The sequence below is a fragment of the Eurosta solidaginis genome, chromosome 2 (assembly GCF_040869045.1).
Source record: "Eurosta solidaginis isolate ZX-2024a chromosome 2, ASM4086904v1, whole genome shotgun sequence".
NCBI lineage: Eukaryota > Metazoa > Arthropoda > Insecta > Diptera > Tephritidae > Eurosta > Eurosta solidaginis.
In genome coordinates, this window is record NC_090320.1 from 266,764,474 (window position 1) to 266,836,562 (window position 72,089).

Genomic DNA, 72,089 nt, shown 5'->3' on the forward strand with positions numbered 1-72,089 from the left:
GTATTTTAATAATACCATTTACAGCCTATTCGAAAAGTATGTTCCTAAATGTAAATTTACCTATGTTGAACCATCCCAAGTATGTTTTACTAAAGAACTGAAAGCTTTAAAAAGTAAAAACCCCGGTCATTTAAGTTATACAAGAAATCACTTTAAGCAAAGACTACTTGCTGTATTCGATTTTACGTCAGAAGTATTTTGAACTCAATAAAAAGTATTGTAAGGTTTATATCTGTAAGATGGTTTCGTAGACTCCAAACGCAACGTAAAGAGGTTCCCTTCAGTTATGAAATACAGAGATTTTTTATCCAACGATAATCAATATATTGCAAATTTCTTTGCACAATTTTTCAAATCTGATTATTCAATAGATGGCTTTGCTCAGTCACACAATTATCCCTATAAATTTCACTCTAACAACTTAATCACTATGCCAACTATCTCTCATGTATGAGTTAATCGGGGATTGCCCGTATTGCAATTTTTATTCATTTTATAATTTATTTAATAACTAGCAGGGTACCCGACGTTGATCGGGATGCGTATTTATATTACGTGGTATAAATACTCTCTCTCCTCTGCCACTGCCTGTCAAAATTTCTGCTTCAATTATTGTGACGACAACTTTTTATGTGGGTTTAGAAATCTAGTAGTAGGGTTAATTTGATGTAATTCAAAGTTATATCCATCTTCCCCGTGACAAAAAATTAATGGGTATTGAAGCGCATCGTATGATCGATGTGTCTCGTATATACGATGAAGACGATCGTCATGAGTGCGCAAAACAATATCGCGCTTTTTCACTCTTGGTCAACTAAATCAACTGCAGCTTCATTTGTAGTAGGAGGATTGTACCTTCTTGGATGTTCTGTTGCGGGCCTTTTATCAGAATATATTACAAATTTATAATTATTATTTTGCTCTTCGTGAACGAAATCAAGGGCATTTTTAAAATCGCGAACGTATGGATTTACATCATGTAGCATATTTTGCAGAATAGATATCAGACTACGATTAAGTTGTGGAAAGTTTTACAATAGCCCGCTGATCTTCATAATTCGCTACGAAATATATTTGCAGGAACTTTGGCTCATTCTCGGGTAACAATGAACCAATAAGGTGATAAGCCTGCCCTTGGACTTTGAAGGTAGGCATAAAAGGTCCTTCCGTCACTTGTTTTGCTCCAAAAGATGTCATTGTATATGCACTGTTATACGCACGAGTTTTTTCTAAAAAGTGCTTTGACTGCGAGTGATCACCGTTGAGCAGAGCTTTCAAAACTTCAGGCGGATTTAGGAAAATTTCGTAACTGACCTTTCCATTGGAACAACACATTCCAACCGTTTCCTTTTGGAATTTAAGGGCTTCACAAAATCTGCATTTCAAATTCATTTCACCAATTAATGAGTATTTAGCATAATTTACTAAAGGGTTATATGCAAAAGCACTTTTTGTCTTAGTAATCCAGGAGGGTAAGCCGTTACCTACATCAATATTTGGGGGAAGCTCTCAGAGTCATTTTGTTCCCTATTTAGCGTATTTCGCACGCGGTCAACATGCAGGCGAACTTGGCGATTTTCCTCTGCCTCCAACTGCCGTATTCCGCGTATCCTTTCCCTCTTGTTGGCCCTGTGTGTTTCTTGATCTTCACGTAGGCGTTCGTAATTTCCTGCAGTCATAACTATACTGCTGCGTTGTTGGTTGCTACTTTCCAGCATTCTAGTAATGTTATGGTGATGTCGATCATTTATCAAACGTTCCTCACGATGCGAAAACGTTTCGGATGTCCTATGCTCACAATCGGCGTTCACCATAACGACACTTTCATTACTTGTTTGGCATAACCTTGGACATGTTGAGCGGATAGGCTGCTCATTTAGCCGGGACTCCCTTTCGACAACAGGTTCAGGACCTCGAGACAATATGTGACGCTCTCCGTCATTGCTGAGTCGTATATGTTGTTCTTCTTCATTTTCAAAGAAGCGATTTAAATTTGTCCTAACTTGCTGCATACTTAAACGAATATATCTGTCAGGGGAGGTTTCTAATTCGCGAGACAGCGCGTAACTTTCACGATCAGCCATCTGCCTATTGACCCTTTGGTCACTTGTTTCCTGTGACCTTAAGTTTGCTGAGCGGATGCGTTGATCATTTAAACGGCATTCTCTTTCGACAACAGGTTCAGAACTTCGAGACAATATGTGGCGCTCTCGGTCATTGCTGAATCTTATAAGTTGTTCTTCTTCATTTTCAAAGAAGCGATTTAAATTTGTCCTAACTTGCTGCGTACTTAAACGAATTTCTCTCTCAGGGGTGGTTTATAATTCGCGATACAGCGCGTGACTTTCACGATCACCCATCTGCCTATTGGCCCTTTGGTCACTTGTTTCCTGTGACCTTAAGTTTGCTGAGCGGATGCGTTGATCATTTAAACGGCATTCTCTTTCGACAACAGGTTCAGAACCTCGAGACAATATTTGGCGCTCTCGGTCATTGCTGAGTCGTATAAGTTGTTCTTCTTCATTTTCAAAGAAGCGATTTAAATATGTCCTAACTTGCTGCGTACTTAAACGAATTTCTCTCTCAGGGGAGGTTTCTAATTCGCGAGACAGCGCGTTACTTTCACGATCAGCCATCTGCTTATTGTCCCTTTGGTCACTTGTTTCCCGTGACCTTAAATTTGCGGAGTGGATACGCTGATTATTTAGCCGGGACTCTCTCTCGACAACAGGTTCAGAACTTCGAGACAATATATGGTGCTCTCGGTCAGTGCTGAGTCATGTATGCCGACCTTCACTGCTTTCAAAACATCGATTTAAATTAGTCCTAACTTGCTGCAAACTAAGACGAATTTCTTTTTCGTGCGGTGCTTCCAATTCGTGCGACAAAGCATGGCGTTCCCTATCAATGCGTCGGCGCGCATCACTTTCGGAAGAAGTTTCCATAGACCTGATAAATGCTATACGTTCTCTATTTGCCGAAAGCCTCGTTTCACAATTTTCACTCGATGCTTGTTACCACATTAGTCTTAACATCTTAGCAGCTTTAGTCCGTTTAGATAAATTTGAACGCATTTTGAGCATAGTGTTTCTAAAAATAATGCAATGAAAATTAAATAGGCACATAGCAAATAACCTTTACGACGTTTGGCATTACAACATTTACGAAAATTTTATTTAATGTATGTGTACGACAACCTACCAAAGCATCGCGAAAACTTTGCGCCACCTGTCAGTGAATAGATAAATCGAATTGCACCAAAAGGTTTGAGTCCCTGATTAACGCGTGTAAAAGGTTTAAAATCTTAGCTAAAAGTATTTCATATTGTAGGTAAATTTATAGATTTTGGAGCAAATACATTTTGACCGATAACTCGGTTATCGATTAATTTATCGAAATATCACAAAATTCAAATGAAACCAGTGACCTTCCCCTTTTGTTTGATGCCCATATTGTACGCATATTTAGAGGTTTAAGTAACCTCATTTTAACCGATTATCGTAATATGGCAGCGTAAAATAATTTTTTTTGGTACGCCACTGTATATATTTATGAATTTGATTTTTAATTTATATGAAATTGAAAAAAAACTTTGCAAAGGCATTCTTTGATATTTGTTTGGAAACTAAGTGCATTTTCCTTCGTTTTTCAAAAAAAATCCTTAAAAGTAGCTTAAACAACTATATCTTTTATGTTTCTCACGCGATTTTAATGAAATAAGTTCTAGATTCCCTTCTGGATTACAGGTTATCCATTTGTCATAAAAATCCATTCGTTAGTTTCTGAGATTATCGATATCATACAGACAAACAGAGAACAGACAAACCGACAAACAGACAAACAGAAAAAGTGGTGCCGATGGATTCATTCCAAACGTCAAGTACACACATTTTTTTTTTTTAGAAATCTTGTATGTACAGACACGATTTTCTAGAGATTTATTATAGTATAGAAGAAGATGGATAGATATAGATAGATAGATAGATAGAAGATCGATAGATAGAAGATATATAGATAGAAGATGTAACTCAAATTGACTGGTTATTTTGTTTAAAAGATATAAGCAAACTACAGGGTGCAATTTTTTGCTAACAGATATTCACACATCCAACGTCATGAGTACTTGCTATTCACGTCTGTTTTTTCAGTTTGTTGAGCTCTCACCAAAACCAAGTTAAAAAAAAACAAAAAAAATAATTGGCAAAACCTAAAAGAAAATTTGGGAAATTTTTTACGACAGAACGGTACTGGAAATACCCGTTCAGATATATCGGGAGAATTATCAAAAGACGCGTTTAGACCTCGGTATAAGATATTAAAAAATCAAGCGAATTTATCTATCGCTACCTTAATTCACAAAGGCCCTATTTGCAATGCAATTCCTATGTAGAGAGGGCCTTGTGAATTAAGTTTCTCTTTAGTAAACACTCAAATTTAATTTTATGAAAAACAATTTTTCGATTTTACTGTAATGCTGTTATGTCGGAAAGCATTGGCAAACTCGCCCGAATACCAGCTGGTAATGTCAATATCTTAGAGCCCAATTACCTACAACTTTGAGAACTTTGACAGAAGTTGCGTTCCCATTGCTATCACACGGTCCTGTCAAAAAATTTGTGGAAGGTAAGGTTGAGAAAAATTTTGAGCCATGAGCAAAAAACGAAGCGCTCATCTGTCAAAGTTGCACAAAGTTGTATTTACATAACACGTAAAACTTCGAAGGATTCACTTTCATACAAAGTTGCTTTACGTTCCACGAACTTTGTATTGAAATGACAACTCCAAAGTTTTATGTAATTGAGCCATTAGTTATTGGTAAAATTGCTTGGGGTTCAAAAATACGTTCCTTCAGATGAGGCTACCAAAATTGAACTACATCATCCGAATGCACCTCCCAAATAGCAATAGGTTGAGTTTACCAACATGTAATTAAAAATATTCAGGGTATTCGTTTAAAGTCATATATGCCTCGAAAAGTTCGTATAATAGTGTAAACCTCACATTTATTTCTGTGGCAACAAATCATAACAACTTAATTCGAGTTAAGAAATTATACCAGTTGAAATTTCCTCCAGCGATTTTTTAAAAGAAAAATGCTTCATAAATTAGCCAAACGTATTAGATTTAATGGTCTAGAAACCAAATAATATAAAACCGATAAAAGTTCTACAAAACTAAGCTTTTTTGTTACTAAAAACCGGCAGAAGAAATTTTGATTGGTCTAATTTCTTAACTCGACTTAAGTTGTTATGATTTGTTGCCACAGATTTATTTATTTAAACGAATACATTAATTGATTAACAATAAAAATTAAAGGAAAAACAATTTGTACTCACCAGTTTAAAATTCACTTACAACAATACAACTGCACAACACAAAATACAACTGCACAACTGAACTTCTTCAAACAACTAAAATTTATGTCCAGCTAGAATTTATAAAACCCCAAAAAATCAAAGAAGAAAATCTCAGCTACTTTGATGAAATTTTTTCATGAAAACTGGTAATAACGCTTGGCAACAGAACTTTGCACCACCTGTCAGCGAATAGATAAATCGAATTGCACCAAAAGGTTTGAGTCCCTGATTAACGCGTGTAAAAGGTTTAAAATCTTAGCTAAAAGTATTTCATATTGTAGGTAAATTTATAGATTTTGGAGCAAATACATTTTGACCGATAACTCGGTTATCGATTAATTTATCGAAATATCACAAAATTCAAATGAAACCAGTGACCTTCCCTTTTGTTTGATGCCCATATTGTACGCATATTTAGAGGTTTAAGTAACCTCATTTTAACCGATTATCGTAATATGGCAGCGTAAAATAATTTTTTTTGGTACGCCACTGTATATATTTATGAATTTGATTTTTAATTTATATGAAATTGAAAAAAAACTTTGCAAAGGCATTCTTTGATATTTGTTTGGAAACTAGGTGCATTTTCCTTCGTTTTTCAAAAAAAAAAAAAATCCTTAAAAGTAGCTTAATTATAGCTTAAACAACTATATCTCTTATATTTCTCATGCGATTTTAATGAAATAAGTTCTAGATTCCCTTCCGGATTACAGGCTATCCATCTATGAAAGTCTCATAAAAATCCATTCGTTAGTTTCCGAGACTATCGATATCATACAGAGAAACAGACAAACCGACAAACAGACAAACAGAAAAAAGGGGTACCGATGGATTCTGCGCCATTCCAAACGTCAAGTACACATATTTTTTTTTTAGAAATCTTGGATGTACAGACACGATTTTCTAGAGATTTATTATAGTATAGATTTGGAAAAATTTTAAACAACGTAACATCAGGACGGACAAGGCGACAGCTGTTTCCATTATACCTTGTAAACCTCTTCAAAGCCTTTTCTCACGGGAGTGGGATTTGACTCCTACGATGGTTGAATTATTAAAAACGCATTCAGCCACGTCATGCCTTAGTTGTTGCAAAGTTTTTCCCAATTGCCTTTTTTGCATATATTATTCTTTTACACACTACATACTTCGTATGTAATTATGTGTTAAAGTTATGCTTGTTGGTAAGGCGGTTTCAGAGAATCTTGGTATTGTTGCTGTTTTCTCATGAAGGTGTTTATTTTACCTCAGGACCTTAAAGGAATCTCCCAATAGCGGTCCTGATAGGATTTCCACATGCTTTTTAAAAAAATGCGCAGATTATACTTATAAGCCTTTAACTAACTTGTTTAATCCATCTTTGAAGCGAGACATCTTTCCGTCAGCGTGGAAAGAATATTTTCTCATTCCTCTTCATAAGAACGGGAGTAGGTCTCTCATTGAAAACTATAGGGGCACATCTAGGCTCTCCGCTATTCCAAAATTATTTGAAGCTATTGTTACCAGCCAGCTCACACTTCCGATTTCTACATCAATTGCTAGTTGCCAACACGGATTTTGCAAGGGAAAATCCACAATTTCCAACTTGCTTGAATTCACAACTCATATCTCAAATGGGTTTCGAGAATACATGGACGTTATATACATAGATTTTAGTAAAGCGTTTGACAAAGTATGTCTCTCGCTATTTATTCATAAACTGGATATTCTGGGCCTTCAACCAGGTCTCACGCAATGGATATCGTCTTATCTTCTTGATAGAACTCAAAGAGTGATCTTGAAAAATGCTTTGTCCGATGTCATTGATGTAAGTTCTGGAGTTCCTCAGGGCAGTCATCTTGGCCCAATTCTGTTCTTGCTGTTTATAAACGATATTTCTGGAACAATAAAATTTTCTAAATTTTGATGTACGCTGATGATGTAAAAACCGTTTTATCCTATGCGTCAAGTGAAGGAAGGTCTCTTTTACAATCAGATCTGGACGCATTAGAAAATTGGTGCACCATCAACTAACTATATGCCACTTAATCTTAAAAAAAAACAAGTAAGGAAGGTTAAGTTCGGGTGTAACCGAACATTACATACTCAGTTGAGAGCTATGGTGACAACATAAGGGAAAATAACCATGTAGGAAAATGAACCGAGGGAAACCCTGGAATGTGTTTGTATGACATGTGTATCAAATGAAAGGCATTAAAGAGTATTTTATGAGGGAGTGGGCCATAGTTCTATAGGTGGACGCCATTTAGGGATATAGCCATAAAGGTGGATCAGGTTGACTCTAGAATGCGTTTGTACGATATGGGTATCAAATGAAAGGTGTTAATGAGTATTTTAAAAGGGAGTAATCCTTAGTTCCATAGGTGGACACCGTTTCGAGATATCGCCATAAAGGTGGACCAGGGGTGACCCTAGAATTTGTTTTTACAATACGGGTATCAAAAGAAAGGTGTTAATGAGTATTTTAAAAGGGAGTGGGCCTTAGTTCTATAGGTGGACGCCGTTTCGAAATATCGCCATAAAGGTGGACCAGAAGTGACTCTAGAATGTGTTTCTACGATATGGGTATCAAATTAAAGGTATTAATGAGAGTTTTAAAAGGGAGTGGTGGTAGTTGTATATGTGAAGGCGTTTTCCAGATCGCGACCAAAATGTGGACCAGGGTGACACAGAACATCATCTGTTGGATACCGCTAATTTATTTATATATGTAATACCTGCCAAGATTTTAAGGGTTTTTTATTTCGCCCTGCGGAACTTTTTCATTTTCTTCTACTTAATATGGTAGGTGTCACAACCATTTTATAAAGTTTTTTCTAAAGTTATATTTCGTGTCAATAAACCAATCCAATTACCTCACCATGTTTCATCCCTTTTTTCGTATTTGGTATAGAATTATGGCATTTTTTTCATTTTTCGTAATTTTCGATATCGAAAAAGTGGGCGTGGTCATTGTCGGATTTCGTTCATTTTTCATACCAAAGTAAAGTGAGTTCAAGTAAGTACGTGAACTAAGTTCATTAAAGATATGTCGATTTTTGCTCAACTTATCGTGTTAACGGCCATGCGGAAGGACAGACGAACGACTGTGTATAAAAACTGGGCGTGGCATAAACCGATTTCGCCCGTTTTCACAGAAAACAGTTAACATCATAAAATCTATGCCCCTACCAAATTTCAAAAGGATTGGTTAATTTTTGTTCGACTTATGGCGTTAAAAGTATCCTAGACAAATTAAATGAAAAAGGGCGGAGCCACGCCCATTTTGAAATTTTCTTTTATTTTTGTATTTTGTTGCACCATGTCATTACTGGAGTTGAATGTTGACTTAATTTACTTATATACTGTAAAGATATTAAATTTTTTGTTAAAATTTTACTTTAAAAAAAATTTTTTTTTAAAAGTGGGCGTGGTCCTTCTTCGATTTTGCTAATTTTTATTAGGCGTACATAGAGTAATAGGGGTAACGTCCCTACCAAATTTCATCATGATATCTTCAACGACTGACAAATTACAGCTTGCAAAAATTATAAATTACCTTCTTTTAAAAGTGGGCGGTGCCACGCCCATTGTCCAAAATTTTACTAATTTTCTATTCTGCGTCATAAATTCAACTCATCTACCAAGTTTCGTCGCTTTATCTGTCTTTGGTAATGAATTATCGCACTTTTTCGGTTTTACGAAATTTTCGATATCGAAAAAGTGGGCGTGGTTATAGTCCGATATCGTTCATTTTAAATAGCGATCTGAGATGAGCGCTCAGGAACCTACGTACCAAATTTCATCAAGTTACCTCAAAATTTACTCAAGTTATCGTGTTAACGGACGGACGGACGGACGGACGGACGGACATGGCTCAATCAAATTTTTTTTAGATCCTGATTATTTTGATATATGGAAGTCTATATCTATCTCGATTCCTTTATATATGTACAACCAACCGTTATCCAATCAAACTTAATATACTCTGTGAGCTCTGCTCAACTGAGTATAAAAAACAAATTTATGTGCTTTTGTCGTAGATTACTTCAGCCAGCTTCCTACACTCTCAACAATTATAATCTTGAACAGGTATACAGTTTTATAGAGCTTGGTGTTAATATGGAAAGTAAAATTAACTTCAACCTTCATATCACTGCAACTGTTAATAAGGCTAGAGGTGCTCTGGCGTTTGTGGAGCAATGTTCTAAAGAATTTAGCGACACGTACGTTATTAAAGCTCTTTATACAACATTCGTCAGGCCGATATTAGATTTTGGTGCAATAATTTGTAACCCCAGCTATCAGGTTCATATTGATCGGATAGAGTCAGTCCAAAAACAATTCTTACTTTTCTCCTGAAAGAATTTCCATTGGGATTCTACATATAATCTGCCACCTTATACTGATCGCCTAAAACTTATTAATCTTCCCACTCTTGCTAGTCGTAGGGAAATGTTTGGAATTGTATTTATGATTAAATTACTAAATGGATCGGTCTCTAGCTCATTTTTGTTGAGCGAAATAAACTTTAATATCCCTTGCCAGCCTTCAAGACATTTTAAACCTCTCTAACTATAACATTGCAGAACAAATCTTGAATTAAATGAGACCTTCCGCTGTTTGTGTCAGAATAACAACTCCCACTCTAGCACATTTCATGTTTCGGACTCGCTTTTTGCATTAAAAAATCGGTTTATTCCTCTCTTAATTGTAACTAACTGTATTCACTAGCATATTGAATTCAATTTCTACTAATTCTATCCATTATATGTATGTCTATTAATTACTAATACGTCATTTATTTTACTTAGCTGATGAGGTTTCCTCTGTAGCTGAGCAGTTTTAGATTTCGACGGTTAACAAACCACTGCCTTACATCGCCTCAGCATGAACAGGATTACCCTGGTTTCATTGGAGCACTTGAGGGCAGAGCGCTGTCACAACGTCCATGAAAAAAAAAAAAGCTGTGTGCATACATTTGCGAGCCAGCTCTGTTCCGTACTAGTTCATATGACGGACTGTCTTGTACATTTGTGGCCGGATGTTAACGCTGCAAGAGTGCAAGCTGCTAGCAGGAATGTAAGTGAGTTTTATCTGAATTGGGCCCCCGTATTAATTAATCGGTGTACAGTCCGCCGGACAAAACCGCGCTCTTGATTAAAAGTCCGGAATTATAATCTAATTGGGTCGGGACTTTTTATTTCGTTTGCGTAGAAGTACGCTTCTTTGCCGCCCTTGCACAACGTTGCTAATATATTTCGCATAGTGCAGGGCTGATTCAGGATTGCACATGACTGTTATGGGAAAGCTACCCCAACTCAAATAATTACAAAAAACCCAAAAACTTCAGAGAGAAATGTTTCATGTAATAAAGTTAAATGCAAAGCGAATTCATACCAGGTGGTGGCAAAGCGAATTCAACCAATTCGCCGTGCAGGAGAATGCCAAGTGAAAAGAAAATTTTAATTGAATTCGATTAACTGACATAGTAAAGTACAAGGCGCTGTATGGAATAACATCAAGAAGAAGCAATCAGTTTGTTGGGATAACAACACCCGGTACTGAATTCGCCTTGTTTAAATGAAGAAAAAATTGTGTTTATGTTTGATTTCTTTTTATGAAGAACATAAAATCAAAACTAACAACTAAGGAAGGCTAAGTTCGTGTAACCGAGTATTACATACTTAGCTGAGAGTTTAGCTGCGTTGGTTTCGTAAGGTTTTGTAGATGGTGTATAGGTTAGGTTAGGTTAGGTTAAGAGGGCGTGCGTCAGTATTACCCTCACTTCCACTCGGCGACAGTTTTGTTCATTGAGAATGCCCTCAATAAGTACAGGATGGCGGAAAATTCGTTTAGCTCCATTACTTCCTGGTGGTCCTCAACGAACCACTTGCTTTCCCTGATGAACGGAAGAAAAAGCGAGACGTCCACCTCCCAAACCAACTGTCGAAGGACCGTGAGCCCAGAAATCTGAGCCTCTTCCTTGAAACGCCGGAAATCGGCAGAGAAAGTAGTATATCGACTCTTTTCCTTCTTTTCCTGACAGCTCCCGCAGAGGGAACTTGTTGGTATTCTCCACCTTCGGAGCATTGGAGCTATAGCACAATGACCTGTGATGACACCAGTAAGTACCCTCATCGCAGATTTGTTCAGCTTGAGAAGAAAGCTGGTGCATTTCCTATCCAAGCATGGCCATAAAGGCCTTGAGACTTCGCAGTCAACCCTATTGTTCCAAAGCAAGTCCGTTGCCCCGTTCCACGGACAGAGCTGTCGACCTAACTTATGTCGAAGTTGAAGCCTTTCGTATCCATCTGATCGGCGAGTTCATTCCCTTCAAAGCCGCTGTGCCCAGGGACTCAGCAAAGGAGACACTGAGATGACTTATAGAAGCCAGAGAGGCTATACACCTCCGCACGATGTGCGATTTTATCATGTTGGACTCTAATGTCATTAAGGGGGCTTGGCTGCCAACAAAGATTGCTACATCGGTGTTGGAGATCGCACTGTCTTGGAGCAGCTTTGCCGCTTTTTCTATGGCATAGACCTCGCCTTGGAATACACTGCATGCGCCAGGAAGTCGGAATGACTGGCTTAACTGTTGGTGTGTTGAGCACATCCCAGCTCCAGTTCCCTTTTCCATTTTCGAGACGCCGGTGTAGATCGTGATGGCCCTGCCGTTGTCTTACATACTCAACTGAGAGCTTAGCCGCGTTGGTTTCATAGGCTTTCCTAGATAGTTTTTAAGTGGTTTTTAATTCCATATCACATATGTTTGGGAAATATCGACCAAATTGTAGACCAAGGATGACATTTTTTGGAACGATTTTCCTTCATCTTTTGTCAAAAAATGGAAAATCACCATGTAGGAAAATGAACCTAGGGTAACGCTGGAATATGTTTGTATGACATGTGTATCGAATGAAACGTATTAAAGAGTATTTTAAAAGGGAGTGGCCTTAGTTCTATATGTGGACCAGGGGTGACTCTGGAATGTGTTCGTACGGTATGGGTATCAAATTAAAGGTGTTAACGAGGGCTTTAAAAGGGAGTGGCCCTTAGTTGCATATGTGAAGGCGTTTTCGAGATATCGACCAAAATGTACACCAGGGTGACTCAGAACATCATCTGTAGGGTACCGCTAATTCATTTATATATGTAATACCACGAAAAGTATTCCTGCCATGATTCCAATGGCTTTTGATTTCGCCTTTCCAGAACTTTTTAATTTTCTTCTACTAAATATGGAAGGTGTCACACCCATTTTACAAAGCTTCTTCTAAAGTTATATTTTGCGTCAAAAAAGGAATCCAATCACCATGTTTCATCCCTTTTTTCGTATTTGGTATAGAATTATGGCATTTTTTTATTTTTAATAATTTTCGATATCGAAAAAGTGGGCGTGTTCATAGTCGCATTTCGACAATTTTTTATACCAATACAAAGTGAGTTCAGGTAAGTACGTGAACTGAGTTTAGAAAAGATATATCGATTTTTGCTCAAGTTATCGTGTCAGCGGCCGAGCGGAAGGACAGATGGTCGACTGTGTATAAAAACTGGGCGAGGCTTCAACCGATTTCGCCCATTTTCACAGAAAACTGTTATCGTCAGAGAAGCTATGCCCTTATCAAATTTCCCAAGGATTGGTAAATTTTTGTTCGACTTATTGCATTAAAAGTATTCTAGACAAATTAAATGAAAAAGGGCGGAGCCACGCCCATTTTGAAATTTCCTTTGTTTTTGTTTTTTTTATTGCACCATATCATTACTAGAGTTGACTGTTGACATAATTTACTTATATACTGTAAAGATATTGTAACGAATTTGCTTGCAAATCCTCTTATTTGCAATCCTCTGCTAAGTTCGAATCACTAAACTGTTGAATAAATAACTCCAATTTGTAATAATGCAAAATGGCCTTTATTAAAGTACTTCACAATAACAAACTGGGCAACGAATAGCTTGCTTAATAACCACACTGATTGATAGCTCAATGAAACTCTACTATTCAAAATAACACTGCTATTGCTCGCTAGATATCGTCTTAAGCAAACTGCTTGACAACTAAAATCAAACTGAATTCTTCTTACTCGCCTGCCCCGCTTTTATAGTTTACGCTGCATACTTTTAGGCTCTTCCATTTCCAGAACTTACCAACTATATTCGTGTGTATATAGTTCTCATATAGTTTCTACTTGTTTACAATTGTCTACTTTTTAGCGCTTCTCAGATGTACATATGTGAGTTTGTAGTTTACAGTCTCCCGCACACACATAAGCGTATAAGTAAATTCATCTGTGTGTGACATCTCATCTCTCGCTGCCTTGTATGTAAATGTTGCTCGTCGGAATGTGTACATATGTGTAGACGCAATTATTGATTCGTTTATGTAGATACATAATGATTGAATTATTGATGTGAATTCACGTCACTGCTTAGCATCGGCCTGGAGATGGCAGCACTCCTTAGTTTTGCTAATATTCGTAACACTGCCCTCCACCTAAGTCTGATCGTCCCGATCAGACAAACCGCCCAATCTAAACGCCGCTAGCATCTCCAAATGTACCACCCTTCTAATCCGTGGTTTCCCAGTGGTTTGTATGCGGTAGATGGTATCACTGATCTTCTTCACAACTTTGTACGGGCCTTCCCAACTGCACCGTAATTTGGCTGGAACACCTTTCCGCCGGTGAGGGTTGTTTAACAGTACCAAATCTCCCGCCAAGAAACCTTCCGAATTAAAGTTCTTGTCATGCCAGTGTTTCATCTTACTGCTCTTTACCCTGGGCCGTTCCTTCACACTCTGTTGTTTGGTCAATGAACCACTTCGTAGAGCTTGCGCTGGACGGATTTGCTTTGCATAATCGGTATCGTTCCCACATTTTACAACAGTAGTGCGCTCCGGCTTGAAACTAACCTCGCATTCTTTCTCGGAAATTCGTTGCTTTGTTTTCCTGCGTCTTTTAGATTTTGTCAATGCCAGTGTTTCTCTCGCAGGTACTTTTGATTTATTTGGCCCATTCGATCTATCAACCTTTGCCTTTGACTTTCGTGGTCTTTGTCGAGTCTTTTCCACCAGTACCCGATTACTGCTGAACCCTTTTTACAAACTAAAGTTAAGTGGTATGTCCTGGTTCTTATAGCGCATAATTTTTCTCCGCATATCGATCCTGACGTCATGGTCAACCAAGAAGTCCACTCCCAATATGACTTCATCAACGATCTCCGCCACAACGAATTTGTGTAGAACTATGACTTTTCCAATTAATACCTCACATACCACTTCGCCTTGAACTTGGTTATACTCGCCAGTGACCGTACGCAACTTTGCTCCAGGTAACGGTTTTACTCTCCTGTTGACCAAGTCAGATCGGATCAAGGAATGAGATGCGCCCGTATCTACAGTCAGTACTCGTTCTTTGCCATCCACATTCCCTCTGACGGTAATACTGCTCGATTTTCTACCAATTTGCGACACAGATATCACAGGGCATTCAATAGCTGGATCTAGCTCTCTACCTCTTACTCGCTCTTTCTCATCTCCTCCAGTTTTGCGTTTACGGCCACCCACATTGTTGGAACTATTAAGACCAAGATCGCAATGATATGCTATGTGACCGGACTTCCCGCATTTGAAGCATTTGATAACTTTTTCTCTTCGCTTTTGCGATCCTTTCAGTGCCTCCAGTATTGCGTCTACCCACTCTGGCCTGGGTACTTTCACACGGCGTGCTTTGAAAACTGGCTTACACAGAAGCGACGCTGTTTCCTGAATCAGAGCATGTGATACCGTTTCTGCGAATGTTGGCTTTGGGTTTGCGTATGTAGCTCGCTTTGTTTCGACATCCCGTATGCCATTTATAAAGCTTTGAATCTTTACCCTTTCAGTGTATTGCACGGGTGCGTCCGCATTCGCTAAATGTGCTAGCCTTTCAATATCCAACGCAAACTCTTGCAATGTTTCACCAGGCCTCTGGAAGCGGTTCAGCAACTCCATTTGGTATATCTGTTTTCTATGCTCGCTTCCATAACGTCGTTCTACAGCAGCCATCAATGCTTCATAATTGTTCCGCTCTCCTTCGGGAATCGTCTGTAGGATTTCCGCTGCTGGCCCCTTCAATGCCACGAACAGTGCAGCAACTTTATCTTCCGCATTCCAGTTGTTCACTGCTACCGGTCTTCTCAAACTGTAGCTTGAAGACCTGCAAAGGAAGAGAACCGTCAAAAGATGGAGTTTTTACCTTCGTATTGCTCGCTGAAGCAGTCGGCCGATTAAGTTGCAATTCCTGTATACGACCTCTCAATGCATCCACCTCTGCCTCGAATTTTTCTTCAAACTGCGTTATTTTCTCGTCCATACGCGCTTCGAGTTTTGATGATATACGCGCCTCTTGCTCTTTCAGTTGTGTTTCCATCTTTGATGTAATCTGTGTCGACATTTCTGAAATACGTGTCTCATGTGTTTCCAGCTGGGATGCCATATATGTCTTCTGCTCTTCCAATTGTGATGTTATACGGGTTTCCTGCGATTCCAGTTGGGATATCATATACGTCTTCTGTTCTTCCATCTTCGATGTTATTCGTGTCTCTTGGGATTCCATCTGTGATGACATATACGTTTCCTGTTCTTCCAGTTGTGATGACATGTTGGTGGATATTTGTGATGACATTTCTGTTATACGTGCCTCTTGCGCTTCCATCTTAGATGTTACTGTCGATGTTTGAGCAGTTATTGCAGCCAATATCATGTTCAGGTCTGTGCTGGTAATTGTCTGTGATGATTCGTTTTTCTCTTCAATTTTTGTTGTCTCCTCGCCATCGAGATGAAAGACATACTCTTCCACATCAATTCCTTCTAATTCCATTGCCTCTCGTAGTCGTGCCTGAAGTTCGAGTTTAATGCCAGTTGTATTCAATCCACGGTTCTCCAACTCCTTCTTCAGTTGCGGGATCTTTAATTCACTTAACTTTGCCATGTCCTTGTTGTCCTCTGGAATTTATTCAACAATTCCTCTTCTGACACCAATTGTAACGAATTTACTTGCAAATCCTCTTATTTGCAATCCTCTGCTAAGTTCGAATCACTAAACTGTTGAATAAATAACTCCAATTTGTAATAATGCAAAATGGCCTTTATTAAAGTACTTCACAATAACAAACTGGGCAACGAATAGCTTGCTTAATAACCACACAGATTGATAGCTCAATGAAACCCTACTATTCAAAATAACACTGCTATTGCTCGCTAGATATCGTCTTAATCAAACTGCTTGACAACTCAAATGAAACTGAATTCTTCTTAATCTCCTGCCCCGCTTTTATAGTTTACGCTGCATACTTCTAGGCTCTTCCATTTCCAGAACTTACCAACTATATTCGTGTGTGTATAGTTCTCATATAGTTTCTATTTGTTTACAATTGTCTACTTTTTAGCGCTTCTCAGATGTACATATGTGAGTTTGTAGTTTACAGTCTCCCGCACACACATAAGCGTATAAGTAAATTCATCTGTGTGTGACATCTCATCTCTCGCTGCCTTGTATGTAAATGTTGCTCGTCGGAATGTGTACATATGTGTAGACGCAATTATCTATTCGTTTATGTAGATACATAATGATTGAATTATCGATGTGAATTCACGTCACTGCTTAGCATCGGCCTGGAGATGGCAGCACTCCTTAGTTTTGCTAATATTCGTAACAATATTAAATTTTTTGATAAGTTGATTTAAAAAAAAAAATTCTTTTTTTTTTTGGGCGTGTTCGTAATCCGATTTTGCTAATTTTTCCTTAGCACAAATATAGTAATAGGAGTAACGTTCCTGCCAAATTTCATCATAATATCTTCAACGACTGCCAAATTACAGCTTGCAAAACTTTGAAATTACCTTCTTTTAAAAGTGGGCGGAGCCATGCCTATTGTCCGAAATTTTACTAATTTTCTATTATGTGTCATAAGGTCAACGCACCAGTTTTATCTCTTCAGCCGTCCTTGGTAATGAATTATCGCACTTTTTCTGTTTTTCGTAATTTTCGATATCGAAAAAGTGGGCGTGGTTATGGTACGATTTCGTTCATTTTAAATAGCGATCTGAGATGAGTGCCCAGGAGCCTACGTACCAAATTTTATCAAGATACCTCAAACTTTAATCAAGTTATCGTGTTTACGGACGGACGGACGGACGGACGGACGGAGGGACATGGCTAAATGGATTTTTTTTTCGCCCAGATCATTTTGATATATAGAAGTCTATATCTATCTCGATTACCGTTATGCGAACAAAGTTAATATACTCTGTGAGCTCTGCTCAGCTGAGTATAAAAATAGAAAAGTAAGAGCCGTGAACGTCATTTCGGCTCTCACCGGTTTTATTTTGTAATGTTTTTATCATGAAATTATAACATCAATGCAAGGCGAATTCAGTAGGTACGGATTCGCCTTACATTAATGTAATTGAAGAAACGTCAATTATCTTTCATATACTTAGTTTGGTTACATTATCAATTTACTTAAGCTAAATTTCCACGTTTCCTTTTAAAAGCACAGTTACCTTTTGTCACTGCCATTTATGGAGTAGGGAAATATCAAATTATTTAACTTGTTATCCAAGTTAAAGCAGTTGTCAATGCTTGCTATCTTGGGTGATATTAATGGGATCTGAATTTTCAAAATGCGAAGTTGCATTCTCTGCAGTTTTGCTTGAAATTGAGATGCGATTAATTTTTTGGTATTTGTTGCTTAGCGACTAACTAGAAAGGAAGTGCATTCCATACTGTTTTTTATTATTATTTTTTTACGTGGAATCCCATATTGCCTTCCTTACAAAAAAAAAATATTTTTTTATGAAAGAAGAAACGAAAATTTTCGGAAATGAAATTCTGTAGCGTTTTGATGCTATTTGCAGTGTAGCGATCTCTTCTTTTTTCTTCTTATTATTCAATGCTATTAGGTTGCACGTTCGCTTGGGTTTTCATTCACTTTTGGGCTGCTGCGGACTGCAAGGCATTGGTTACAGGAAGCCAAATGATAGCTTTGCAAATTGGCCTTTTTTAGAGATTATTGCACGTAATACGAAAGCGGTAAAAAATGATTCGAAAAAGGATGTAAAGAAAACAAGTAAAGAGTGGTGCGGGATGTACGGTGGAAATTGAATAAGCGCAAGTTACTGCCGTAAATGCATCGTGCGGCTGTAAGCATCAAAGTGCGGTTCTTTAGCATAACTAAGTGCCGAAAGAGAAAACGGACGATTTGGCTTGAAGTTCTTCTTTGATAAACTTTAAATGACATACGATTGTTTAATAATCGGAAACTTCTGTGTTCGGCATTCGACACTGCTCTCTGAGCGAAAGTTTCATCCAAAGGGCAGTAGTATCGCTCACTCGCTATGCACCAATACTTCGGGGTTACAAAATAGAAACGTGAATCTAAAAAGCTTGACTTGGTTTGGCAAACACTCCGAGTGTATTTCGGCAATGTAAAGAGTTTGAATGACAACTCATCTGCCTTGCTGATGCCGTTGGGACTCGGCATAAAAAACATGTAGGTTCTCTCCCTTAGATTTTAGAAAAAATTAGAAACGATCACAACGCAAAGTGGGAGAGAAGCTCAGCCTTAAACTCCTCGGAGATAAATCATGTTAAGTATTTATTTTTTTACCTGTCAACTTAGTAACCATAAATAAATAAAAAAAATAAATGTAAGCCGCGATAACCTCCGAAGAGATTTTATGTCGTGCTTCTCTTGTTATATCATTGGAAGATTAAGATTAGCTTTACGCTAAAGAAGTCGTCCGTTACGTTGCAAATACTTTTGTGTAAGGACAGCTTTATACATATTTTTTGTCGGTGCGCGTGTTGTGCCAGGTTTCAGTAAGTTCTAAACATCCCTATCTATCCCCCTCGTGCTCTCCCTCACCCTCTCTCTCACTTCCTCTCTCTCCCACACTCTTTTTATCTTCCTTTTCATACGATTAGTACCCTGCAATCTCCTTCTATTTCTCTCCCTCACTTCTTCTCTCACTCAGTCTCCACTTTCTTCCTGTAACAATCCATTAATTAATGCACTGGAAATTATTAACTCTCTTCCAAGATTGCGAGATTTCTGCATGCAATAACCAAATAGTATGCAAAGTTGGACAACGCAAACTCGTTGCAAATAGTGCTACTTAAATTTTACTGTCTTGCAAAAATTTAATTAATTTCAGTTTTTTTTTTCCTTAATAAAATTAGACTGAAAATTTAGAAAGTATTTTGTATTGCATGAGCTAAGTTTCATTTCATTTCATTTAATTAATTTAATTCAGTTTTTTTTTCCTTAATAAAATTAGACTCAAAATTTAGAAATTACTAGCAGACCCGGCAGACGTTGTTCTGCCCTAAATTTGGCCTACCTGCATACATTTTAATAAGCTTTTTCCGTCTAACTCTGCCCTACCCCTCTACACTTTTTCCTAATCTTTTTATTCACTCCTCCCTCCATCTTTTTCGCTTCATCTCCATCTTCGTCTCATTCTATCTCTTTCTCAGTCTCCTTCTCTCTTTTCTCTCCTCTCAAGCTTTTCTCCTCTTCTTCATCTCTTATTGCCAGTCGCAGAGGGTGGTATGTATTTTGGTCCAGCCCCATTCCGAGTCTCAGTGCCAGTCCCACTCCGAGTCTCAGTCTCAGTCTCAGTCCTAGTCTTAATCCCAGTCCCAGCCCGTCTCTGGTATACTTCCCGGAAAAAAGCATCGTAAATACTAATATAGGCAAATTTATTTACAAAAATTTCAGGCAAATCGAATAGGACATATGTAAGTAAATAGTGTAAATAATAATAATATAAGTCATGCCTGAGTAGAGGCTGATCAACCAAAGTTAACATATGAATCACTTTGTAACGATGGGAGAACAGGCACTTGAATTACCCTGTATGACGAAATGACGAAAAGGCACGAAGCAGTTGTTGCTGAGTCGTCATCGTGTTAACGTTTTAACAAAATGCAGTTGAACTTATCAATCTAATTAAATATCTTTAAATATTCTTTATTACTTTAAAAAACAACTATTCAATACAACAATTAAAGAAAGTGAATTAGTGTCCATTTAAACTCTAACTAACCGTGTTTGATTTAAAATCGACCATCCGACCACGCCTAATCGTAAGTAATGGACATGGTTTAAACAAAAAAAAAAAAAATCTGCTATGTTAAATGTGCAAATTAATGCATCATCTGTGCAAAAAAAAAGACATGATTCTGCTAATGCACGTGCCGGAGCGCTAGGGCTCCAAAACTCAGCGACGTCAACATTGCGAAATATATATATACGTAAAGCGGCAAGTTTAAATAGCTTTGCGCATATATTTGCAGATTCAACGTATGTGAGAGCGAGAAGAAAATATCATACAACGAGAAATATGCGTATACATGAACTGTGGGTTGAAATTCAAATTTCAGCAGCGACATCAAGTGGGTAACGAAAGAAAATGAAGTACCAAAACATCAACGATAAGTAAGAACGGGCAACGTCGAAAATGTAGTAACGAGTATAAACGTCAACGAAGTGATGACCAGCGAATGTAAACAAAGTTAAACGAGTTTTGAAGTATGAAATCAAAACAAAAACGACAAACGATACGAGCTGTGAAATACATGTATGAGCGTATGTTAGTGTGTGCATTGTTGTGCATAAAAACGAAAGCGAAGTAATAACAAATACATAAAATAAAACACGAATTTTAGTAAACAAGAATTTGTAAAAATGCCGAAAGTAACTGAATTGAAAATTGAACAGCTAAAAGCCATTCTACGTGAAAAAGGGTTAAGCACACTAGGAACCAAAGCGGAGCTAGTAACGCGATTGGGAGATGCAGTTGGCTCAGATGAAGTTGATGTACCAATACCAGTAAATGCTGGGCTACAAGACCAAATGAATGATCTTCGAAGTATGATGGAAAGTGTTATGAGTATGGTTGAGCAACGCACAAATAGTACAAATACAAATCAGCCAACAGAAATGAAAATGAAAGTAATAACAATAACGTAGTAACACCAAGCTACAAGCCAGCTTATAGTTTTCGGTCGATTAAATAGATTGCGGATATGATACCGGAATTTGACCCGACAAATACTCAAACTTTAACAGTAGAGCAATTTATTGCGCGTATTGGAAGCGTAAGGAATGCTTATCAGATAGAAGAAAAGTGTATTTTACTAGCGGTCTGTAGTCGGTTAAGAGGAGCAGCGCGTGCATGGTTGGATTCATTGCCAACCGTACATACCAGTTGGAATGATTTTTCTGCAGAATTAAAAAGAGAGTTTAGTGTATCTTATGATGAAGCTCAAGTACATCGTATTATGCATGAGTCTGTGCGCAAAACAAACGAGCGCATATCTGATTATTGTTTCAGAGTATATGCCCTTGGTAAACGTTTTCAACTAAGTGAATCAGCTATCATGCAATACACGCGACAAGGGTTGAATCACCATGATTTACAAATGGCTATAGCCGCCCAAAGATTTGATAGTGCTAAACAAATGCGTAAAGTAATAGAAGAGTGGTTAACTTACCGTGCTAAATCTACAAATTTTAAGCCAAATGTTGATAGTAAAACTGATTTCAAGAAGGTAACGCATCCAAGTGCTAGTAATAGTGAAGTAAAGAAGATTGTATGCTACAATTGTGGTGAAGTAGGCCATATTTCAAGCAAATGTACGAAGGAGCAAAAACGGACAAGATTTGCTGATTGTGGTAAAGTTCACAAACGTGAGGAATCGGTTAATTGTGGTCATAAGCAAACTGCACACAGTGTTCGAAAAGCAGATACGTCACAAAGAGATAAATGTTTTGTAAAGAAAATTAACGTCAATGGCAAAATATTAGTAGCATTAATTGATGCAGGAAGCGAGTGTTGTTTAGTGCGTGAATCAATGGCAAATATGTTGAATGTTAAATCAGAAGAGTGCTCTACATATTTAAATGGAATAAGTGGAGGCAGGTACATGATGCGAAAGAAATGTATGCCTGAAATTGCAATTGGTGAAACGAAGTTCAATATGCCAGTGTATATCGTTGCCGATAATATGTTAGAAACAGATGTTTTACTTGGTCAAGATTTGATATCGCATAAAGACGTAGTGTTGAAAGTGGAGTATGGGCAATCAAAACTTGAAGCTAAGTGCTGCCGTGGTAATGTAACGCCTTATGATGAATGTTTCGAAAAGTTAACGTGTACTGTAAAAAACGATGATCAACGAAAAGTGCTCGAAGGGTTGCTGTGCGAATACAAAGATGTGTTTTCAGATGGTTTGAACGGCATTGGTAAGTCACATTTGATTGAAATGCAAATTAATTTAAATTCGAAAAAAGTTGTTTCACAAGCACCGTATAGAGTACCGGCTCCAAAGCGAGCTATATTAACGCAAATGATTAGTAGTCTTGAAGAAAACGATATCATAGAAAAATCATCATCGGAGTTTGCGAGTCCTATCGTATTGGTTAGAAAGAAAGATGGTAGTGACAGGCTTTGCGTGGACTATCGCCGATTGAATTTGATTGTAGAAAAAGAAAACTTTCCAGTTCCAAATATTGAGGAACAACTGCACCAGGCTAAAAGATATAAATTTTTTACAATATTAGATTTGAATAGTGTAGAAAGAGAGTAGAAAATATACTGCGTTTATAACTCCTGATGGGTTATATGAATTTAAGCGTATGCCGTTTGGTTTAAAAAACGCACCCACAGTTTTTCAACGCCTGATGGCAAAACTCAAAGAGCAAGTTCACGAAGAAGCTTTCAGGGTATATATGTATGACATGTTAATAGGTGCTCAAACGTTTGAAGATATGACTGAAAAACTGAAGCTAGTTTTACAAGCCTTACATAATGAGGGCTTAACGTTGAATATAAGAAAATTAGAATTCATGTAAGAAACTATTACATTTCTTGGTCACGAGTTAACACCAGAAGGTATTTTACTTGGAAAAATAAAAACGCAAGCTGTATGTAATTTTGCAACACCGACAAACGTTGCGGATGTACGTAGATTTTTAGGGTTAAGGGGTTATTTTAGAAAATTTGTTCCCGTATACGCTATTATTTCTGAGCCACTTCGCAAATTTTTACGCAAAAATTACAAAGTTGAGTGGACCAAGGCACAAGAAGCTGCATTTCAACAATTAAAGTCCAAATTAGTATCACGACCAATATTAGTAGTATATCGAGTAGACACGGATCATGAGATCCACACAGTTTCAAGCTCACTTGGTTTAGCAGGTGTGTTGATGCAGCGCGATAAAGATGTTTTGCAACCTGTAGCGTATTATAGTAGAGCAACAAGCGTAGATGAAAAAAAGTTTCATAGCTACGAGCTTGAGACGTTAGCTGTTGTTGAGTCTCTTGAACGATTTAGATATTATATCTACGGCAAAAAAGTCAAAGTTAAAACTGACTGTAGCGCACTCAAAACGACCATGCAGAAAAGAGAACTCATACCACGAATCGCCAGATGGTGGTTACGAGTCCAAGACTACGATATCGAAATAGTGCATAGACCTGATAATCATATGGAGCACGTTGATGCTTTGAGTCGGATTCCATATGAGGAAGCACAAACGATTGAGGAAGCAAGTTTACGCACGGATAAAGCTGTTATAGGAAAAGATGACTTTCTTTTCAGTATGCAACTACAAGATGAGCGAATTAAAGAAATTCTAAATGACATTAAAACGAGTAAAGAAAGCAATGACAAAGACTACGTATTAGAACATGTTAGAATTTTCCGAAAAGTTGACGACAAATTACTTTGGGTGGTACCACGAGCATTGCGTAATAAAGTGGTAGAAGATTGTCATGCACAAGCTGGACACTTGGGTGTCGAAAAGACATGGCAACGAATAAAAGAGTATATGTAGTTTCCAAGAATGCGTAATTTCGTTAAGAGTTTTATTCTGTCTTGCGTGGACTGCGCGTATTACAAACGTAAAGGTGGTAAGCCTGAGATACGGTACCACTACGATGACATTGAACCGATCCCGTTTAGAACTATCCACATGGATCATTTGGGTCCATTTCCGAAAAGCACTAAAGGTAAAGAACACTTACTGGTAATTGTCGATTCTTTCACGAAATTCACGATGTTGTATCCCGTTAAAAGTACATCAACGAAATATGTGATCGAGGCATTGAACGAAGCAAGCAGTTATGTTGGGATGACAATACGTGTGGTAACAGACAGAGGGTCAGAGGGACAGAGATTTGAATTTAGTATAAAACAAGTGTAAATGATAATAATATAAGTCATGCCTGAGTAGAGGCTGATCAACCAAAGTTAACATATGAATCACTTTGTAGCGATGGGAGAACAGGCACTTGAATCACCCTGTATGATGAAATAACGAAAAGGCACGAAGCAGTTGTTGCTGAGTCGTCATCGTGTTAACGTTTTAACAAACTGCAGTTGAACTTATCAATCTAATTAAATATCTTTAAATATTCTTTATTACTTTAAAAAACAACTATTCAATACAACAATTAAAGAAAGTGAATTAATGTCCATTTAAACTCTAACTAAACGTGTTTGATTTAAACTCGACCATCCGACCATGCCTAATCGTGAGTAATGGACACATTAATCCCTCTTTCAATAGGTATGTGTGTATTATTAATTCTTGTCTTTATTTCGGCTTCACATGCATATTTATCAGTTTTGCCAGGTTGATGCGACTAAATCGAATATCACAATGAACTTTAGAGCTCTCAGCAAAAGCTTTCATTTGATATCCATAATACACACACATTCTAGGGGTATCCGGGTCCATGTTTTGGCCTATATCTCGAGACACTAGTCACTCAGCGGTATAAAAGTTACTCCGTATTATAGCACACATCAACAGCTTCAACTTGATACCCATAATATAAAAACACATTCTAGGTGTATCCGGGTCCACGTTTTGGGCTATATCTGAAGAACCTAGCCTCCCAGTTGTATGAACTGTACTATAGCACTCATCAACAGCTTTCATTTGATATCCATATTGTATAAACACATTCTAGGGGTACCCGGGTAAACGTTTTGGGCTATATCTCGAGACCCTAGCCTCCCAGTTGTATGAAAATTATCCTGTACTATAGCACTCATCAACAGCATTCATTTGATATCCATATTGTATAAACACATTCTAGGGTACCCGGGTCCACGTTTTGGGTAATATCTCGAGACCCTAGCCTCCCAGTTGTATGAAAATTATCCTGTACTATAGCACCCATGAACAGCTTTCATTTGATATCCATATTGTATAAACACATTCTAGGGGTACACGGGTCCACGTTTTGGGCTATATCTGGAGACCCTAGTCTCCCAGTTGTATGAAAATTATCCTGTACTATAGCACTCATCAACAGCTTTCATTTGATATCCATAGTGTATAAACACATTCTAGGGGTACTCGGGTCCACTTTTTGGGCTATATCTCGAGACCCTAGCCTCCCAGTTGTATGAAAATTATCCTGTACTTTATCACTCATCAAAAGATTTCATTTGATATCCATATTGTATAAATATATACTAGGGGTACCCGGGTCCACGTTTTGGGCTATATCTCGAGACCCTAGCCTCCCAGTTGTATGAAAATTATCCTGTAATATAGCACTCATCAACAGCTTTAATTTGATAGCCATATTGTATAAACACATTCTAGGGGTACCCAGGTCCACGTTTTGGCCTATATCTCGAGACCCTAGTCACCCAGGCGTATGAAAATTATCCTGTACTATAGCACTCATCAACAGCTTTCATTTGATATCCATATTGTATAAACACATTCTAGGGGTACCCGGGTCCACGTTTTGATCTCAAGACCCTAGGTACGTGGCGAAAAAAAGGTAATCGTTGGCCGATTCTCAGACCTACCCAATATGCTCTCAAAATTTCATGAGCATCGGTTCAGCCGTTTTGGAGGAGTTAAGCCTCTAAAACCGTGACAGAAGAATTTTATATATTAGATTTTGTATAGCATGAGCTAAGTTTCATTTCATTTCATTTAATTAATTTAATTCAGGTTTTTTTCCTTAATAAAATTATACTGAAAATTTAGAAAGTATTTTATATTGCATGAGCTAAGTTTTGTTAAAACAGTTGTCATTTAGTGCTGTTGTTTTAGGCATGTTATCATCCTTAACTGGCGGTTACCCGCTTAGGCGATGTTGGTCCTTGCGTAACAAGTCACGTCAGCTATCCCTACCAGGGTCATATTTATCGAATACATCAAGAGCTCTCACATCTTCTAGTAACACCATCCATGACTACCAGCCGCACATTCAGAAAGTAATGATATGAAATCTTTAGAACGTGATTTTTGATCGTCGAGATAACACCTTATTTTTCAATTAGATACTCAGTCCAAAGTATCTCCTGTTGGCAGAACTATTCTCCGTTTGATTCCTCGGGTAGACAATAATATGCCTCGTAATGCTAGTTCCCTAATCTATAATGGACCAAGTGTTTGTCAGTATCAAATTTATATCCAGTGACATGGAGCTACCAGATCCCACACAATATTTGCGTATACCTAAGCTGGTTTGCAAGCACGAGTTTCGTGACAAACACCTATGAAAGTACTGAGGTTCAAACATGAATACAGCCGAAGTGCCTTAAGTTGATTTGCTGTCATAATTATCTTCACTAACGTTAATATTAAATATAGCATTGTTCAATTGAAGTTCGCCTTGTTCAATGCTTCTACCTTTTTCACCTGACAAAATTTGACCCTTTCGCCGGCTAAATGCATGATCAACCGATTTCGGCGGGGTCTGAACTTGTTAAAGCTGTTGTTTTCCTAAGACTTACCCCAGAATATCATGAGGGGTGAACGAAAGTTATAAAAGCAACAAAACTCAAATGTCGTTATCAAATTCTGTTCGATGCCGGGAAATTTTTGTGTAATGGTGCTCAAGCATCTTTATCAAGCACAGCATAAAACATCGACTGGCAAGCTAAATATTTTCCATCACTGAATTTACTTTTCGTCATTTACAAAATTTTCACATATTCGAAATTAGCTTCAAGTGTCAAAAATTTTCTTTGCAGATTTTATTTGAACTTCTATGCATTTAGTTTTCAAAAGATTTAAAATAAAAGAAATTTTTCATTATGGATGGCACATCCGATAGCAGTGACGAGGACTTAGTTCCAACGAATTATCATTGGGTACGTTTCAAATGGATGTTATGGGTGGATTGTTGCAAACATTGGAATAAACGTTGGCAATTTCTATTTGCAATGCTAATGCCTACGATTTTGAGTCTCATCGTTATTCTTATGCGGTTCGAGATATCAGCAGAACATATTACAGCTACAACGTATCCAACTTCTAATCTTGAACGAGCATGGACAAATTTGAAACGTGTAATCAAAGAGCGTCAAAATATACTTCAGGATTATTTTGAAACGTGAGTAGAATGTGTTTACCATTGTGCAATAATTTCAGTTCGATTAATTTGTGCTAAAGCCCATCAAGGGCTGTGTCGAAAGCCTTCGATATAAATAAGACTAAAGTCACATCTTCGAGTTTCGGTAGAAGTCGTTATTTATTTGAGTTCATTAAAAAAGTTGCGCGGTAAAGAGCAGGATGATCTCTTGTGCCTTCGCTGCAGATTGCCAAAGACTTCGTGCTTATTTTTTTATATATTGAAGGTTTTGTACAAGTCTATGTAGAAGAAGCTATCGGTATTTTTACATTGATTTGTAAGAGACACCTCAGGTGTTGAATAGTGGGGCGCTAAAAAATTTAGAAGGTATACCTCAGCGTGCTTGACATATCTGCTGTTTCTGAATCGTTGTCATTAAATGATAGATACAAGGAGATTTTATGCTGCCGGGCTACGTACAACTGCTTGGAGTGATTAGGGAAACACCTCTTCGGGACCAGTTGAAACCGTTTGTGGTTCTGACACTATTTTTTTTTTGGAGCAGAGCCGGATACTTTTGTGAAACCCGGTGCTTTTTATAGCCGGTTACTTGCATCTATGCGACTGGCAATTTTTCTGGAACCGGTTTATTTGTTGCAACCGGCCTCTTTCCAGTAACGATTTGCTTTCTTGCAACCGATTTCTTTTAAAATCGGTTCCTTTTCGGGACCGATTAATTTTTCGGGGCCGATTCATTTTTCGGTGACGGTTACTTTATCGGAACTGGTTACTTTTTCGGAACCGGTTACTTTTCTAGTGCCTGTTTCTTTTGTGTTACCGGTTACTTTTCTAGAATCAGTTACTTTCTTGGAACCGGCTACTTTTATAGAACCATTTGCTTTTTTTGGGACCATTATCTGCATTGGACCATTTATTCTTTTAGAAGCTATTACTTTTCTGGAACCGGTTCCTTTTTTGGAACTATTTGCTTTTTCAGAAACATTATTTTAAACCGCTCATTATTTTGTACCATTTGCTTTCTTGCAAGAAACCGGTTACTTTTTCAGAACAGGGCTCGTTTTTAGAATGAGAAACATTTTTGGACTACTGCCAGAACTATTACTACAACAACACCGAGTTGTAATGAAAATTTGTTGTATGTGGGATATCAAAATAGATCCCATTTACCTTTTTGTTTATTGCCAATCATTCCGACTTCCTGACGCATGCAGTGTATTCCAGGCCGAGGTCTATGCCATAGAAAGAGCAGCTTTAAGATATTGTGGTCTCCGATACCGGTGTAACAATCTTTGTTGACAGCCAAGCTGCCTTAAGGGAATTAGAGTCCAACATGATAAAATCGGACATCGTGCGGGGAAGTAGAGCCTCTGGCTTCCATAAGTCATCTCAATGTCTCCTTTTGCTGGGTCCCTAGGAACAACGGCGTTTAAGGGAATGAACTCGCAGATGGGATGGCTAGGAAAAGTTCCGATTTGAACACAAGTGAGGTGGACAGCTCCGTCCGAACACCGCTGAGTTATCTCCTGGGGAGAATCGAGAAATATGAACACTGGGCAACGGACTTGCTATGAAAGGGTTGACTGCGAAGTCTCAAGGTCCTTATGGTCATGCTTGTATAGGAAAAGCACCAGCTTCCTTCTTAAACTGAACAAATCTGCACCAATGCTCCGAAGGTGGCGAATATAAACAAGCTCCCTCTGCAGAAGGTGTCAGGATGAGGAGGAAGGGGGGTCGACCTCCTACTTTCTCTACCGATGTCCGGCGCTTCAAAGAAGAAAGCTCAAGTTTCTGGGCTCACGGTTCTACGACAGCCTGGCAGAGGTTGGGAAGGTGGACGTTCGCTGAGGACTACTGCACTTACTGAGGGCACTCACACACCCCAGCGGGTTAGGGGGTCAGAATATTCCCGCGGTAGGTATGCCTGTCGTAAGAGGCGACTAAAATACCAGATTCAAGGGGCTGTGTAGCGCAACCCTTCAGGTTGCCAGCGCAATATATAGCTTCTCCAAACCCAATTTTCAACCTCACCTATCCGCGGCGAATCCTGTTTCACTAACAGACGAGGCTCTGGCGACCCCAAGCTCCTCATGGAACTTGGGGGTGGGGAGGGAGGGGATGGCCTGAAGGTTTAATGTGGCCACATAAATCGTTCCCGAGATGGTCGGGCTAGCTAGCACCTTAATGGTGCTGTGGTACCGGAGCGTACTGGATCTGTATCCGGCAAAGGACCATTACATCGATAACACTCCCCAAAGCCTTCGGGGAGCAACCTTATCGCTACAACAACAACAACAACAACAGGGCACTCACAATGGACAAAAATGTGTCCGTGTGGAAGTGTGGCTAATACCCAAGCACGCCCTCTAACCTAACCTAACCTGCCTTTTTTATCGCTTAAAACTGATTTCTTTTATGGTTATATTTGCTTTCTTGCAACGGGTCTCTTAAGAACGTCACCTTAAATTCCAAATAACCTTACTTAAACTTCTAAACTCGTTGTTGTTATTGTAGCGATAAGGACACCCCGAAGATTTTGGGGAGTGATATGGAAAGTCCTTTGTCGGATATATATAGATCCAGTACGATCTGGTAACAATCGCCATTAAAGTACTAACCCGCCTCCACACCGTAGTATCGTGTGGAACTACAGGACCCTATAGCCTCTCCTGCTAAATAACTACGTTACATTCATATTTGTAACAGGTTTCACCCACGTGAGTGCGGTTGACAATTGAGTTGAGGAAACTGTGAATTGCGTTTAACAACCCCTTGAACCCGTTAAGTGGTATTCATGCTTGTATTTTCTTTTCCTAGTCCAACTTTTAATACGTTCACACCACAAATCATTATTGGATATGCACCAAACAATCAAGCTTATGACGATATTATCAATATAGCTCGTCAAGGTTTGGATGTGGAATGGAAAAATTTTTCAACTTGCGAAGAGCTGCGTACGAAAATGTCTAAAGATTATTATTTAGCTGGTATTTGTTTCAAACAAACTCTGAATAATCGTACTGATGCCGAGTCAGCAGATCTCAGTATATATCCAAAAAGATTGGATTTTTCACTTATTTTTCCTAGTGAACTGCGCATATATAACAGTAAAATAGGCGATACTTGGGATACTACAAATTTATATATAATGCCACTACGTGAAGAGCATTCTAATGGATTTATGGCATATATTGATGAGGGATTTATTATGTTACAAAGGCAAATATCTGAGGCTTTTATAAGTTTGACTTCTGCAGAAAGTAAAAAGATCCAAGTTTATTTAAGAAAATTGCCAGTTGTGGAACATTATTATGATCCACTTTCAGAAGTTATACTGACGCGCATGTCATTGTTGTTGGTATTGGGTTATGCGACGCCAGTTTTATATTTGCTTAAGGTGCGTATAAGTACGTTTTGTTATTATTTTTGTGTTAGATGTGTTCAAGACTGTTGGACGTCAGTTTGAGACCTTTTTGCTTTTATCACAAAAAAAAGCAGTCAAATAAGAACGTCTCTAGCGCAATTGCTAACAAAGATTTCTCTTTCTCCTAAAATGCTAATCTAAATCACCTTAACTTCTATTTAAATATATAGTCTTTAGTTATTGAAAGACAAAAAAAGTTGGATAGTATGCTGGCTATTTTAGATGTGACACCATTTATACAATTTTATAGTTGGTTTGTCTTTACATTAGCATCAATGTCGATTGCTTCGTTTGTTCTGCTATTGGTTTTAAAGGTAAGTTGAGAAATATTATTGGCTTTCCTGATTAACGCTTCTTTTTTATTTTTGGAAACATTTTATATGCCTAACTACACATATTATTGCAAGTTTTATTGTGAATAGGGCCCATTTCACGAAACATACAAATCTTGTAATACAAGTATATACATATCTGAAAAGAAAAATGTGTCGGAACCAATTTACTTGTATTACAAGACTAGGAATTTGTGAAAAGGGGCCCAGATGTAATGCAAACACTGTAGTTAAGTTAGAAACTAAGTACCAAATAAGTACTAGTTCGATTCTAACAATATTTTCTATAGTTCAAACAAGTATAGGTGTCTAAGTTCGGGTGTAACCGAACATTATATACTCAGCGTGAGCTCCAATTGTACATTTCATTTCCGATAAATTACTTTTCTACATAACACGTGGCACCGCCCGTTAAAAAAATGTCTCCCCATTTCCTCTTACAGTAAAACTTGATAAGTGAAATTTCATTGAGTTAAGTTATAGCTTATTATTCTAGTCTAATACCCTTTTAAACTTGTTTTATATCTAAGTTTTCGTGGTCTTTGACTGATCCCGTCCATTTTTACTAGAAATATTTTCTGCTATAAGGAAAATATGTGTACACAATTTCATTGCGATTTGTCAATTTTTCTTCGAGTTATGGTTCTCGAAACATAGAAAATTGCTTAGTCATAAAAGGGGCAGTACCACGCCCATTTTTTTAAATTTGAAGTTTTTCCTATTTATTGTTATAAACCCCCTTGGCAAATGAAGTATCATTGATATAAAGCTCTTTTCTGCAAAGATATAGCTTATTTTGTTCGTCCACGACCCTTTTAAAAATCTTTTATAAAAAAGTGGGCGTGGTCCTTAACCGATTTCGCTAATTTTTCTTCAAAGCATTCAAATCATTCCTTATAGTAAAGGCAACCTCTCTACTGAATTTTGTTACGATAGGTTTAACGATTTTTGATTTATGATTAATAATATTTGTAAAATTGATTTTATCACAGGTGGGCGGTGCCACGCCCATTTTTTTTTTTTTAATTTTTATAATATATAATATCAGTCCACATGTCAAATTTCAAAACTCTAGGTGTATTATTTACTAAATAATCATGTTGTGATGTATTTTCCAAAATGTTTTATATATAAAAAGTGTGCGTGGTTATGATTTTCAATACAAATCTATTCTGTATCCAGATAAGCTCGTGTTACAAATTTCGTGAAGATATCTCAATATTTACTCAAGTTATCGTGTTAACGGTCGGACGGACGGACGGACATGGCTCAATAAATTTTTTTTTCGATACGGAAGATTTTGATATATGGAAGTCTATATCCATTCCGATTCCTTTATAACTGTACAACCAACCGTTCCCAATCAAAGTTAATATACTCTCTGTACAAAGCACGCTGGGTATAAAAACAACAGATAGAACTAGATATATACTTTAAAATTTTCCACTAGCTCGGAAAAAGAAAAAAGTACCAATTAATAGCTGGAAATGAGAAATCGTCATTTGGAAATGAGAATAGTTACGTATCTTGTTTTGTTGATAAAGAAGCCAAAAGATTTAACTATGACATATATAGAAAGCAAACGGCCACCGACACAATAATACATAATGCCTCAAATCACCCCCAATAGCATAAAAATCCAGGATTAAGGCATTTGGTACATAGACCTGAAAGAACACCTCTTACACAAGAGGCATATAAGAGAGAAATTGAGGTCATATATAATATCGCTGCAAACAACGGATATAAAAAAGCACTAGTAGATAAGCTCAGAAGGACAAATTGAGAACCAAAAACAAATAATGAAAAGGAAAATAACAGCTGGGTGACTATGACATATACTGGAAAAGCAACATATAAATTGGCAAACTTCTTTAAAAAATACAACATTAACACAGCATTCAAAACATCGAACAATTTAGAGCGAAAACTAAGAACTAACACTAACTCATAGGATCCGTTTAGCAGCCACGGCGTATGCAAGCTTACCTGCGGATGCCAGCATAGTTACATAGGACAAACAGAACGACAAATAACAACGAGGTTCAGAGAACATATTAGAGATTACAATAGAAAAATACGGAATCCAAACATTATACCCGAGTCTAACTTCGCGAATCACATGGTCGAGAATGAATGTTTCGCAGCAAACATCAATAAAACAGTTAGGGCTCTTCACATACAAGCAAAAGGCCGACGTCTCAACGTACTCGAAAACATTGAAATCTACAAACAGAAAACATTCGACGGTAGAATAATATACGAACAGATAAGCACAATTTCTGATACAATACTCGAGCCTTTAAAATTTGTTTACAAGAAACAAAGTAATCACACAGGTACAACAGATAAACACACAACAACAAATAAACACAAAACAATTAACACACCAAAACAACAAACCCACAGAAAAGGTGAAACGACCAAAATTACGGATTTTTACCTACCCCAGTCGGCCACACAAATCGATTAGTAAACCACCCTCGGTACTTAATGAACACACAGCACATACACATAACTAAATATACACAAACATCAAATTTGACAGTACCTGCTCATGTACCTACGAACTATAAATACAGGACAAACGACAACAACAGATCAGAACGAAAATCGACACTGATGGTGGCACAACGCCAAACCGGTTTGTCTCAAAACCAAATTTGACAAGGGATGACGAAAAATCTAGAAAAGTTACAATGAGAATAGTCAATTGTAAATTTTTTCCCTACGGTGCATCGATATATAAAAATTGCTGCGATGCTTCCATCCATTGATCCTAGCGAACGCTGTTTCTCTTTCCTTCGAAGGTTAAAAACTTATCTAAGAAATACAATGGGCCAGTAGAGGATGAATGGGCTGGCTCTACTTAACATCTACTCTAATATTGAAGTAACTCATGAAGAAATCCTAAACAAAATGGCAAAACAAACAAGAAAAATAAATATTGTTTTGTAGAAAGAAAGAAAAATTTCAAATAAATAAAAGTATAAATATGTAATATGAAAAAATATAAATATGTGTATATTTACATGTAATTATTATTTACTGACACTTTGGCCAAAACCACCCAAAATTTTTTTCTGGCTACGCGCCTGCGTACGAATAATAAAAAAAATTTTATACCCGGAATATTCCTTTTTTGTATCTTTTTTTGGATATCTAAACATATTTGAATCGAGGCTGCTTGGAATTACAATACAGCAATTAAATATATACGTATTTGAGATTGAAAAATTTTCGTTTTGATTTTAAACAAACAACCAAGCAAACACTGGGAGAGAACAATTAGTCTGAAAGAAATCCAAATTTTGGATAGTTTGCACTCGTTATGAACTCATTAAGGAGCTTGAAGTGAATGCTATATGAATTCTGCAACGCTCATATTTTGCCTCTAACATAAGTCTTATACAGGCCTCCTTCTGACGTCATATATGAGCCTTATTGGCCTTATATACTGCTAACTTTGAGTTCTTTAGTGACACTAACTCAGGGATTTTAGTATGAATTTTTGGCACATATCCAAAGCGGAAAATATGGGGGAGAAAATTGTTGTGATAAATCTCTCATGAGGATAAGATGGCAATGAAATTAGTATCAGTTGAATTCAATTTTTATTTATAATAAATTGTCGTAGAAAAATTTATTAGTTTTTATTCCGGAGCTACCTAATTTACTAATTTTAATATTTTTCGTTTGTTCATAATTTCACAAAATTGAAGTAATGAAAGACTCTTATGTGATAGTATTTTTGAGGCTGATATTTTTAACATATTTCACCAGAACATATAAAACACCAGAACTGTAAGCGCTTCGAGAATGTTTATAGGGTACACATATTTACGTAAACAAAGCTACCCCTCAAACATACTCACGACGCTTATAATTTAAAAATCCGAAACGAGTCCAAAATAAGTGGGAAATGTGGGAAACAGAAAAGCGTCGAAACGCGTGGGAAGGTAAAAGAAAATTTAATTTTTGGCTTTTATTTAGCGGCCTAAAACTCCTAACCTAGCATGCAAAAATTATAATTTTTCAAATATTTATATTCGTCAAAGCGAGTTAGGAACAAATATTGATACTTTGGTACAACAATTTTTCAGTTTAATACAAAATGAATTACATTTGTACATTATTGCAAAGCTGCCACGCTCTGTCCTGGTGTGTCGAACTTCATATACATATATTCCCCCAATATCCGCTGACGATGCCCAATAAATAGGCCAAATAGGTGTCATATAATCAGAGTGTATTAGAGTAAAAAATGACGCCCGAAAGAATTACAGTAGAGTATAATATGAGCTGTTTAAAAGCCTTTTTTAAGACTTATGTCGGACTCCTATTTAGGCTCAAATTATATACGTTAATAGGCTCATATATGACGACCATTGCAAGAATGGAAATACATTGGTTTCGGCCTCCAAAATGAGCTCACAGCGACTGTAAGCGCTCCAATTTAAATATTTGTTCTGACTATGCATAATCGCGTAACGATTTATTAAAAACGCTGTATTACAGATTAAAACTATTTCAACCGATAGCGCAATTGATAACTACCCACTAATACGTTACAAATCGGGTACATTTTGGATTGAATTTGTGTGTTTGTGTCCCATATTTTCCAAAAGATTATTTTTACCCTTCTTTTGGGTAAATATTTAATTATTTACCCATTTTTACCATATTGTGACGAATATTAGCAAAACTAAGGGATACTATCATCTCTAAGCCGATGCTAAGCAGTGACTTGTATGCACATCATTAAATCAATCATTATGTCTACCCATATGCCCATACGAGCAGCGGAGAAGGGACGCACAAACACATGAATATATCTTATCTGAGACGCTCACAAAAGAAATATTACTCACGCATACACGCGCATGTGAGAAGCTATAAACGCAGTTTGAGAAGCTATGAATGTAGCTGATAACTAACTTGTAAATTCTAGAATAGAAAAGCCTAGATGTATGCAACGAGGAAACCTGACAGTATAAAAGGCAGCAACAGTAGAGGCACAACTATCAGTTTGATTTAAGATGCTATCTGGCTAGCAATAGTAGTGTTATTCTGAAGTACTTTAATAAAGACCGTTTTGCATTATTGAATAGTGGAGTTATTTATTCAACAGTTTAGTGATTCGAACGTTAGCAGAAACTTGCAAATAAGGGGAATTGCATTAAATTCGTTACAATATATAACCAATTTACCGGGTATTTAGCATTTGGGCATTTACCCCTTTCCCATCTCTAGGAATGGGGAAAAAGTTGACCCACACACATAATATTATTCGCTTTTTTATCAAAGCATTGAAATTTATACTCGTTGATTTTACTAATTTTCATTGACCTCTTTCTTTTACTACAGATACCATGGAATAATGGATTTGCCGTTTTCAATAATGTCACGTTTACTTGCCTATACGTACTTATGACCGCTTTCAATATATATACGCTAAGTTTTTGTTATATGATGTCGAAATTTTTTCGCAGCCCCAAAGTAGCCATAACTGCAGCGCCCATTTTTTGGATACTTTTTTATTTGCCATTTGCATCGAGCATACAATCAACGAAGCCTTTATCTGAAACCCTACACACAATTGTATCATTATTTGGAAATTCTGCATTTGGTTTTGCCATAAAAAGTATATATCATTTGGAAAATACTGAAGGTCTACATTGGAATAATTTCTTCAAAAGAGCTTTGTCTAGTCAAAATTTTAGTGTTGGTACCTACACCTTGATTATGTGTGGTGTTAGCATTGTACAGGCATTAATTGGTATTTGTGTGACAAAAGTAGACAAATGTTTATTAAATATATTGAAAAAGTTGCGGCGACACACGGATGGACGTATAGGTTCAGAGAATTCACGTTATTCAAAAACGATTATACTTGAAGTTAGAGCAAATTATAAACCATCAGCAGTTGAAGTGATATCGGTATCTGTAGAGCGTGACAATAAATTGATTCTTGATGACATTTCATTCAGTTTATATGAGAATGAAATAACAATGCTTATGGGTCATAATGGTAGTGGCAAGACAATGTTAATAAAAGTTTTGGCCGGCATTACAAGTCCAAAATCGGGAAAAGTTGTCTATGCTGAAACCAACGATAATAAACTTTATACAAGTTCAAGCGATTTTACCGGTGTTTGTTTTAATGATTCGATGCTCTTCTACAATTTAAACGTTAAACATCAGCTAATGTTCTTTGGACGCATGAAAGGTGTTATATCGGTTCAATTGAAAAAAGAATTGAAAAAGTATTTGGAAGCATTAGAATTGGATAATTATAAATACGTGCGTACTGAGGAGTTGACTTGTGGTCAACGTACCAAAATGGCTGTAGCTTGCGCTTTGATTGGTGGTAGCAAAATAATTTTACTCGATGATATTGTTTTGAAATTGGACGTGCGTGATTATGATCTTGTTTGGAAATTATTGGAAAAAGAAAAATTTGGGCGTGTAATTTTGGCATCCACAAATTTAAGTCTTGAACCAGAATTTCATGCTGATAATATAATAATTTTGGGACAAGGACGAGTTAAGTGCACCGGCACTGGGCAATTTCTTAAATCGTTATATTGTTTTGGCTGCCATTTGGTAAGTATTTGGCTGTTTAAAGATATTTTTTTTTTTTTTTATAAAAATTGTTTAAAACTGGAGTATATGAATTCACAATAAATGAGTGATGCAACGATTGCCAATAATTGCTACACTTGAGAGAACAAGGTAATTTAAAATTAAAATCCTCTCTCGACGTATAAAATCACGCTCCATAACTCGCTCATTCTACTTGTCCAAATGTATAGATTCGAAATCATGAATGGTGCCGAGCGAAGATTAAATGGCTTTTGAAGTGTTCGAGAGAAGAGTTCTCCATGAGGCCGACGGCGAGTATCGACGGAGGTGTAATGATGAGCTGCCTAGGTTAAGTTATGCACACGGACGAACACACTCCAGCCAAGAAAGTTCTTCAATCGACAACACTATTTTGAAGCATAGGAAGGGAAGACATCCACTGAGTTGGATAAGTCAGGTGGAGCAAGACTTGACAATTCTTGGTGCTGCGAATCGGCACCAATTATCGTGAAATAGGAATAGTTGGTGTGATTGTTATGAACCCACCAAAATAGCTCAGACGGTTTATTGCCGATGATAAGTAATGATAATTTCTATAATTGTTTAAAAATGTCTGTGTTGAATGCTCACCAAACTTCAGCCTGGCCTCCGCCCGTACAATGAAAATAGAACGCACTATACCGTTGAACTAAGAGTACTTGTGGCGTCGGCGAGTATAGACGGAGGTTTAATGATGAGTTGTTTAGGTCAAGTTATGCTTATGGACGAAGAGGCTCCAGCTAAGAAAGTTCTTCAATCGACACCGCTATAGAAAGGGGCAGCCCTCCACTGAGTTGGGAGTGTCAGGTGGACGAAGACTTAGCAAACCGTTTAGCGCCAATTAATGATAATTATGAGTAGTGGGAAACTATATAACCATGAAAAAAATTTCTTAGTAAAATGCTCATTAGCCTGTAGCCTCGCCTTCGTCCGTACGAAGGAAATAGAACACGCAATATCATTGAACTAAGAACACCAAACAGCTTGGACATAGAATATTTCACACTTACCAAATATAATTGGTCTTGGTTAAATGGACGGTTTGAAGAAAAAGAAAATCTGTTTCAATGCAGAACTAATTACGAAATAGGTCCTATATTATTGTGTTAACAATCCTGCAATTGTACGGAAAACAATTTCGAAACAGTATCGACATGATCCCCATACTCTTTCCAAATAAATACAACAAGTAAGGAAGGTTAAGTTCGGGTGTAACCGAACATTACATACTCAGTTGAGAGCTATGGTGACAACATAAGGGAAAATAACCATGTAGGAAAATGAACCGAGGGAAACCCTGGAATGTGTTTGTATGACATGTGTATCAAATGAAAGGCATTAAAGAGTATTTTATGAGGGAGTGGGCCATAGTTCTATAGGTGGACGCCATTTAGGGATATAGCCATAAAGGTGGATCAGGGTTGACCCTAGAATGCGTTTGTACGATATGGGTATCAAATGAAAGGTATTAATGAGTATTTTAAAAGGGCGTGGACCTAAGTTCTATAGATGGAAGCCTTTTCGAGATATCGCCGTAAAGATGGACCAGGGGTGACTCTAGAATGCGTTTGCACAATATGGGCATCAAACGAAAGGTGTTAATGAGTATTTTAAAAGGGAGTGGGCCTTAGTTCTATAGGTGGACGCCGTTTCGAGATATCGTCATAAAGGTGGACCAGGGGTGATTCTAGAATGCGTTTGTACGATATGGATATCAAATTAAAGGTATTAATGAGTATTTTAAAAGGGAGTAATCCTTAGTTCCATAGGTGGACGCCGTTTCGAGATATCGCCATAAAGGTGGACCAGGGGTGACCCTAGAATTTGTTTGTACGATATGGGTATCAAAAGAAAGGTGTTAATGAGTATTTTAAAAGGGAGTAATCCTTAGTTCCATAGGTGGACGCCGTTTCGAGATATCGCCATAAAGGTGGACCAGGGGTGACCCTAGAATTTGTTTGTACAATATGGGCATCAAACGAATGGTGTTAATGAGTATTTTAAAAGGGAGTGGGCCTTAGTTCTATAGGTGGTCGCCTTTTCGAAATATCGCCATAAATGTGGACCAGGGGTGATTCTAGAATGCGTTTGTACGATATGGATATCAAATTAAAGGTATTAATGAGTATTTTAAAAGGGAGTAATCCTTAGTTCCATAGGTGGACGCCGTTTCGAGATATCGCCATAAAGGTGGACCAGGGGTGACCCTAGAATTTGTTTGTACGATATGGGTATCAAAAGAAAGGTGTTAATGAGTATTTTAAAAGGGTGTGGGGCTTAGTTCTATAGGTGGACGCCTTTTCGAGATATCGCCATAAAGGTGGACCAGGGGTGACTCTACAATGAGTTTGTACGATTTGGGTATCAAATTAAAGGTATTAATGAGAGTTTTAAAAGGAAGTGGTGGTAGTTGTATATGTGAAGGCGTTTTCCAGATATCGTCCAAAATGTGGACTAGGGTGACCCAGAACATTATCGGTTGGATACCGCTAATTTATTTATATATGTAATACCTGGCAAGATTTTAATATAATTTATACTTAATATGGTAGGTGTCACAACCATTTTATAAAGTTTTTTCTAAAGTTATATTTCGCGTCAATAAAACAATCCAATTACCTTACCATGTTTCATCCCTTTTTTCGTATTTGGTATAGAATTATGGCATTTTTTTCATTTTTCGCAATTTTCGATATCGAAAAAGTGGGCGTGGTCATAGTCGGATTTCGTTCATTTTTCATACCAAGGTAAAGTTGGTTCAGATAAGTACGTGAACTGAGTTTAGTAAAGATATATCGATTTTTGCTCAAGTTATCGTGTTAACGGCCATGCGGAAGGACAGACGGACGACTGTGTATAAAAACTGGGCGTGGCATCAACCGATTTCGCCCATTTTCACAGAAAACAGTTAGCGCCATAAAATCTATGCCCCTACCAAATTTTAAAATGATTGGTTAATTTTTGTTCGATTTATGGCATTAAAAGTATCCTAGACAAATTAAATGAAAAAGGGCGGAGCCACGCCCATTTTTAAATTTTCTTTTATTTTTGTATTTTGTTGCACCATATCATTACTGGAGTTGAATCTTGACATAATTTACTTATATACTGTAAAGATATTAAATTTTTTGTTAAAATTTTACTTTAAAAAAAATTTTTTTTTAAAAGTGGGCGTGGTCCTTCTCCGATTTTGCTAATTTTTATTAAGCGTACATGCAGTAATAAGAGTAACGTTCCTGCCAAATTTCATCATGATATCTTCAACCACTGCCAAATTACAGCTTGCAAAAGTTTTAAATTACCTTCTTTAAAAAGTGGGCGGTGCCACGCCCATTGTCCAAAATTTTACTAATTTTATATTTTGCGTCATAAGTTCAACTCATCTACCAAGTTTCGTCGCTTTATCGGTCTTTTGTAATGAATTATCGCACTTTTTCGGTTTTTCGAAATTTTCGATATCGAAAAAGTGGGCGTGGTTAAGGTCCGATATCGTTCATTTTAAATAGCGATCTGAGATGAGTGCTCAGGAACCTACATACCAAATTTCATCAAGATACCTCAAAATTTACTCAAGTTATCGTGTTAACGGACGGACGGACGGACGGACGGACGGACGGACGGACGGACGGACGGACGGACATGGCTCAATCAAATTTTTTTTCGATCCTGATTATTTTGATATATGGAAGTCTATATCTATCTCGATTCCTTTATATATGTACAACCAACCGTTATCCAATCAAACTTAATATACTCTGTGAGCTCTGCTCAACTGAGTATAAAAACATTCCCGAAATGTTCCAGAGAGAGTCATAAAATGATCCGAAATATAAGGTTCCGAAATAATCCGGAAAATTTCCCGAAACAGTCCGAAAATTTTTCTCTAAAATGAGAGCATATTTTACTTAAAATAATCCTATATGTCTCGAAACATCGGGATAGAGACCCCTAAAAAAATCCCCAAATTGTTTTTGAATTATTCCGTAAGCCATACCATTTGTGCTCAAATTGTTTTTGAATTATTTCGTAAGCCATACAATTTGTGCTCAAATTGTTTTTGAATTATTCCGTAAGCCATACGATTTGTCCTCAAATAGTACAGCAAAATAATTAAAACAATAACGGAGTTGTCTGGAAACGTTAATCAATTCTGTAGATTTCCGAAACTAACCTGAAAATGTCAGGTAATTGTCCAAAAACCTTTCCCGAAATAATCTCGAAATAGTCGCAAGATCATTTATATATCAGTTCCGAAACGGTTCCGAAATGACACAAAAGTAACCCCAAAACAGTACGGAACTTCCGAAAATTATTACTTTAGAAATTCCGAAATATTGCAAAAACATTCTCGAAACGGTCCGGACCGGCCCCGAAAAAAAAAACTAAAGCAATATGACTAAACAAATTTCGAAGACAATCCCAAATTTACATTGAACTAACTCCGAAAAAGTTCCGACACGATTACAAAATAATTTAAGAATAGTTCCTGAAGGATCACTAAATTAGGGGGCTCAGAATATACTCGCGGCATGTATGCCTGTTGCAACAGGCAACTAAAATACCAAATTGATTCAAGGGGTTGTGTAGCGCAACCCTTTCAAGGGGTTGCCAGCGCAATTTATAGCTTCCTCAAAACAATTGTCGACCTACCCGTGGCAAATCCTGTTTTTTAACAACCGAGGCTCTGGCGACCCTACGTTCCTCATGGATCTAGGGTGTGGGAGGGCGGTTTGGCCTAGAAGGTTTCATGTGATCATACTAAAGATGGTCGGTCTTGTTCCTTAATGGTGTTTATTACCAGAACCTACCAGATCTGCATCCGGCACAGGACCACAAAGATCGATAATACTCTCCAAAACCTTCGGGGAGTGTTCCTATAGCTACAACAACAACAACAACAAGGATCTGAAAATTATTGTGAAAGTGCTCCCGTAATTATACCAAAGACAATCCCGTCATTGTCTTAAGATAGTGCTGAATATAAATACAATAATACTGAAATGGACCCGAATTAATTGGTAAATATTCCTAGATATGAGAGATATGACGAAGAAAACAATTGGGTATTTATGCTGATATGGACGCGAAATGAATCCAAGAATAATTCAATAACGAGTCAAATCTCGAAATGATCCTAAAATGTCCGTTACAATACCGAAAACAACTAGACCCGAAACTATCCCAAAACAATGTCGAAATGATCGCGGCTTGATCCCGAAATTATACTGAAAACAATTCTGAAATAGTCCCTCTCTCTTTCCCTGCTTCTAAAGGTGCATTCTAATAATACCTTTCCAGGTGGTTCATTTAAAACCATTCGTATAACAAGGCTTAGCCAACAAAACTGTTCACTGTAAACAGCTCATACAGTTTATCATTAAATTTTTTACGTAATGAACTTGCAGTCGGCAACGTATGGAATACTTCCAGAATCTAATATGATGTTGTCAAAGGTCATTCTTCTGAAACGCTGGCAGATTACGCTAAATCGATTCTGGAATTTAATTTAAGTTTACATAGTTAAGGCCTCACTTTTCATTTGCCAACTCAATCCACGTATTTGTATTTGGGTAACAATCCAAATGTAAAAATCGGGCTTATGTGATAACCTTGTGCTCGCGCCGTTCTATTATTATTATTGTAATTTTATATACAATTGAATATTAACTAGCTTTTTTGGTTTTTTTGCATAGCTTATCGCAAAAGAAGAAAATTGTAAAGAGGCAGAAGTCACCAAAGTCTTGAACCAATTTATTCCCGACATAACACCAGCTGCACATATCGGTAGAGAAATATCATATCATATCGAATCTAGTAATATTGAAATCTTAGAATCTATACTGCACGATTTGGAAGCTAAAAAGGAGCAACTCGATATAATGAATATTACAATAATTGAAACACCAGTTGAAGAATTGTTTTGTAAATTGGGCGCTGAGCGACCCGCTTATGATGATCGCAAACGATATTTAAGAATTTTTAATGGCCTTAGTATTATGCATGAAGATAATCATGATTTAGTATTCTTAAAAAGGCGCATAAATTACCAAATGAGTGCATTTCAAAAGAGTATGCGTCAATGGACTGCATTATATTATAAACATTTCATTTTTTATTGGGCACACAAAGGTACTATACCAATAATTATTTGTTTGCCATTATTTGTTTTAATATACTGTGCTATATGGATGACACCATCTATGAAACCATTACCATCACTAAATTTCAAGTTTGTCGATTATCGTGATTCAGTTACTTTAATAAGTATACGAAGGGATATAAACTCTAAAGTAGATAACCTTATAGATAGCTATAAACAAAATATATATTGGAAAAATAGTAATATTAAAACGATTGATATAAGAGACAAACAAATTGTCGATTATATATACGATGAAGAAAGAAAAGAAAATAATCGGAATAATAATTTAAATTTGAAAATATTATTTGGTTTAACGGTGCAAAATCATTTGACTGCTTGGTTCAATGGATATTTACCGCATATAGCACCGCTCGTCCTAAATCTTGTTTACAACGCCATCTTACGGTAAGTTATTTATATACAGTGCACTACAAATGTATTCGTACAGCACTTTGCATAAATTTAGTAATAAGAAAATTTATAAGCCGTGTCTTGTTTAACATGTATATACATCTACATTTGTAACTAAAAAGAACTCTTATCGACAACCGAGCATAGTAGTTGTGTTTCTAGAAATATTTAGATAGTGGAAACACAAACTTTTTCGGTCATAGTGTAAAATGCATACCAAAGTGAAAGTGGAGATAAGAAAAGCCAACACTATTTAGTAGTGATTGAAAATGCTTAATTAATCCGGTGTTTTTATACCGTTTATGAAAATGAAATGGTATGTATGTATATTAATTTTGTCACGAATCTCAAAATTTTAAGTACTTAAAGGAAAATAGATAGATCCACTAATAAGTATACCGAAATGATCAGGATGAAGAGCTGAGTTGATTTAGCCATGCCCGCCTGTCCGCCTGTCTGTTTGTATGCAAACTAGTCCCTGAATGTTCGAGATATCTTGATAAAATTTGGTGACGCATATATTTAGTTGTCCGATTAGACATTTGTCGGAATCAGCCGGATCGGGCTATTAGCATATATCCCCATACAACCGATTTTTCAGAAAAAGATGTTTTTACTCATATCTTCCTCAATTTATCAGATGAGCTTTTCTTACAATATGCATCGTGCTTTTATTAATTTTTCCTACAAATTGGCAGAACTCCGCACGGCATCTGCAAGGCAGATGAGTTTCCACTCAGAAGCTTTTTGTAGCAGAAATAAACTCTGAGTATTTCTAATTGAAAGACTTTTACCTAAATTTTCGATGTTGCTTTGTTCGAGGCGTGAACCCAGAATATTTCGTATAATGAGCACGCTACCAACAGCTTTTCCATTATTTATTATCCCACTTAAAACTTAAAAAGACTAAAATTTTTAGAAATTTCTTTAGAGTTCCCTCGAGCTTAAATGCTGAGCGTTGACGAACCAAGTCCACATCTTCTCTATGGTTGTGCATAGTGCTGAAGAAATATACTCTCTTTTCATGCAGTACTAATGTTATTAATACGCTTTTAATTAACCATACACTTCTCATTACTATTTTTCTCCACAGCCACAATACCTTAAACGACAATAGAATCGATGTTGAGCTTGAACTGTTGAAAATGGAAAGTAAAGTTGCCGTTAGCGAATTATCTCGAAAAACATTTAATATGGGCGCGAAATTAGCAATGCATATAGGAATTATAATATGTTATTCGGTGTGCGTTCGAGTTATGCTGTCAGTATCTGAAAGAACAAGCGGATTTCAGAATTTACAGCGTATAGCTGGTTTGAGTGCTTTCAATGAATGGATATGCCTATTTGCATTGGATCTTAGTAAACATTTTATTGTTATGTCAATTTCTACAGTTTTCTGTTTTTTATTATTGCCAAGTGTTTATGCCTCACTTACTGTTTTACGTAAGTATATATATTAGCTATAAGTTTACCTAACATAAAGGTGAAGGAAAAATTAAAAAGAACAAGTAAGGAAGGCTAAGTTCGGGTGCAACCGAACATTACATACTCAGTTGAGAGCTATGGAGACAAAATAAGGAAAATCACCATGCAGGAAAATGAACTTAGGGTAACACTGGAATGTGGTTGTATGACATGTGTATCAAATGGAAGGTATTAAAGAGTATTTTAAGAGAGAGTAGGCCATAGTTCTATGGATGGACGCCATTTAGGGATATCGCCATAAAAGTGGACCAGGGCTGACTCTAGAATTTGTTTGTACGATATGGGTATCAAACGAAAGGTGTTACTGAGCATTTTAAGAGGGAGTGGACATCAGGTCTATAGGTGGACGCCTTTTCGAGATATCGCCATTAGGGTGGGCCAGGGGTGACTCTAGAATGTTTGTACGATATGGGTATCAAACGAAAGGTGTTACTGAGCATTTTAAGAGGGAGTGGGCATTAGGTCTATAGGTGGACGCCTTTTCGATATATCGCCATTAGCGTGGGCCAGGGGTGACTCTAGAATGTGTTTGTACGATATGGATATCAAATTAAAGGTATTAGTGAGGGTTTTAAAAGCGAGTGGCCCTTAGATTTATATGTGAAGGCGTTCTCGCGATATCGACCAAAATGTGGACCAGGTGATCCAGAAAATCATCTGTCGGGTACTGCTAATTTATTTATATATGCAATACCACTAACAGTATTCCTGCCAAGATTCCAAGGGATGTTGATTTCACCTTGTAGAACTTTTTCATTTTCTTCTACTTAATATGGTAGGTGTCACACCCATTTTACAAAGTTTTTTCCAAAGTTATATTTTGCGTCAATAAACCAATCCAGTTGCCATGTGTCATCCCTTTTTTCGTATTTGGTATAGAATTATGGCATTTTATTCATTTTTCGTAATTTTCGATATCGATCAAGTGGGCGTGGTTATGGTCGGATTTCGGCCATTTTTTATACCAAGATAAAGTGAGTTCAGATAAGTACGTGGGCTAAGTTTAGTATAGATATATCGGTTTTTGCTCAAGTTATTGTGTTAACGGCCGAGCGGAAGCACAGACGGTGGACTGTGTATAAAAACTGGGCGTGGCTTCCACCGATTTCGCACATTTTCACAGAGAGCAGTTACAGTCATAGAATCTATGCCCCTACCAGAAGGATTGGTAAATTTTTGTTCGACTTATGGCATTAAAAGTATTCTAGACAAACTAAATAAAAATGGGCGGAGCCACGCCCGTTTTGAAATTTTCTTTTATTTTTGTATTTTGTTGCATCATATCATTACATGAGTTGAATTTTGACTTAATTTACTTATATACAGTAAAGATATTAAATTTTTTGTTAAAATTTGAATTAAAAATTTTTTTTTTTAAAAAGTGGGCGTGTTCTTCATCCAATTTTACTAATTTTTATTTAGCACATATATAGTGATAGTAGTAACGTTCCTGCCAAATTTCATCATGATATCTTCAACGACTGCCAAATTACAGCTTGCAAAACTTTTAAATTACCTTCTTGTAAAAGTGGGCGGTGCCACGCCCATCGCCCAAAATCTTACTAATTTTCTATTCTGCGTCATAATGTCAACTCATCAACCAAGTTTCATCGCTTTAGCCCCCCTTTGGCAATGAATTATCGCATTTTTTCGGTTTTTCGAAATTTTCGATATCGAAAAAGTGGGCGTCGTTATAGCCCGATATCGTTCATTTTAAGTAGCGATGTGAGATGAGTGCCCAGGAATCTACATACCAAATTTCATCAAGATACCTCAAAATTTGCTCAAGTTATCGTGTTAACGGGCAGACGGACGGACGGACATGGCTCCATAAAATTTTTTTTCGATACTGATGATTTTGATATATGGAAGTCTATACATATCTCGATTTCTTTATACCTGTACAACCAACCGTTATCCAATCAAAGTTAATATACTCTGTGAGCTCTGCTCAACTGAGTATAAAAAACATGATAATATGCCTTTACATTGCGTAGATTTGTAAGAAGCTTAAGGTAAACTACAAATTCAGGTTACACGATCGCTGCAGTTTCGGTAGTTCTAATTGTTAGAGAATTTAACATTCAAGCTCATTGGTAGGCGAATGTTGAAACTGTGCGATTGTTATTGGTCTTGAACTGTTTTGAGATCGGTGATCTAACAATTTAGCTACATGGTGGTCAATTGTGCTCAGTATTTCCTGGATTGAAGGGATATTTGTGAACAGAACGTGGAAAATGTTCTTGTCTCTTATAGGATTAGTTGTCTTCGAGATGGATGAAAGTTCGCTGGTTATATACCAATACTTATTCTAGTACGGATCGATTCGTTGAAAAATTGTTGCAGATTTTAGTTGAAAAATTCCACAATTTTTTTATATTTTTTAGAATTTACTTGAATGAAAATGAATTAATAAGAAATGTTTTACATTGCTTTTATACCGTTAATGAAAATGCAATGTTATATAATGTTTGTCACGAGTATCAAAATTGTTCTTAAAGTAGAAGAGACAGGCCCACTAATAAGTATACCGAAATGATGAGGATGATGTCATGAGTTGATCTAGCATTTCCGTCTATCTGTCGGAGTCCGCCAGATTGGACCTCTATAACATATTCAGCCCATACAACCGATTTTACGAAAAAGTGGTTTTGTCATTTATTTCTGATATTAACACAGCTAGAAGAAATTTTACAGTATGATTACATATAAGGCATACACTGTTGTATGAAAAAATTGTTAAGATCGTTTATATACATAACACAAATCCCATACATCTGATTATTCAGATAATTGGTTAAACGTAGTTTCTACCTCATTTTAACCCCAAACAACTTCAAATTTTTTCAGATGCTCACAAATGCGGTACATATTATTGCCTGATAATATAGATATATACCATATAACAGATTGTTCAGATTTTATGAATTTTTGAAAACTCAACACATTATTATTCACCTCCATTCATGAAAAGTATCAAGTCATTGGCACAACTGAAGGCAGTCCTATCCTTACTTGTTTACTATAGATCTAAACTGAAATATTTTAGAGCGATTCTGTTCGAACTTCCCCAGCAAAATATCCGTCGGATACCGTAATAGCCATAACTAACCCTCAAGTGATATCGAGATCTTTCTATCCAAAGATAGCGGAAGTTGTTCGGTTAAAGTCTTGGGTTTACTGAGATGCATTTATCCCTGTTCACAATTCTCTTACAACTTATTGTATAATCTCTTGCTGAAATTTACATAGAGCATGACGAAGCTGCTCTCCACGGTACACAAGAATTATGTGAAAGTACACTCGATCTGCGTAGCAACAATTTAAGATATAGGTCAGCTTTATCCAAAGTCAAATGCGTAAAATGCTGCAGTTCTTTAAGGCCCACTTGCAGAATGGCAAGTTTGTTTCTCAGCTCAGAGTTAGTTTAATACATTTGTCAAAAATTTATGAGTTTAAGTTCGGGTGTAACCGAACATTACATACTCAGCTGCTAAATTACAGCTTGCATTCTTTTAAAGTGGGCTTGGCTACGCCCACTGTCCAAAATTTTACTAACTTTATATTCTGCGTCAAAAGGTCAAACCACCTACCAAGTTTCATCGCTTTATCCCTCTTTGGTAATGACTTATCGTACTTTTTCTGTTTTTTGAAATACTCGATATCGGAAAAGTGGGCGTGGTTATAGTCCGATCTTGTTCATTTTAAATGGCGATCTGAGATGAGTGCTCTGGAACTTACGTAACAAATTTCATTATGATACCCCAAAATTTACTCAAGTTATCGTGTTTCCAGACAGACTGACGGATGGACGAACGGACGGACATGGCTAAATGAATTTCTTTTTTCATTTTGATATATTGAAGTCTATATCTATCTCGATTAGTTTATGCCATTACGGGGTACCGCTATGCGAACAAAATTAATATACTCTTTGAGCTCTGCTCAACTGAGTATAAAAACAATGACATCACAACGCCACATCAGCTTCAACCACGAAAACAAGATAAAGGACAAAGCTCTCCATAACAATGCCAAAGTGACAAACAGCATTACAGTTTATTGTTTGCTCCCGCCGCACTACAGAGAGCGTTGAGTTTGGAGTTTTTAATCTGCTCTTACTGCACTCTAAAACGCCAGGTAGCTCGTAGCAGAGCAAAAGTAATGCGATGCATTTTTATGCTGCAGATCTGCTCTATGCTCTGTTCTTGTTCAGGGCCGAAGCAGTAGCAGAGCATATTTTTCGTTGCTACTGCCGGTCTGGAGTGGCAAATGCTCAAAAACTTATAATTTATGTACATCCAGAAAGTAATATTTCATATTTAGAAAGTTACAATTCTATGTTCAGAAAGTTACACTTCTTGTTCTGAATAATAAAACATTGAGTTTAGCATTTTTATTTAATACCCATATAGTTAATTAAAACTTAAGTTCAGAAAATTACTTTTCATGTTCAAAAAGTTATAATTCAAGTTCGCTCTGCAAATATCGTTGAGATTGTATTGAACTGGCCGACTCGTTCGGGTTGGAATAAGAGAGAAAAACTTTTTTATTGGAGAATTATCAGCGATGAGGCCCTTAACACAGAGATATCTAAAGGCCGAATAGTGGAAAACCCCCTTAATATCAATTCATAATTTTCTAATTTTCTTATAATAACAAAAAACCGAATGAATAATAATTTTTATTGTATTTTTTCAGGTTGGTGTTTTTGCTTACTAATGCTTGGCTGTACATCTATGACTTCGGTTAACTATGTGCTTAGCTTATTTTTCAAAAGTAGTCATGTAGCATATCTATTCATTACAACAATACATTCTATGGGCATGTCATTTTTTATAGCATATTATGGTGATCTGGTAGATCGCACAAAATTTTTAACAATGTTACCGCGCATATTTCCATTATATTCGTTTTGTCATGGCCTAACAAATATATATAGTCATAATATTCAAAATCGCTTGTGCCAAGACGAAATCGTTAGAATGGTATCTACGGGATTGGAGGATTGTAAAAAAATACCAAATTGTTGTGGTAAGATAATAAAAAACTACTAAATTTGAAATGCTTTACGCGTGACGGACATATTTTACGTCTTATTTCAAAAGATGTTACTACGGTTATTCTGGTTGCAATTTTAAAAATATCTGGCAACTTTGACTAAAATTTGTTTATCATTCACCTACACATTCTGACTTCTGCTGCGTAGCCAGTGGTTGCCAGCTATTTTCATTTCATTTTTAAAATTCATCAAGAAAAAATTAGTAATTTGATGGCTATTTTTTCATGTGGAATTTAAAACGTTTTTTTGTTGTATACAACACCTTAAAATTTACATTGGAAAATGGTCATAATTACTGCAGGACCACGTTTAGCAAGGCCAACTCATTCAAATTCCGTGCAAACCAGAAGTCTTCTAAAAACCTGTTGCTGACTCTGTCGCAATCTGATCTGTCTCAGAATGGGAACTATTGCACATAGGCTATCGCATTTAGGGGTAGTCAGTTTACTGTATATTTTGGATAAATACTTACGTACTTACATAATTGGAGCTTAACTGTCTTTGCGGTTTTGGCCGTCCAACAAGTCGAGCAGGGTCGCTTCTACAATGGGTAAACTGGCGCCAATTTTTAACACAAAGGGAAGTTTAATCGCTTTCTTCATCTGCCTCCAATGGTGGGTACCTACTAAGGGACATAAAGAAGGCAGAGCTTTTTCCCCGTTATTACTGAAACCCATTCTCAACTCAATATTGAGAGTTCGATGCGAACACCAATGACATAGCTACCGTACAGAGACGAGCTTCCCAAGGTGTTGTAGTCTTCGCTTTAATTCAAGCTCAAGAGCTAGCTGAACATCATACTCGATCTACCGGCATTGGAATTTTCTGATAACCGGATTACAGTGCAAGCACCTTTCCATTTAAAAAAATTGTATCATTAGTAAACACATTCCTAGAACAGTGCGAAATTATCAAACAAATTTTAGTTACCAGTAGAAGACTGGGCGTATGCTTCCTTTGCGAGTATGAATATCTTTACTCATGATTCCAAACTAACTTTTAGAACGACCTCAGCTTATTTGATGTAACGTGCCTAAGTTTTTTGTTACGACTGCCAGGTCAGCTAAGGTTGAACTGGCCTGTCCGTGACCAGAATTTGTTTAACGACCTAACTGAAAGACCCTATCAAAACCTACGACCTATTTTATAAAATAACTCCAACCACTTGGCAAGCTTTCTATGACCTATGCCACTTGCTACTTCTAAATATGACAGCTGTTTCACGCCTTGTAGCTGGAATCTTAGACTGCCAAGTGCAGTTTATGAGCAAAAATAAAAATGCCTAATTTAAAGGCATGTGACATCAAAAAGCAGTGTCCTTGAACCTAGAGTCCTCACTTTTTAATGATGGGAGTAATTTTGTTAGTGTAATTTTGTAAGACTTACACATGATCCTTGACATTTTACAACCCAACGCTTGGGTTCACACCTTTGCCGCTTGGTTGATCATGTGCAACTCTCGCCTTCTCTTAAACAATCTTATAATGACGCCTACGGAACAAACTTCGGGCTGTTAACACGGCGAGAATGAAAACACGACAGATGACATTCACTTTGTTATTTACTGTTAGATACGATCTCGTTTCTTGAGATTGCTTGTCAATGTAGACATTAAGGATTAAAGTGTTTCATTAATGTATTTTGCTGAGTTACTCAATTAAATTTCTTTTCTGGATTATTTAAATGATCGACAGTCACACTGAGCTATAGAAAATTAAAAAGCAAATTTAAAAACTTCCTATTAAAATTATTTACAAACTTCCAAAAATAGCGCATAAGGATCTCGAAACTGACGACGACGCTTTTTATTTATGGATGATTATCGGTAACGCTTGGGTTTGTATATTAATATATGAATGCCGTGGACTTTTTAAACGAGAGGTGCCCATAGACAACTAGTAAGTAAAACAAAAAATGGCGTCCTCAATTTGAAAAGTTTTTGATTTATTACTGCAACGATTCATTATTTATTACTTTCGCTAGCGATCGAGCTTTAGACGAATATAAACGTCGACACGCGAGCGATTCTATTGAAGTGGATGAAGTCACAGCCGAAATGATTCATGTACAATCGCTGAAACCGCGAATGCGTTATTATTATACAGCAGTTTGTGAAAATTTGGGTTTAATCAAAAAAGGAAAAATTTTAGTGGACCGAGTTTCATTCACGATAGAACCGTAAGTTTTAGTCCAACTATGAATTTTATAGTCAGCATTACAATGAGGCACTACACAGTAATGATGTCATGATGTATAGGTCGGATGGGTCATATTTTCGTTTTTAAGTTCAGACTCACATAAGTATGGAATTTATTAATACTATTTGTAAACTTTTCATTAATTCTCGATAGTTCTTTGTGTTCTATTATCGATTCGAATCACTGAGCTATTAGTAAACCAACTTCCGTACATCAAAAATCTCTTTATTCGCCACAACAATAGTAATCCGGCTTCAAAATTCAAACTGTTCGTGTTATTTATTTACAGCGTGCTAAAATCTAACTTCTTCCATATTTATATGATTGCGCTGGTTATATATCACTCAGTTGGTTTTTATTTTTCTTCCAGTATCATAAAATAAATTGTAATAATAAATTTCCTATTTATAAAGAATTGTGTAAAAATTGTTTCAAACTGCAAATGAAACCTTGTAGAGTGTATTTATTGAGTAGACTTAAACGTCAGTTACGCATGGCTTAACTATATAGTTGGCTCATGTCATCAACTGACTTTGTTTTTCCCATTTCACTGGAGTAGGGATTGTCAAAAGAAGATGACAAATTCAAAATGAAATCAACCAGCTATCAAATTACTATTGTGTAAGCTAAATTGAGTTCTATGAACACCACTCAATTTAAATCGAAATTGCCTCAATTTGTTTTTCTGTTTGAACATATTATTAACCTATCTGTGAAGCTTCACGTTTGTAGCTCAATGAGAAGTTACATAAAAATCGATTGCAAGATTCCCTCCGTTCCGTTCGATTTTTCTAAATATGCATCTCAATCCGTTCGCCCCCTAGCGACACTTTTTGCAATCTGTTTTATACTATCATCAACCTCTGAAATAAGTTAGAAACTTCAACTTCTAGCTCATCCAGAAGTTACTTAGAAACTGATCTCAAAATTCCAATTTTCCAAATTCTTATACTATTATTTCGATTCGTAGGCAAAGTAATGGAGTTTTTTCTCCTTTTGTTCTTTTCAGTATCTTAACCTCTCTGTGAAGTCTCATTTTTGGTGCTTAATGAGAACTTACTTACAAATCGGTTGCAAGATGTGTATTGAATTTGTGAACAAACATTCATAAATTATAAAAATAAAATAAATGTAAGGCGAGATAACCTCCGAAGAGATCTAAGGCCGAGTTTCTCTTCCAATTTGCGTCGTGCTCCTCTTGATTTTCCCTACAATTTGGCCGGACGGGACCTACATGTTTTATGCCGACTCCGAACAGCATCTGCAAGGCAGATGAGTTTTCACTGAGAGCTTTTAATGGCAGAAATGGCTTGCCAAACACTGCCGAGGGGCGACCCCGCTTAGAAAATTCTTCTTCTAATTTAAAAACCTTATTTCTAAAATGTTGATGTTTCTTTGCCCGGGGTGGGAACCCAGGGCATACGATGTGGTAGGCGGAGCACGCTACCATCACACCACGGTGGCCGCCAACAAACATTCAACCGACTTAATATAAAGGATATAAAATAAACCCTTTCAGGACCGTAAGAAAACTAAAAGTAAATTATGTTGTAGGGCTGTTTTATGTAGTTGATTTGAAAGCACAATACATAAAAAACAATTCGACTTTTAAATTAATTTCACGGTTTTTTTGTTATTTCATAGGAAAAATATTTCCCTATGGACCTCACCAGACATTAAAGTACATTACAGGCCTTATTTTGTAAGCTCTATCAGTAAATTTTGATTGACCATCGTTATTACAGAAATATAAGTTTTCAGGTATGTGTTCAAATCTTATTCGTGACATGACATTGACTACAAAATGAACGCCCATGTCTTCATCAGTCGACCAGCAGCTTCTTATAGTGGGTAATACGTGGAAGCTCATCACGTAGTTCATACCCAGAAATGCCTTCACATCCAACTCGTCAACGGTGAAAACTCTACTTTCTAGAACCAATATGTTTTTCATTAACTTATTCAGTTCTGTAACTTCCATAAAAATTTCAAATGGGGTCACACCTTCACGCTTATCACAGAATATATTTATGAGACCGAACTCATAGTCACTTTCTCGAAAGACACTCGGCGCATATGAGTCCTTTCTCCATCTGAAAACAGGAACTTCTTCATCAGAGGTATGGATAGGATTCCCAGTCGATTTGTCTTCTTGAACTGCCTGGACTGTACTTGTTATTTCTACCACATCTACACAATTTTCCAAATCCTGAGCAAGATATTCTTGATCTTCTTCATCTAGTTGTAGTTCCTTTTTCTCCATCACTATTGTCAGCCATGAGTAATTGTAAAATCTCACTTTCTTTCAGATCAAATTCCCTGCATCTTTTTCCAGCCATTTTGTCTGTAGTAAATTCGAAAAAAAATGAATAAATGAGTAAATCGCGTCATACAATAATAATAAAAATGGTACCTATAAATTTCCTTTGCGGTCCACAGGGAAGCATGTTGCCCTTATAATAATTCTATATTTTTAGATAGTTTTTCCCATTTAATTACATAAAATTGATCATTGTTTAATTTCGTACTTACCATTCAACAAATAAAAAGCTTTTAAAAACAATTTGAAACACGAAATTCTAAATACGTTAAATAAATATGAACACACTTCACTCCTCGAAAGTTTGCCGACTTTGCTTATACTTTTAATAAAGAATATTTGAAAATACTGTCAATCTTCTTTACTTGATTACGCGGACTCCCCTTTTTATATTTAAACACACTCGCTTGAATAGAGTTACCATATAAGAAAATATAAAAAGTCCCTAATTTATTCATGGGAAATATATTTCCCATAGACCTGAAAGCGTTAAAGTCCAGTTTTCTTAAAAATATTACGAAAACTTATCGACGAGAGCTGGGTTACATATCTCATATATCCTTTAAGTTTAGACACCTTATGTTTTTTTGGTTTAACTTAGGGATAAGGGTAGTTCGTAGGGTAAATAAGCCTTAGATAAGGCGTTACCATAAGGCGTATGATGTACTCCTTAGAACTTATTCTGAAGTTTATTGTCAGGAGTGAAGGCAGTATTCCTTATATAACGCTCTTTGTTGCTGTGTACAAGCCATTTCATTTATTTACTAGCTGGATAGTGATGTCCCGAAATTGCTTATATTCGCCACAATACATATTACTATTCTGTTTCCTTTTCGTTCATATATATGCATTACTTAAAAATCTTGATACGTTTTCAGCGGCAAATCACTTGGCATCATAGGTACTAACTGTAATTACACGAACGCACTACTAAACATACTTACCGGCACACCTTGTCCAAGTTTCGGACGCGTATATATCAATGGCGTATCGATGACAGAGGAACGTGCTAAAGCTATATCACATATCGGTTATGTACCTACCGTTAGCTGTGTTATGGGAGAAATGACTTGTAAAGAAGTTTTGAAAATGTTTTGTATTTTGTATGGTTATGCACGTAATGAAATCGATGAAATATGTGAAAATTTTGCAAAAAACTGTGGTTTCTATACACAATATAATACACAAATACAACGCTGTAGTTCGGGTATAAAAGAGAGAATTTCCTATGCAATTGCTATTTTAAAGAAACCGGCACTTTTATGTATCGGTAATTATTCATTTAGCGTTGATCCGCATGGTCGACGTCAATTGTATCGTTTAGTTGTATCACTTTGTGATAAAAACGGTACGGCAATTGCTATTACATCGGTAAATAATTGTTACACAGAAATTTTATGTCATAAACTTATTGTTATGAATGATGGACAATTCATACATGTTGGGCAACCGCGCGATCTAGCTCCGGATATCAACAGAGGTTATGTTGTATCGATGCGCATGAAGAAGGCCATACAAACACCGCAAGGTGTAATGCCAAAAGTATTCTTTCGTTTAACTGCATTTATGGAGAAAACATTTCCTAGTTCGCAATTGGTGTAAGTATGAATTTCAAATATTTTTAGAATATGTACACCTATACAATAGAAACATGTTTCCTACTCCCGCGTGGTACTTAATCGAGGAACAGCATATCTTTGTACAAGGTCTGATTTGAGGAAATCTTATCTCAGAATATTTTTCAAAAATCTGTACTTCAGGCTGTGTTTCAAAAATGTTCGATCTCAGCTCGAATTGCATATATTGAATATATGATAAGATATGGTGTTTTTCTGAAGAAAGACGTTTTTCAAAGAAAAAGTGTTTTTGAAAGATTCAATAAGATGAGGCGTTTTCGCAACAGCAGCCTAACAAAGTTATATACCAGGGGACGCCAAGTGCTGTAATAGAAATTTATTTTAAAAATTCAGGAAATTCATGGAGAATGTAAGGATTTCATTTACTAATGCGTGGTAAAAGTTCTTTCGGATTTATTTTGAAACTTAACTGAACAAAAAGTTCAAAACCTTCAAATATTTAATCTGGCTGTTTCTATTCTACTCTACTCCCACTTACTTTTCTTAACTTCCCTCTATTTGACTTCAATTCCTGACCTTCTCTGACTTCCTCTGATTTCTGTCTTTATATTTCTATGGCTGTAAGTTTAACTCTCCCTGTCCGCCTCGCACTTATTCTTAACCACCACCCCCTAGATATCCATTTTGATTTCCAAATTATGAAAACATATTCTAGGGTCCAACTTGGTCCAAACTATGGCCTATAGGAAATGAAATGTGTTAGCATATGAAAATAAAATCCACCTACAAACCATCTATGATCTTGAGCTATAGATCTCCAAAAAAATTTTCCTGCTTCAAACAAACTGGTTGAACGTTGGTCCAATGTTAAATGTTAATATGTGTAATTGTGTAATTTCAAATTAATGTTGTTGTTGTTTTTTTGTTTTTATTGTTGACAAATACAAAATTGCTCCAGAAGAAGCCAAGGAAATTTGGCGAAACGTCGAGCTGTAAGGTGAAATAAATTGTTTCATTTGCACTGCTCCCGAATAGATCGGAAAAGCTTACCAAAAATATATGAAAATTAATAAGAGTTTTTAGAATAGATCCACTTCACGGAAAGAAAAGGGTTTTTTTCTAGAAAAGGTCCAGTTTCCAGAAGGAAAAGTGTCTCGAGTAATAAGCTATTGAAGGAACTGTACTGTATTTCAAGTCCCTGTTCTGAATTTAATGCGAACCATAAACAATTTTTTTTGGAATAAGTTCGCCACTGGCCCACTTTCTGGAAATGAAAGTTGCTCAAACATTAATGTGATTAAAGAGCTACCCTGAACCTAGTTTAAAGCAAAACGCTCCTTAAATTAGAATTTTGGGATGAGGTAGGTCCCTGGTCTACTTTCGAAGAGCAATTGCGCGACAACCATGTAGTTTCGAATAAGAAGAATTTCAACCCTAAGAGCTTCAGAGGTCGTAGCGAGGCCTAGTTTCGCCAGCATTTGCTTAGCCTATTCGAGGCCCATCTATAAAGCAAGCAGGCCACAATTTACCAGGGGTACTCCGTATTCCCTACAGCCATCTATGTTTATTCGGTTGAGTTGTACCCATGCGCGCTAAGAGATCTGTGTAACAGTTGCCAGGTAGATACATTGCTATATACCGGGGCTCTGTGATATTAATATAAGAATAGTTCGACGCAACCGGAAGGAGGTTAGGTATTTCCATACCACCCTTGAACGCACCACAGTCAAACTTAGAATATCTTTACAATAATGCATCAGCACTTCTAAATACATTTGCATTAGCGTAGATAAATTTACATAAATAACTAACCATAACATTTTTTTTGCATCTATTTTTCAGTCAAGAGGGCGCCGTAATGCAATATTTTATACCAATCAAGAGTACAACATTGGCATTAATTTTTAAAAATTTGCGTGCAAATGCATTTCAATTAAATATTGAGAGTCTATCAATTACAAGCATGAATATGAGCTACATATTTGGACGTATAACAGAGGAAGCTCTTCGAAAATATAGCACTTCCGCATAATTACCTATAATGTAAAAGTTATTTACATAAATTTGTTTCTGCTTGAAGCAAATGCGTTTTGTTATGTTAAAACTTTGTATGCAATAAAAAATTAAATATAATTATTATTTAACTTATGAACTCCACCTTTTCTTTTGCATTTTTTATGCGTGCTCGCCTACCACGCAGAAATTTCTAAGTACCAGGAAAATCCACTAAAGAAAACTTTCGAAACAGTTTTTTCAATTACAAAAAATTGGTCAAACAGTCCGAGTGTACTTCTGCTACGAAAAGCTTCTCAGCGAAAATTCATCTGGTTGAAAGGCCGTTTGGAGTCAGCATAAAACATACAGGGTACCATCGCACCAATTTGATGAAAATCAAAATGTCAAATTCAAATTGAAGGAGAAGCTCAGCGGTATATCCCGCCTTTTTAGAATAAGATCAAAACTTTTTCTTACACAAATTTGAACTTTTAATTATGGTTTACAAAGAATAAAGCAATAGCGTAACTAAAACAAACAGAACGAACAGAGCGAAAAATGACACTCAATATGGCACAACGATGGAACTGATCTATGTCCAAACTAAATTTGAAAAGATATGGCAGAAGACCGTTCCAATACACATCGAGTTTCAACCTCTTAGCGTGTGTTGTAATGCCACTTTCAGCATATCACAAACCTACATTCATGTATGTAGTACCACTACATACGCCCCGAAACGATCAGTAAGAGAACGCGCATGCACTGACAAAATACAAGCGATCACGTGCACCCATTTCATTCGCGCGACAATCGCCTGAGCGACAGTGCGAAAACTTCTCATATTGTTTATAATGACTTGCTGTTAAGTAGAAATAACTCTCATTTGATGAAGTATCAAAAGCGCGACATTGAAAAATGATAAGGTAAATCCGTATCACACACATTTTGTGTTCAAGGATGTTATTCCTTTGCCTTGCACAAATCCCCACACTTTTGATTTGTAGTACATCAGATGACTTCGGTCACGCACTACTTTCTAGTGTCTCGGTTCACTGCTTCATCGGATGTGGCTATTACATCCCAAGACATCAACGCCACCAATCGCCTGTTCAACCATTGTAGCCTCACACTTCACCGATGTTACCCATGTTCCGCTGCTTGACAGCCCAACGCTGTCCATCGGTGCTACACCTATACCCCCTTCCATCAACTACCGGCTTGTTACAGTTACCCATCACTATTAAAACTAGGTACAACTTTTCGACACGTGTTTTTACGTATATCCCAAGCATCATTAACAGAGCAACGTGTACTCATTTAGAGATAAAAAAGTAGATTTCTCGACTCTGGATTGGCTGAGTACTACCCCAGCCTTCGACGGGGTCCCACCTTATAAACTCCGAAAAAAAAGGCCAACGTAAAATCGTCTGCCTAAACGGATTTTATATGGACTTATAGAACCTCTCAAGACCAAAAACATTGACTTATAATTTTAAATAATATAAAATAAATAATCTAGTTTTAATTGAAGTCCGACACTGCCTGCATTTGCAGGGATAAAGATAATTTTTTTAGTAAAGGGATCCTTCGGCCATAAGCGCACTTTCGCAACGTTTTAAATGGTATGTGGAAAGACCAGTCTACTGTACGTTTTTGAGCTCGATTGAGGAATACCCAGTCCCAAAATCAAATTTGCGTCGTGCTCCTTTTGGTTTTCCCTACAATTTGGCCGGACGGGACCTACATGTTTTATGCCGACTCCGAACAGCATCTGCAAGGCAGATGAGTTTTCACTGAGAGCTTTTAATGGCAGAAATGGCTTGCCAAACACTGCCGAGGGGCGACCCCGCTTAGAAAATTCTTCTAATTTAAAAACCTTATTTCTAAAATGTTGATGTTTCTTTGCCCGGGGTGGGAACCCAGGGCATACGATGTGGTAGGCGGAGCACGCTACCATCACACCACGGTGGCCGCCAACAAACATTCAACCGACTTAATATAAAGGATATAAAATAAACCCTTTCAGGACCGTAAGAAAACTAAAAGTAAATTATGTTGTAGGGCTGTTTTATTTAGTTGATTTGAAAGCACAATACATAAAAAACAATTCGACTTTTAAATTAATTTCACGGTTTTTTTGTTATTTCATAGGAAAAATATTTCCCTATGGACCTCACCAGACATTAAAGTACATTACAGGCCTTATTTTGTAAGCTCTATCAGTAAATTTTGATTGACCATCGTTATTACAGAAATATAAGTTTTCAGGTATGTGTTCAAATCTTATTCGTGACATGACATTGACTACAAAATGAACGCCCATGTCTTCATCAGTCGACCAGCAGCTTCTTATAGTGGGTAATACGTGGAAGCTCATCACGTAGTTCATACCCAGAAATGCCTTCACATCCAACTCGTCAACGGTGAAAACTCTACTTTCTAGAACCAATATGTTTTTCATTAACTTATCCAGTTCTGTAACTTCCATAAAAATTTCAAATGGGGTCACACCTTCACGCTTATCACAGAATATATTTATGAGACCGAACTCATGGTCACTTTCTCGAAAGACACTCGGCGCATATGAGTCCTTTCTCCATCTGAAAACAGGAGCTTCTTCATCAGAGGTATGGATAGGATTCCCAGTCGATTTGTCTTCTTGAACTGCCTGGACTGTACTTGTTATTTCTACCACATCTACACAATTTTCCAAATCCTGAGCAAGATATTCTTGATCTTCTTCATCTAGTTGTAGTTCCTTTTTCTCCATCACTATTGTCAGCCATGAGTAATTGTAAAATCTCACTTTCTTTCAGATCAAATTCCCTGCATCTTTTTCCAGCCATTTTGTCTGTAGTAAATTCGAAAAAAAATGAATAAATGAGTAAATCGCGTCATAAAATAATAATAAAAATGGTACCTATGAATTTCCTTTGCGGTCCACAGGGAAGCATGTTGCCCTTATAATAATTCTATATTTTTAGATACTTTTTCCCATTTAATTACATAAAATTGATCATTGTTTAATTTCGTACTTACCATTCAACAAATAAAAAGCTTTTAAAAACAATTTGAAACACGAAATTCTAAATACGTTAAATAAATATGAACACACTTCACTCCTCGAAAGTTTGCCGACTTTGCTTATACTTTTAATAAAGAATATTTGAAAATACTGTCAATCTTCTTTACTTGATTACGCGGACTCCCCTTTTTATATTTAAACACACTCGCTTGAATAGAGTTACCATATAAGAAAATATAAAAAGTCCCTAATTTATTCATGGGAAATATATTTCCCATAGACCTGAAAGCGTTAAAGTCCAGTTTTCTTAAAAATATTACGAAAACTTATCGACGAGAGCTGGGTTACATATCTCATATATCCTTTAAGTTTAGACACCTTATGTTTTTTTGGTTTAACTTAGGGATAAGGGTAGTTCGTAGGGTAAATAAGCCTTAGATAAGGCGTTACCATAAGGCGTATGATGTACTCCTTAGAACTTATTCTGAAGTTTATTGTCAGGAGTGAAGGCAGTATTCCTTATATAACGCTCTTTGTTGCTGTGTACAAGCCATTTCATTTATTTACTAGCTGGATAGTGATGTCCCGAAATTGCTTATATTCGCCACAATACATATTACTATTCTGTTTCCTTTTCGTTCATATATATGCATTACTTAAAAATCTTGATACGTTTTCAGCGGCAAATCACTTGGCATCATAGGTACTAACTGTAATTACACGAACGCACTACTAAACATACTTACCGGCACACCTTGTCCAAGTTTCGGACGCGTATATATCAATGGCGTATCGATGACAGAGGAACGTGCTAAAGCTATATCACATATCGGTTATGTACCTACCGTTAGCTGTGTTATGGGAGAAATGACTTGTAAAGAAGTTTTGAAAATGTTTTGTATTTTGTATGGTTATGCACGTAATGAAATCGATGAAATATGTGAAAATTTTGCAAAAAACTGTGGTTTCTATACACAATATAATACACAAATACAACGCTGTAGTTCGGGTATAAAAGAGAGAATTTCCTATGCAATTGCTATTTTAAAGAAACCGGCACTTTTATGTATCGGTAATTATTCATTTAGCGTTGATCCGCATGGTCGACGTCAATTGTATCGTTTAGTTGTATCACTTTGTGATAAAAACGGTACGGCAATTGCTATTACATCGGTAAATAATTGTTACACAGAAATTTTATGTCATAAACTTATTGTTATGAATGATGGACAATTCATACATGTTGGGCAACCGCGCGATCTAGCTCCGGATATCAACAGAGGTTATGTTGTATCGATGCGCATGAAGAAGGCCATACAAACACCGCAAGGTGTAATGCCAAAAGTATTCTTTCGTTTAACTGCATTTATGGAGAAAACATTTCCTAGTTCGCAATTGGTGTAAGTATGAATTTCAAATATTTTTAGAATATGTACACCTATACAATAGAAACATGTTTCCTACTCCCGCGTGGTACTTAATCGAGGAACAGCATATCTTTGTACAAGGTCTGATTTGAGGAAATCTTATCTCAGAATATTTTTCAAAAATCTGTACTTCAGGCTGTGTTTCAAAAATGTTCGATCTCAGCTCGAATTGCATATATTGAATATATGATAAGATATGGTGTTTTTCTGAAGAAAGACGTTTTTCAAAGAAAAAGTGTTTTTGAAAGATTCAATAAGATGAGGCGTTTTCGCAACAGCAGCCTAACAAAGTTATATACCAGGGGACGCCAAGTGCTGTAATAGAAATTTATTTTAAAAATTCAGGAAATTCATGGAGAATGTAAGGATTTCATTTACTAATGCGTGGTAAAAGTTCTTTCGGATTTATTTTGAAACTTAACTGAACAAAAAGTTCAAAACCTTCAAATATTTAATCTGGCTGTTTCTATTCTACTCTACTCCCACTTACTTTTCTTAACTTCCCTCTATTTGACTTCAATTCCTGACCTTCTCTGACTTCCTCTGATTTCTGTCTTTATATTTCTATGGCTGTAAGTTTAACTCTCCCTGTCCGCCTCGCACTTATTCTTAACCACCACCCCCTAGACATCCATTTTGATTTCCAAATTATGAAAACATATTCTAGGGTCCAACTTGGTCCAAACTATGGCCTATAGGAAATGAAATGTGTTAGCATATGAAAATAAAATCCACCTACAAACCATCTATGATCTTGAGCTATAGATCTCCAAAAAAATTTTCCTGCTTCAAACAAACTGGTTGAACGTTGGTCCAATGTTAAATGTTAATATGTGTAATTGTGTAATTTCAAATTAATGTTGTTGTTGTTTTTTTGTTTTTATTGTTGACAAATACAAAATTGCTCCAGAAGAAGCCAAGGAAATTTGGCGAAACGTCGAGCTGTAAGGTGAAATAAATTGTTTCATTTGCACTGCTCCCGAATAGATCGGAAAAGCTTACCAAAAATATATGAAAATTAATAAGAGTTTTTAGAATAGATCCACTTCACGGAAAGAAAAGGGTTTTTTTCTAGAAAAGGTCCAGTTTCCAGAAGGAAAAGTGTCTCGAGTAATAAGCTATTGAAGGAACTGTACTGTATTTCAAGTCCCTGTTCTGAATTTAATGCGAACCATAAACAATTTTTTTTGGAATAAGTTCGCCACTGGCCCACTTTCTGGAAATGAAAGTTGCTCAAACATTAATGTGATTAAAGAGCTACCCTGAACCTAGTTTAAAGCAAAACGCTCCTTAAATTAGAATTTTGGGATGAGGTAGGTCCCTGGTCTACTTTCGAAGAGCAATTGCGCGACAACAATGTAGTTTCGAATAAGAAGAATTTCAACCCTAAGTGCTTCAGAGGTCGTAGCGAGGCCTAGTTTCGCCAGCATTTGCTTAGCCTATTCGAGGCCCATCTATAAAGCAAGCAGGCCACAATTTACCAGGGGTACTCCGTATTCCCTACAGCCATCTATGTTTATTCGGTTGAGTTGTACCCATGCGCGCTAAGAGATCTGTGTAACAGTTGCCAGGTAGATACATTGCTATATACCGGGGCTCTGTGATATTAATATAAGAATAGTTCGACGCAACCGGAAGGAGGTTAGGTATTCCCATACCACCCTTGAACGCACCACAGTCAAACTTAGAATATCTTTACAATAATGCATCAGCACTTCTAAATACATTTGCATTAGCGTAGATAAATTTACATAAATAACTAACCATAACATTTTTTTTGCATCTATTTTTCAGTCAAGAGGACGCCGTAATGCAATATTTTATACCAATCAAGAGTACAACATTGGCATTAATTTTTAAAAATTTGCGTGCAAATGCATTTCAATTAAATATTGAGAGTCTATCAATTACAAGCATGAATATGAGCTACATATTTGGACGTATAACAGAGGAAGCTCTTCGAAAATATAGCACTTCCGCATAATTACCTATAATGTAAAAGTTATTTACATAAATTTGTTTCTGCTTGAAGCAAATGCGTTTTGTTATGTTAAAACTTTGTATGCAATAAAAAATTAAATATAATTATTATTTAACTTATGAACTCCACCTTTTCTTTTGCATTTTTTATGCGTGCTCGCCTACCACGCAGAAATTTCTAAGTACCAGGAAAATCCACTAAAGAAAACTTTCGAAACAGTTTTTTCAATTACAAAAAATTGGTCAAACAGTCCGAGTGTACTTCTGCTACGAAAAGCTTCTCAGCGAAAATTCATCTGGTTGAAAGGCCGTTTGGAGTCAGCATAAAACATACAGGGTACCATCGCACCAATTTGATGAAAATCAAAATGTCAAATTCAAATTGAAGGAGAAGCTCAGCGGTATATCCCGCCTTTTTAGAATAAGATCAAAACTTTTTCTTACACAAATTTGAACTTTTAATTATGGTTTACAAAGAATAAAGCAATAGCGTAACTAAAACAAACAGAACGAACAGAGCGAAAAATGACACTCAATATGGCACAACGATGGAACTGATCTATGTCCAAACTAAATTTGAAAAGATATGGCAGAAGACCGTTCCAATACACATCGAGTTTCAACCTCTTAGCGTGTGTTGTAATGCCACTTTCAGCATATCACAAACCTACATTCATGTATGTAGTACCACTACATACGCCCCGAAACGATCAGTAAGAGAACGCGCATGCACTGACAAAATACAAGCGATCACGTGCACGCATTTCATTCGCGCGAAAATCGCCTGAGCGACAGTGCGAAAACTTCTCATATTGTTTATAATGACTTGCTGTTAAGTAGAAATAACTCTCATTTGATGAAGTATCAAAAGCGCGACATTGAAAAATGATAAGGTAAATCCGTATCACACACATTTTGTGTTCAAGGATGTTATTCCTTTGCCTTGCACAAATCCCCACACTTTTGATTTGTAGTACATCAGATGACTTCGGTCACGCACTACTTTCTAGTGTCTCGGTTCACTGCTTCATCGGATGTGGCTATTACATCCCAAGACATCAACGCCACCAATCGCCTGTTCAACCATTGTAGCCTCACACTTCACCGATGTTACCCATGTTCCGCTGCTTGACAGCCCAACGCTGTCCATCGGTGCTACACCTATACCCCCTTCCATCAACTACCGGCATGTTACAGTTACCCATCACTATTAAAACTAGGTACAACTTTTCGACACGTGTTTTTACGTATATCCCAAGCATCATTAACAGAGCAACGTGTACTCATTTAGAGATAAAAAAGTAGATTTCTCGACTCTGGATTGGCTGAGTACTACCCCAGCCTTCGACGGGGTCCCACCTTATAAACTCCGAAAAAAAAGGCCAACGTAAAATCGTCTGCCTAAACGGATTTTATATGGACTTATAGAACCTCTCAAGACCAAAAACATTGACTTATAATTTTAAATAATATAAAATAAATAATCTAGTTTTAATTGAAGTCCGACACTGCCTGCATTTGCAGGGATAAAGATAATTTTTTTAGTAAAGGGATCCTTCGGCCATAAGCGCACTTTCGCAACGTTTTAAATGGTATGTGGAAAGACCAGTCTACTGTACGTTTTTGAGCTCGATTGAGGAATACCCAGTCCCAAAATCAATCAACAAAAATGCTATACTTTTTCTTCTAGACAACGGAAATTTGAGCGTAAGTATTCAAACGCGGAGAACACTTGATATACATAAAAAATTTTGAACCGAAAAGTGGAATCGTTGAACACGCTTTATCGAATCAGCACTCGATAAGTTTTGACGATTGCAAATTAATTAAATCTGAATCTAATGTAAAGAGATTGAGTATTTTAGAATCGTTACATATTTATGTAAACAAAAATGTCTCAGTAAATCGTGATACTAGTCCACTGTATTCTAGTCTTTTCACAGCGTTGCAGTAAACTTCACTAGTTCCGGGTCTTGTTAGTACATATTAATTTTGTTATCGCATATTAATTTTTTATCTTTGTTTCATTTCTCTTTATATTGTATCGGTTTTTTTAATGCTTCACTGAGTGATTTTTGTAGGCTTACTTGTTAATTTCTGTTGACAATGGTTTGTTGAAAAATAGCAACTGATGACACCACGCGCGTGTCGAAATAATTGTATTGTTATAAATAAAACAATTTAAACGACTAAAAGGTGTTGTTTCAATTTTATATGTTGTATTGTTATTAATGGTCCATATAATCCAAGTTCATGGCTTCAAATTGCCTTATCCTTCATCATATCCATGTTATTTTTATTAAAATTATATTAGCCGGACCCGTGCGTATCTTGCGCAAGAAAATACAAAAGTCTCATATCAAATATCAATAGAAATCAGCTGTTCTATCAATCAATTATCTATCAATAAAAACTTACATACGCTTGCGCTGCCATCAGGCGAATGTTAGCAACTGCCGGTAGTGCAGTTAGTTCTAATCAAATATTCACAACAATGCTATAGTACAAATTTATTTCTTTGTGAGCTCACAATCGTTTATTTTTAACAAATTATTTTAATAAAATATAACTAAACAGATGGCTGCAGAAAAAACAATTGGTAAACAATGAAGGTGCTCAACAATTTATGCGTAAAATTATAACATACCATGCGACTGAGAAGGCATCTAAACGGATATCGTTGTTAAACAAGTTGAAGAAAAACATGCGTGTACCTAGGGCCGGATTAATCCTCAACTTGGCCCTAAGCAACCATATATTTTGTGGTCCTTTTTCACGTCCGTTCCCTTCCTTTTTCGAGTAAAAAATACAAACTTATATCTTTCATAAAAATTTTATTGTCACAATGTAATAATATCAATAAAATTACTATCTAAATTTTAAAAACGTCGTCTTCTACATATTGTGACGAATATGAGTGACACTAAGTGATACTCACATCCCTAGTATGATCAGAGAGGATAAATACAATAAGAGCCGTCACTAGTTATTTTGTGGCGAGTATCTCGCTGGAAATTGAAAAAATTGATGCCGAATGTTTTCTGAGAGGGACATTTTTAATTGTCTCGCATTTATCCACGCCGTGTAGGCCCCTTGTGCAACTGTGATTTTTGGAAATAGAATTATATAAATTAATTAAATACAGCCGAAAAATAAACACAAATACTCCAGGAAAATGTATAGAAGACATTTATAAACATCTCGCCCAAAAAAAGTAGCGACTACCTCTCAGTATACATCGAGTAAATGCCAAAAAAATAACGAGTGACGGCTCTTATTGTATTTATCCTCTTTGGTATGATGCTAAGTAAATAAAGTCACAACAACAATAAAGCAGACAGTCACTTGTATCTACATAAACGAATCAATCATTATGTCTACACATATGTACGTATACGCAGCTGAGAAGCAACGCACAAACACATGCATATATCTTATCTAAGGTGCTCACAAGAGAGGGCAATAACTTGTGCAAGTATTTATTATGAGAAGCAATAAACATAGTTGTAGCTGGTGATTTTGTAGCTGATAACTGACTAGTAAGTTCTGAAATGGAAAAGCCCAGAAGTATGCAACGAGAAAATCAGACAGTATAAAAAAGCGACAGTAGCGGCGCGAGAGTTAAGTTTCATTTAAGCTATCAGTCAGTCTGGTTATTAAGAAAAAAAGCTAAGTTATTCATAGCTTCGTGGAGGTCTCCATCACTTAGAGAAAAGTTGATGAGAAATGCAAATCTCTCTGAAACTTCCATATACCTTCACTGTGAAGATTGTAGATGATTTCGATGAAACCTTTTGTCTTAAATCGTAGCGAAAATTCTACTCCTGGAGCAATACCGTCATTAGGTTGTTTTTTTTTTTCTACGACGAGTACGTTTTACGATTTCTGTATAACCTACACCGGGTAATAATTCTTTTGTTTTTGTTTGAATGAAACTAAACTCTTCTAATGATCCAAAAAAAAAAAGCACACGTATACAAATCTCCTTTTTCACTTTGCAATGACTTACTCACTGAACGCATAGCAGTCAAAATAAAGTTGGGGGCTTCTACGCCCTCTGTTCCAAAAATAACAGAAATTTTTCAAAATAACAATCTGAGTATATTTTGAGATAATTTTTTTTTTTATTCAATATACTCTCCTTTTACTTCGATATACTTCTTTGCGCGCTAATACAATTTGTCAAATGAGTCGGAAATACCTTTTTTAGGAACCTTGTCTATTTCGTCAGTCGTCGCCTTTTGAATGCGGTGAATTGAGTTTTATTTATTTGAGTAAAAATTATTTTCAGTTCTGATTATTTTCAGTTCTCTAGAATTTTATATTTGTAAGAAAAATTTAGAAGTCTTTTTAATTTTTCGGGGGCCCCTAAAATCGGGGGACCCAGGCAACTACCTATTCTACCGACCCTGGTGGTACCAACAGAAAGCAAAAGAAATTGCTGGACACCAACCTATCAACGTTACCGAATGACTCCGAACTGTGCGAAATATCAGGATGAGTGGTAAAGCTTATGACCAAACCAATCCTTATAGACTAATTAGCACTGAAAAAAAAAAAAAACAAGTTATGGGAAGTAAAAAATCTACAGATCAATAGCTAATGAAAGTTGCAGGTCTGAAAGAACTGTTTGTTGACTTCTTCTGTATGCGTGTAATATTTTGTTTCCTAGGCAAATAAGTGGAAGTGATTAAAACCTATCATTTAAGCATATATTACTATGTATGTACCATAAACAAACGTACCAATATTTTTTTGGGGAAAAGTTTTTGGAAATATCATGATAAATATGAAATGCTGTTTGCGGTTGTACTATAAATTAACCACTTTAATATGTGTACATATGTATGTGTGTATGCCTGCAAAAGTTGTTTTCAACATGAAGCCAAAATGTTATTAATCTGCCAAAAAGTAAAGAAAAAGTAAATGGCACTGTTGTTGGGACAATCACAGCAACTTTAATATAAAGGAAAAGAAAACTTTTCTTTTTCTGATTTCACTAACTGCATTACACGTGCAAATTTTTATAAGTGGATATGTATGTACATGTACATATTTATGAACATATACACATGTGCGAATGTAATAGCATGTGCTACCGTTTGAACTGTAGAAGTCTTTAGGGCTTGCTCATTTCTTTTCGTGCCACTCATAACTTTGTGGAACTTTTGACAAAACCAAACTTGAGCTTTTGCACCTGGCTCTAGGGTGATGAGAAATTGTATAAAGAAAACTTACTAAGCAAACGGTGGCTTCCATAGTTTTGTGGCTGAGAAATGGCTTAAACTTGGATTCCAACTATATATATATTGTGTAACGAGTTTTGTGTAATTCTGCTTATTTGCAACTTTCTGCTAACGCTCGAATCACTAAACTGTTGAATAAATAACTTCAATATTAAATAATGCAAAATCGCCTTTATTAAAGTACTTCACAATAACACCTCTACTTCTCAACAGATAGCGTGCTTAAATCAAACTGACTCGTCGTGCCTCAGCTGATGCTGCTTTTATACTTTCTGGTTTCCCCGTTGGCATATTTTTAGGCGTTTCTATTTCTAGAATTTACTACTTGTTTACCAGCTATAAATTTCTGAGCTATAACTACAGATGCATGATTATTATAGCTTCTCGCATAGCCCATGCGCGTGTATATGTGAGTGATTCTTCCACAGATAATTGCCTAATTTTGGGAGTATCACAGATATATGCATGTGTTTGTGCGTTTCTCTCCGCTGCTTGTATGGACATATGTATAAACTTAATGATTGATTTGTTGCTTAGTATTGGCTTAGAGATGATAGTATCCCTTAGTGTTGCTAATATTCGCCACAATATTTATCTTATTGTTGCACTTTTTTCTCTTTCATTTCTATTCCTATTACCTTTCCCATTCAGATACCTTTCTCATTCCCTTTCCCAATCTCATTCCAATTCCCATTCCCATTCTCACTCACATGCCCATTCCCAGTGCAATACCCCTTTCCAATTCCCATTCCCATTCGCATTCCCATTCTTGTTCCCATTCCCATTCCCATTCCCACTCCAACTCCCATTCTCATTCCTATTCCCATTTCCATTCCAATTCCCATTCCAATTAATATTCCCATGTCCATTCCATTCTCATTCCTATTCCCATTCCCATTCCCATTCCAATTCCCATTCCCATTCCCATTCCGATTCCCATTCCAATTCCTATTCCCTTTCTCATTCCCATTCCTGTTCCCATTACCACTCCAATTCCCTACCCTTTCCCATTCCCATGCCCTTTCTCATTCCCATTCCCATTCCCACCGCCTATCCCACTCTACTACCATTTTCAGAGTCATCATCATTTCATATGTCCT

General features: G+C 36.6%; 1 protein-coding gene across 6 annotated transcripts; it reads left to right on the forward strand.

The window, feature by feature from the left end:
- Positions 1 to 22,518: 22,518 nt before the first annotated feature.
- On the forward strand, positions 22,519 to 59,437 carry LOC137240907 (phospholipid-transporting ATPase ABCA3-like). 6 transcript variants are annotated; one of them, XM_067767854.1, is made up of 12 exons: positions 22,519 to 22,634; positions 27,401 to 27,762; positions 30,556 to 31,135; positions 31,333 to 31,476; positions 36,862 to 38,100; positions 43,812 to 44,665; positions 45,765 to 46,114; positions 50,858 to 51,190; positions 52,990 to 53,116; positions 53,202 to 53,396; positions 56,615 to 57,334; positions 59,156 to 59,437. In XM_067767854.1, exons 2-12 carry the CDS (start codon positions 27,464 to 27,466, stop codon positions 59,343 to 59,345), a joined length of 5,031 nt encoding a protein of 1,676 aa, XP_067623955.1. In that variant the 5' UTR covers positions 22,519 to 22,634; positions 27,401 to 27,463; the 3' UTR covers positions 59,346 to 59,437. The 6 variants fall into 6 exon arrangements, with proteins under 6 accessions (XP_067623955.1, XP_067623957.1, XP_067623956.1 ...); XM_067767856.1 differs by lacking the exon at positions 22,519 to 22,634 and adding an exon at positions 24,842 to 24,927; XM_067767855.1 differs by lacking the exon at positions 22,519 to 22,634 and adding an exon at positions 24,869 to 24,962.
- The last annotated feature ends 12,652 nt before the right edge of the window (positions 59,438 to 72,089 follow it).

What these genes read in the sequence shown, in the direction of transcription:
- LOC137240907 (XM_067767854.1), top strand. Translation starts at nt 27,464, where the DNA reads ATGGATGGCACATCCGATAGCAGTGACGAGGACTTAGTTCCAACGAAT. An exon ending in GTTTACAACGCCATCTTACG is followed by an intron (nt 44,666 to 45,764) that starts GTAAGTTATTTA and finishes TTTTCTCCACAG; the next exon opens with CCACAATACCTTAAACGACA. An exon ending in GAGGTGCCCATAGACAACTA is followed by an intron (nt 53,117 to 53,201) that starts GTAAGTAAAACA and finishes TACTTTCGCTAG; the next exon opens with CGATCGAGCTTTAGACGAAT.